At 46.4% G+C, this 57569-nt stretch overlaps 1 protein-coding gene across 1 annotated transcript; it reads right to left on the bottom strand.

Moving 5' to 3' along the window:
* Window positions 1-22255: 22255 nt before the first annotated feature.
* Window positions 22256-57290, bottom strand: LOC143923553 (ubiquinone biosynthesis O-methyltransferase, mitochondrial-like). Its single transcript, XM_077447321.1, has 8 exons — window positions 57125-57290; window positions 51883-52012; window positions 49294-49454; window positions 45930-46032; window positions 44917-45027; window positions 29074-29174; window positions 26092-26229; window positions 22256-22494 (listed from the first exon to the last, which is right to left on the bottom strand). Exons 2-8 carry the CDS (start codon window positions 51991-51993, stop codon window positions 22404-22406), a joined length of 816 nt encoding a protein of 271 aa, XP_077303447.1. The 5' UTR covers window positions 51994-52012; window positions 57125-57290; the 3' UTR covers window positions 22256-22403.
* Window positions 57291-57569: the final 279 nt, after the last annotated feature.

Here is a 57569-nt window from a genome sequence, read left to right as displayed (position 1 = left end):
TGAGAAGGTGTTCGATAGGGTGGCATGGGATTACATGTTACCTGTCTTACTACATCTTGGTAACCCCTCGCGACTGATTCATATGATATCGATTCTGTACTCAACCCCCACCGCTCGCATACGAGTGAATGGCCGCCTATCAAACGCCTTCTCCATTGCAAACGGTACACGTCAGGGATGCCCACTCTCCCCGATCATTTTTACTTTAACCTTAGAACCGTTACTTTGCATGCTTAGGAAAAACCCAACCATCAAAGGAATTAATATCAAAAACACCCAATATAAACTTGCCGCATACGCGGATGATATCATGTTATTCCTCTCGGACCCCATCACTACTCTCCCAAACCTATTAAAAGACCTTGATGCTTTTTATAAGATCTCTAACTTGAAAATAAACTTTGAAAAATTGAAAGCCTTAAATGTCTCTCTACCTGAAACAGTAGTATCCCAATTCCGCCTCAACTTCCCCTTTTGCTGGGAAAGTAACGCATTAACCTATCTGGGCGTCAAAATCCCCACGATCTGTCGCGGCTATACAAACTAAATTTTGCCCCAACGCTCCTTAGGCTTCAAACAGATCTTCAAAAATGACATAAAGGCCCCTTCTCATGGTTTGGCAGAGTAGCCATTTTAAAAATGAATGTCCTTCCTAAATTGCTATATCTGATACAAGCCATCCCAATAGCCATCCCCAAATAATTTTTTCACACATACAAAAACCTATGCAGAAATTTTCTTTGGTCCCACCGCTCCCCCCGACTAAGCTGGGCCAAACTTATCCTCCCCAAGCAATATGGAGGCCTGAGACTGCCTGATCTCCACACCTATTATAATGCAACTTTCCTCACCAGAATAGTAGATTGGCATATACATCAAAAAGACAAAGCTTGGATAAAATTGGAAAACATGTCCGTCCCGTTCCCAATATCCCATCTAGCATGGATCTCTAAACAGGCTACCCCTTTATCTTGTTCTTAATAGTGATGGACGAACGTTTCGCCCGGCGGTCGTTTCGCGGCGAATTTCCGACATTCGCGGTCCGCACGTTCGAACGCCTTTTTCCGTCGTTCGCCGCGGCGGACTTACGTGTTTAATGTATACAAGAACTTTAACCTTTGGTGACACGTTTATCATGTGATACAGGACAGCCAATTGAGACATGACAGCACATGGACACTTGGACATTCCCCCTAACCTATAAATACACCCGATCCGGTGGCCATTTTACATTCTTTCTTCTGTTACGATAGGGACAGGTTCCTGTGTGGAGTAGGGAGAGATAAACCACTAGCTATTTGGTACACAAAAGTTCTTTTCAGGACTGGTATAGGTGTTAGGTGTTGATAGGTTTGCTGTGCTGCTGATTCTTGCAGCAGCCTGAGTGTCTTTTGTTAGTTTAGAGAAAGGGAAAGGACGGTGTATGCTACAGGGACAGCCAGATTAGTCTTTCATCATCATCATCATCATCATCATCATTAGCTGTTACTATCAAGGTCCACAAAAGAGCTGTTCCAGTAACCACTAATCGTTCTCTTTTTTTGCCAATTTGTATAGGGACAGGAAGGAAGCAGTGTTGTCAGGCAGTGAGGGTAATTTTAAAGACTTGCTGTTATTATTAGTTCCACAAAGGTTCTTTTCAGGACTGGTATCAGTGGTACAGTAATAGGCTTGTACATGTATAATATTCTTTCTTCCAAATATAGAAAGGATATTATACTTGACTGCTGCCCTTCTGCTGCAGTCTGCTAAACATTCACAACTCACTTGTTCCACAAAAGTTCTTATAAGGACTGGTAACTTGGTATAGGGTGCTACGGTACATAGGCTTGAGTGCGGTACAGTCTGCTGTTCTGTAAGGACCGCTATCGGTCCACAATAGATAGGGTTGACGTGCACCACTGCTGACCGCTGCCCTATACTGCAGCAGTCCTTCAGCGGTATAGGGACTGACGTACAGTCTGCTAAACACTAATACACAACCTGCTTGGTCCACAAAAGTTCTTATAAGGACTGGTAACTTGGTATAGGGTGCTACGGTACATAGGCTTGAGTGCGGTACAGTCTGCTGTTCTGTAAGGACCGCTATCGGTCCACAATAGATAGGGTTGACGTGCACCACTGCTGACCGCTCACCTATACTGCAGCAGTCCTTCAGCGGTATAGGGACTGACGTACAGTCTGCTAATCACTAACACACAACCTGCTTGTTCCACAAAAGTTCTTATAAGGACTGGTAACTTGGTATAGGGTGCTACGGTACATAGGCTTGAGTGCGGTACAGTCTGCTGTTCTGTAAGGACCGCTATCGGTCCACAATAGATAGGGTTGACGTGCACCACTGCTGACCGCTGCCCTATACTGCAGCAGTCCTTCAGCGGTATAGGGACTGACGTACAGTCTGCTAATCACTAACACACAACCTGCTTGTTCCACAAAAGTTCTTATAAGGACTGGTAACTTGGTATAGGGTGCTACGGTACATAGGCTTGAGTGCGGTACAGTCTGCTGTTCTGTAAGGACCGCTATCGGTCCACAATAGATAGGGTTGACGTGCACCACTGCTGACCGCTGCCCTATACTGCAGCAGTCCTTCAGCGGTATAGGGACTGACGTACAGTCTGCTAATCACTAACACACAACCTGCTTGTTCCACAAAAGTTCTTATAAGGACTGGTAACTTGGTATAGGGTGCTACGGTACATAGGCTTGAGTGCGGTACAGTCTGCTGTTCTGTAAGGACCGCTATAGGTCCACAATAGATAGGGTTGACGTGCACCACTGCTGACCGCTCACCTATACTGCAGCAGTCCTTCAGCGGTATAGGGACTGACGTACAGTCTGCTAATCACTAACACACAACCTGCTTGTTCCACAAAAGTTCTTATAAGGACTGGTAACTTGGTATAGGGTGCTACGGTACATAGGCTTGAGTGCGGTACAGTCTGCTGTTCTGTAAGGACCGCTATCGGTCCACAATAGATAGGGTTGACGTGCACCACTGCTGACCGCTGCCCTATACTGCAGCAGTCCTTCAGCGGTATAGGGACTGACGTACAGTCTGCTAAACACTAATACACAACCTGCTTGGTCCACAAAAGTTCTTATAAGGACTGGTAACTTGGTATAGGGTGCTACGGTACATAGGCTTGAGTGCGGTACAGTCTGCTGTTCTGTAAGGACCGCTATCGGTCCACAATAGATAGGGTTGACGTGCACCACTGCTGACCGCTCACCTATACTGCAGCAGTCCTTCAGCGGTATAGGGACTGACGTACAGTCTGCTAATCACTAACACACAACCTGCTTGTTCCACAAAAGTTCTTATAAGGACTGGTAACTTGGTATAGGGTGCTACGGTACATAGGCTTGAGTGCGGTACAGTCTGCTGTTCTGTAAGGACCGCTATCGGTCCACAATAGATAGGGTTGACGTGCACCACTGCTGACCGCTGCCCTATACTGCAGCAGTCCTTCAGCGGTATAGGGACTGACGTACAGTCTGCTAAACACTAATACACAACCTGCTTGGTCCACAAAAGTTCTTATAAGGACTGGTAACTTGGTATAGGGTGCTACGGTACATAGGCTTGAGTGCGGTACAGTCTGCTGTTCTGTAAGGACCGCTATCGGTCCACAATAGATAGGGTTGACGTGCACCACTGCTGACCGCTGCCCTATACTGCAGCAGTCCTTCAGCGGTATAGGGACTGACGTACAGTCTGCTAAACACTAACACACAACCTGCTTGGTCCACAAAAGTTCTTATAAGGACTGGTAACTTGGTATAGGGTGCTACGGTACATAGGCTTGAGTGCGGTACAGTCTGCTGTTCTGTAAGGACCGCTATCGGTCCACAATAGATAGGGTTGACGTGCACCACTGCTGACCGCTGCCCTATACTGCAGCAGTCCTTCAGCGGTATAGGGACTGACGTACAGTCTGCTAAACACTAATACACAACCTGCTTGGTCCACAAAAGTTCTTATAAGGACTGGTAACTTGGTATAGGGTGCTACGGTACATAGGCTTGAGTGCGGTACAGTCTGCTGTTCTGTAAGGACCGCTATAGGTCCACAATAGATAGGGTTGACGTGCACCACTGCTGACCGCTCACCTATACTGCAGCAGTCCTTCAGCGGTATAGGGACTAAGAGTTTTGTCACAGGGTCATTTAAAAAATGACAGGCAGAGGAAGAGGCAGGCCCTTCCGCAGGGGTGGTAGGGGTAGGGCAGGAGCAACAGGCTTGAGCCAAAGTGGGAAGTTGCAGAAGGTGCGTTCAATTACTTTAAAGGATGCACCAGACTTGGTTGAGTGGCTCGCTCAGCCTTACTCTTCTGCACCCTCCTCATCCTCTCGATCTGCACCCTCTTCTTCACTCTCTGCTATGTGCACCCCCAAAGACACTACCACCAACAACACGACCACCACCACCACCACCACATACCTTCCGCTTGAGTCACTGGAATTATTTTCCGATCCATATCAAGAGGACATTTCTGATGCGCAGCCACTCTTGGTATTGGATCAGGAAGAGGAGGTAGCAACAAGCGCTACTCAGCAGTCTGACGCCAGTACCCAGATCAGCCCAAGGAGGAGGTTGGTCCCCGGTGTTGCTGCCTACTCCGAGATCTCTACTTATAGCGGTGGGGAAGGTGACGTTGATGATGACGTGTCTAGTGATGTCACGTGGGTGCCCACAAGAGAGGAAGAGGAGGGGAGTTCAGAGGGAGATATGGACCAGCAGATAGGGAGGAGAAGCAGCAATGACTTACATTGCACAGCAGGGACAAAGCAGACTGCAAATGTATCAGGAGCGAGTCATCGACCATGTACGGTCACATCTGGCGCTCCCAGGACACCGGCACATGGCTCCGCAGTGTGGGCTTTTTTTAACGTGTCCGCTGCTGACAATAGCGTTGCCATCTGCAATCTTTGCAGTCAACGCGTTAGTCGCGGTAAGCCCAATACTCACCTAGGGACGACCGCCTTAAGAAGGCACATGAGCAGCCATCACCGAGCCCAGTGGGAGCAACGGAACACACAAAGCCACACTGCAGGCTCTCACCGTCCAGCCTCGTCTTCTACTTCTCCTTCTCCTCTCTCCTCACAATTGTCCTCCACTCCACCTTCCATCACGCCAAGCTCACATTTTTCTGCAAAAAGGCAGGCTTCCGTGGGCCTAATGTTTGAGCGTAAAAAAATGATGATGCCGGATAACCCTCTTGCCCAACGGTTGGCGGCTGGCTTGTCAGAACTCATAGCCCGCCAACTACTGCCATATAAACTGGTGGACTCGGAGGCCTTTCGCAAATTTGTGGCCATTGGAACACCACAATGGAAGGTCCCAGGAAGGAAGTATTTCTCAGAGAAGGGCATCCCAGAGCTATATGGCCATGTTCAGCGGCAAGTGAATGTATCTCTGGCACACAGTGTCGGTGCCAAGATACATCTGACCACAGACACGTGGTCTAGCAAACACGGGCAGGGAAGGTATATCAGTTTTACTGCCCACTGGGTGAACCTTCTGACGGCCGTCAAGCATGTAACCCGTGGCACCCGTGTAGATTTGGTTTTACCGCCACGGATTGCATGCAGGCCTGACTCTTCTTCTCCTCCTCCTACTCCATCCTCCTCCCTCTCCTCCTCAGCTGCCTCCTCCTTTTCCGCTGCTAGCGTCTCTTCCACTGCACCGCCCAAGCTCCCCAGAACCTATTCCACATGCCAGGTGAGACGTTGCCATGCCGTGCTGCGTCTGTTGTGCCTGGAAGCAAAGAGCCACACTGGCCCGGCACTCCTTTCAGCTTTGCGTTCACAGGCAGATGAGTGGCTAACACCGCTCAATTTGACAGTTGGTAAAGTGGTGTGTGACAACGGTGCCAATCTGCTTAGCGCATTGAAACAGGGCAAAATCACGCACGTGCCGTGCATGGCACACGTCTTAAACTTGGTCGTGCAGCGATTCCTTGTCAAATACCCTGGGGTCCAGGACATCTTGCGGCAGGCAAGGAAAATCTCGGCCCATTTCAGAAGATCTTACACGGCCATGGCTCGCCTTGCTGACATTCAGCGGCGACACCATCTGCCGGTCAGACGTCTTATTTGCGATTGCCCGACGCGATGGAACTCAACCTTCTATATGCTTGATAGGCTGCTCCAGCAGAAACGTGCAGTTAACGTCTACCTGTATGAACTCTGCGAAAGAAACGGTTCTGGGGAGCTGGGGTTTTTTTCACCGCGCCAGTGGCTGCTCATGCGCGACACATGCAGACTTCTGCGGCCATTTGAGGAGATCACCAAACTGGTCAGTCGCAGCCATGGCGCCATCAGTGACATGGTACCTTATGCCTTCTTTCTGGAGCGTGCATTGCGTCGTGTCATTGATCAGGCTGTGGAGGAGCAGGAGCGGGAAGATGAGGAAGTCGCAATGCTGGATGAATTCCCAGGGGGGGCTACTCTATCTGAGACAAGTCAACAACAGGAGTCTGATGAGGAGTCAGAGGAGGATGGTGCCGGGGCGGATGAGCAGGAGCAAGAAGAGCATGCTTTAAACCTTTCTGGGATCCCTGTTGTGCGAGGATGGGGAGAGGAGAATGAAGAGGACGACATTATCCTGGATGATGAGCAGGAGCCAGGCCACCACACCGCTTCCACTTTAGTGCAAATGGGGGCCTTCATGCTCCAGTGTTTTAATAGGGACCCCCGTATAAAAAGCATGAGGGTCAAGGACCAGTACTGGGTGGCAACGTACTTAGACCCCCGGTACAAACACAAAATGGCGGAAATGTTACCGCCGTCGCAGAGGGCTGTCAGAATGCAGCACTTCCAGGCCTTGCTTCGAGAAATGCTGCATTCTGCTTTTGCGTGCGCTGGCAGAGGAGCAATTCCCACTCCCAGAGAAGGATTTGCGGGTACCAATCCAACAGCGCCTGCAAGAAGAGGCCGGTTTGAAGATGTGTTGGTGACTTCGGATATGAGGTCATTCTTTCAGCCGACCCATCGACAGGTGTCATCCGGATCCAGCATCAGGGAACGCCTAGACCGTCAGGTGTCCGACTACATTGGGTTAACGGCCGATGTGGACGCTCTGAGGAGTGATGAACCCCTAGACTACTGGGTGGGCAGGCTTGACCTCTGGCCAGAGCTTGCCCAATTTGCAATCGAACTGTTGGCTTGCCCCTCATCCAGTGTCCTGTCCGAAAGGACGTTCAGCGCAGCAGGGGGGATTGTGACCGATAAGCGTACTCGCCTAGCTCACCACAGTGTTAACTACCTCACATTTCTAAAAATGAATGAGGCATGGATCTCGGAGGAATTCAACACATGTGACCAGTAGACCATGTATATGTCTATAAACTATTTTTTTAATCAAGCACACAGACCTTCTTAATTCATTTGGCTCACTTCCTTGACCCAAAAAAGCACACCGTACTATATGCCCCTACCCTCCTCTTTGAAGAGGTTGAGCGGTGTCATATTTCTACTGGGGCTGCTTATGATATCCCTGTGCTGTGCTGACTTCCTCCTGGGGGTTCTTATTATGAAGGGATCACACTATCCCTGTGCTGTGCTGACTTCCTCCTGGGGGTTCTTATTATGAGGGGATCACACCATCCCTGTGCTGTGCTGACTTCCTCCTGGGGCTGCTTACGGTGCTGCTGTCAGTGCTGTATGTCACGGTGCTGCTGTCAGCGCTGTATGTCACGGTGCTGCTGTCAGCGCTGTATGTCACGGTGCTGCTGTCAGCGCTGTATGTCACGGTGCTGCTGTCAGCGCTGTATGTCACGGTGCTGCTGTCAGCGCTGTATGTCACGGTGCTGCTGTCAGCGCTGTATGTCACGGTGCTGCTGTCAGCGCTGTATGTCACGGTGCTGCTGTCAGCGCTGTATGTCACGGTGCTGCTGTCAGCGCTGTATGTCACGGTGCTGCTGTCAGATGCCTCTATCACGGTGCATGTGTCATTCCGGTATGTCACGCTGCTGGTGATCATCTCCTGCACCCTCTTCTTTGCCTACCCTGGTCCCTGACCTTCCCTCTCCTCCATTGCCTTCATTAGCTCCATAGTCCTGAATTGTTAGAACAATTTCCCAAATAAAATAAAAATGCTTGTAGTTATCGATCCCAAATTCACCTCATACATGTATTATGTCATTGTCCAGATGGTGGGACTACGTTTTACCCCCTAATAATTACCACGTGGCCGCAAATTCGACATGAAGGTTTGCAAAGTTCGCCTCCCATTGAAGTCAATGGGGCCCGCGGCGAACGTTCGGTTTCGCGAACGTTTGGGTCCGTTCGCATTTCGCTTTCGCGAAACGTCCCGTCGGAAGTTCGTCCATCACTAGTTCTTAACACCCCTGTATAGGCCCCACCATTCGTGCATTCCGACAAACGTGCAAATCTCTTCATATTAATGGGCCACATGGACCACTGACTCCTATTTCCCTGAACCCAGACTTTCCCCTGGACCTCATGGTTCATGGATCCGGAGACGTTCTTCAAAGAAACATCTATGAAGCAAACCAATTTTTTGACCATGGGGATATATTGTCACACCCACCCTGCAATGGCCGCAAAATTCCCGGAGCTGCGTTTACAGTTTTTTAAATTCCTCCAAATCCGACACTTCTTTACCTCAACACAACCGTTGTCACAATGGCATAGAGCCCTTACCCCCTTTGAATCCCTATATTCCAGCTCGGAACCACAAAAACATTTGATATCAACTATTGCAAAGCTATTAAGCTCAGACCTCACTCCACAGAAACCCATCATACAACATTGGGAATCAGACCTTAAGTCCACTTTGACCACGAATCAATGGGCTCTGATTTATGAACACATGCACAAGAGGACTATAAATGTATCGGCACAAGAAAATTGTTACAAAATTTACTCCAGATGGTAACGCACACCTGATAAAATTCATAAACTCTTCCCGGATGTTCCCCCATCCTGCAGTCAGTAACTTCTTACACATTTGGTGGGACTGCCCCGTGCTCCAACCATTTTGGAAGGGGATTCATGTTACAATAATTAAAATCACTACCTACCATCCAGAATTTTCCCCGGCCCAGTACCTGTTACACCACTCGCCGTTACCGAAAAGAACTTATAAGACATTGATAGTCCCACACTTGATTAATGCAGCCAACCAATGCATTCAACGCCATTGGTGATCCATGACGCCGCCATCTATTGAGAAATGGTTTCGACAAATTGATAAGATAGAAGAGATGGAAAGACTAGTCCATCAAGCGCATGATAGACATGAAAATTTTTCCCACATGTGGGCATGTTGGATACATTTCCGCGCCTCTAAACCCCCTACCAACACTACCACCCATACCTAATATGAATCATTAACGGTCCGAGCGCCCTCTTTAATACATTCATGACCGTCATCCCTTTGCCGATCCTTTCTATTTTTTCCCCTAACACCCCTGCCCCAATTTCTCCTCAGGGAAACCATATCCAATATCACTTTATCATACCTCTATCACCCTGCTCTATCCTTACACTATACACTATACACTATAATTTGGTCTTTTATTGATACTTATAGTCACAAGATGGTTTAGAATCATTTATTTCTTGTACTGTACACTACCTTATAGAGCACATTTTCTTATCGGGGGTGCAAGGTTCAGATTGGATGACTAGTTTTCTTATGAGCTATATGTGCACTTAGCAGAGGGAGGCACCCTGAGAACACAGGTGTGGGCTTGCCGGAGGCTATAATTTAATATAGCCCCATTAGCAAGCTTTTAGATACACAAACGTGTCTTTCTCGTTTTATGAAGAGTAGAGAAGCCTCTGGGAATCCCTTTTCCTACTAATTAGGCGTGTACAATATTATAATATCTTGTGGCAGCGCCGTGGGCCCTATACAATACCGCTTTAAAATTCTCGTTTATCTGCAATCCTCTTTTTGGGGGTCTGTGGATCTGTAGGGGGAAGCAGCCGATTTGATAACCTTAGCGCGGCCTTTATAATATTTTTCTTTTTCAAATCGCCAAAAATAACATGGATAAATAAAGTCCAAAGTGAGATATTGGACGCTCTTCAGGGTCCACTGTGCAAAATAGTGCAAGTGTAGCAGTGTTTCACAGGGACACTGAGTGATAATGCAATAATATCCAGTGTCACTGTGACTTTTAAAGAGGAAGTAAACCCTGATGAGTTTACTTCCTCTTTGATTCCCTGTAAAGGTAAAGCATAATGGACTACTATGCATCGCATATTAGTCCATTATGTGTCACTTACCTGACACAGGAGCCAGCGATGTCACCGCTGTCCCCTTGTGTACAGAGCCTCCATCTTCTTGGTGGGTCTCGCTGCTCCGGCGCTGTCATTTGACGGAGCCGCAATGACGTCACTCCCGCACATGTGCACAGGAGCCGCCACTCGCAGCATATCGTCGTTAACAGTGGTGCGCTCAGTGCGCCTGTGCGGTGCTGTCTACGGCGCATGCACCATAGACAGCAGTGCTTGTCTTTTGGCAAATATATCCTAAACCGTGTGGGTTTAGGAGATATTTCTTGGACCTACAGGTAAACCTTAATCTAGGCTTATCTGTAGGTCAAAGTGGTTTGTAAGGGTTTACAACCACTTTAAGTGTAGCAAGTGTCTTCAGTGTCACTGACAACCGTGGCTGGTCTAAATTTTACCCTACTGCTGTAAGGTAAACAGCATGTAGAGGAGGTAGGGGGAGTTGAATCCAACTCCCCCCCCCCCTAGAATCGGCAAGGTGACAGTGTGGGCAGTGCCAGCTAAACTGGTCTTGATGGCAGATGAACATGCACATCAGTACACAGTCACAGATCACTGCGCAAGTCAGACCTAAATTGCCCTTGCAGGGCTGCAGTGGGGTGCCGAGTGCTGGAACACTCCCTGCACTCCTACACTCAGCTGAGAAGACATCAGTTTCACCTCTGTCAGGAGGAGTGAACTCCGCCCCACCGATCATTTCTAGTCCCCGCCTCTGACATGATGTCATTCAGAGGCTGAGGCAGGAGCGGCACCGCGAGGGAGCGTGCATGTTGCTGGAATTAGATAAGAGAGCAATGGCAGACAGAGGGGAATATGTGTTGCTTAACGGTGTAATGTTGCAGTGACTCTTTTCCAGTGCAATGGACTAGTTAAAGAGGAAGTAAAGGCTATTTAAAAAAAAAAATGCAACCTGCAAGGCAAAGGCATAATGAGCTAGTATGCATAACATACTAGCTCATTATGAATAACTTACCTGAGAACGTAGCCCCCGAAGCGGTCCTCCGTTTTCATGTTTGCCGCTGCCATGTATCCCGGAGTGACTTCCGAGTCTCGCTGTTCCGGCGCTGTGATTCGCCGGAGCCGCAATGATGTCACTCCCACACATGCGCACGGGAGCCGACACGAGCGGCATATCGCCATGATCTGTGGCCTGCGTGCCGCTGTCTACAGCGCATGCGCCATAGACAGCGGTGGCTGTCTTTTTGTAAATATCTCCTAAACCGTATAGGTTTAGGAGATATTTCTTGGACCTACAGGTAAGCCTTAATCTAGGCTTACCTGTAGGTCAGAGTGGTTTGTAAGGGTTTACAACCACTTTAATGTCTCGGGAACTGTGGTGGGTTTTGTGACTGGGGGTTAATTAAGCCATTAGCCAATAATATGCAGCATGAAGGGGTTAATGTACTGACACTGGCCACTAATACAGCACAAGGCGTTAATGAACACTGCCATTCATCTCTAATGCATTACACTAATTCAGCACACTAATGTGCTGCATTAGTGGCCAGGGTCAGTGTCAACCTATTCCTTCTGCAATACAAAGGGGTAATTAACTCCTTCAGATCCGCGATATAGCCAAATGATGGCTACATCACGGATCTGCTTTGCTGGGAGGCCGTCAATAGATGTCCTCCCCTTTGCACGCTCGCCACACCCCCTTGAAGGGCGCATTCTGTGATCACCCGAGTCAATGAGACTCGGGTGATCCCAGATCGGAGTAACAGGTCAATCCCGACCCCTTACCATGTGATTGGCTGTCAGCCAATGACCGCTGATCACGTGATGTAAACAGAAGATCGGTAATAGTTTTTTTTTTTTCTACTCATGCTGACAGCATGAGGAGAAAAAAAAGCCGATCACCGGCTTCTTTTGAAGGGACATCGCCTCATATGTGCCTACCAGTACTGCCTGCCAGTGCCACGAATCAGTGCCCACCAGTACATAAGTGCCAGTAATCAGTGCCACCTATCAATGCCCTGCATTGATGCCCATCAGGGCCACTTAACAGTCCTGCCACATCAGTGTCCCCTACCAGTGCCTATGAGTGTCACCTATAAGTGCCCATCAGTGTCACCTACCAGCGTACATCAATGAAGGAGAAAAATTACCCGTTTGCAAAATGTATTAACAAAATATAAAATGGTTTTGTATTTTCTTTTTTTTAAATTTGGTCTTTCATTTTTTTTTTTTTAACAAAAAATAAAAAAAACGCAGAGGTGATCAAATACTACATAAAAGAAAGCTCCATTTGTGGGAAATAAAATGATAAAAAAGTAATTTGGGTACAGTGTTGTATGACCGCATAGCATGGGTGACCTTAAAATAATGCCCCACCCCCCAAAAAAAATGTCTGCGGATGCCCATGCACCTAAGGCTGCTGTTAGAAATCATGGTGTCCCATACAGTCTTCCTAATGGGGCCCTCCAACCCCATCGCCCCCCCCCCCCCCCAGGTGCAACAGTACAGCAGCACTGACTTTATCTGCCTGCGTCCAGAAAATTAAATAAAAATCTCTCCTCTGCTTCCATCTCCTGCCACCCCCTGTTGACATAATGGCTCCCAGGGAAATGTAATTTAAGTTATTGTAAACAAGTAGGAGCCAGGGTGTGATCTAGTAAAATCAATTTATTAATTGAGACAGAATGAACACTAAAGCTGCTCAGAGCCCCCCCCCCCCTCCCCCATTTAGCTGATGAGGCCTGGGCCCAGTACATTAGGCCATGTGTACTGCCTCATCAGCGGCCCCGCTTCCACCTATATAAACTTTGGTGAACTTTGGACCAGACTGGCACAAAATTAATGAGACCCGGCATTGCCTTAAATACATTATCATATCGCAGATCGGTGGCCTGAACCCAATAATGTACAATTATCATCGGATTTGTACTGAAAGAGAAATGTTGCACCATTATAAAAAAAAACTAAAAAACAAAGGTCAATAAAATGATGTACATTGTCCAGTCACATAGAGGAAAGTCATAATAAAATCGGAAATTTGAAAATCCCCAAAAGTTTGAAAATCGGAACTACCGGTAATAATAACTTTATTACTAGCTATTAAATTATAGGTATTAGAATTTCCTTTCAAATATGGCTGTTAGTGAACATAACCAATACGATTTTATCCAAAGTTACGAATTATCCGAAATAACAAATGGAATGTAATGAATTAATAATAAATTACACTATTAATAAAAAAAAATATTATTAATTTGCTTCATTCCATTTGTTTAGATAAGGCATTCGTTATTTCAGATAATTTGTAACTTCGGATACATTTGTATTCGTTAAGTTCAAATTTAAAAGAAGATTCTAATATCTATTAGTAATAGTTATTAGTTATTATTTCAGATTTTGGGGTTTTAGAATTTCTCTGAATTTCTGATTTCAAATTTCCAGGGGAATTTTTTAGAATTAAATTTTTTTCGAATTTCAGAATTTACGATTTTGTTTCAGATTTTCCACATTTTTTATCTTTTTATTTATGAATTGCGATCATAACGAATGACCTGAAAAACAAAAAGGAAAAAAAAAAAAATAATTAAATGAAAGGAAATTCATTTTTAGGCAGTGCGCATGTCTAGTCTTGTTTGATTCAAAACGACTTGTTTTTTTTCTGCCATCACTCTATGATCTGTATTATAAGTGTAATTACATTTGTAGCAATAAATAGTTTATTATGGAGAGCACTGTGTTTTTTTTTTTCTTCTTTTGTGTTTTTGAGCATTGGTTATAATGACCCTGAGTTTGAGCAGCTTGTTTCCACCAATGGGGAGACAGCCGTGTCCTGGCTATAAACATAAAATATTCTATTTTTGTTTTCTGGCTCTGTACTCATCACTCTATTAAAGTTCTTTCACACTGCATAGTGCATTTTAAATGTATTGCTTTTAAATTGAATGCAAAGCCTATGCAGTGAATAGCTGATTGTTAAGGATAACTGCGGGGGCGGCTCTGCTATTCATTGGTTGTTAAGTAGCCGCTATGGATATTTTCAGTTTCACCGGGAATAAAATTAACACAGAAGAAATATTCACACAGGCTGATACCAGTACCGATACTGAACAATGTCTTGAACAATTAAAAACATTGCAAAAGTATTCACCCCCCCACCCTCGGCATTTTTTGTGTTTTGTTGCCTTTACAACCTGGAATTAACATGGATTGTTTGAGGATTTGCATCATTTAATTTACAGAACATGCCCACAACCTGGAAGATTTTATTTTTTATTGTGAAGCAAACAATAGGAAGAAAAAAAAACAGAAAAAGTCAATGTGCATAACTATTCACCCCCCTTAAGTCAATACTTTGTAGAGCCGCCTTTTGCGCCTATCACAGGGCCAAGTCACTTTGGATAAGTCTCTATGAGTCTTACTACATCTTACCACTGGGATTTTTACCCATTCCTCCTTGCAAAACTGCTCCAGCTCCTTCAAGTTGGATGGTTTGCGCTTGTGAACAGCAATCTTTAAGCTTGACCACCGGTTTTCTATTGGATTGAGGTCTGGACTTTGACTAGGCCATCCCAACACATTTACATGTTTCCCCTTAAACCACTCAAGTGTTGCTTTAGCAGTATGTTTGGGGTCATTGTCCTGCTGGAAGGTGAACCTCCATCCTAGCCTCAAATCACACACAGAGTGGTACAGGTTTTGCTCATGAATATCCCTGTATTTAGCACCATCCATCTTTCCCTCAACTCTGACCAGTTTCCCGGTCCTGAATGCTGAAAAACATCCCCACAGCATGATGCTGCCACCACCATGTTTCACTGTGGGGATGGTGTTCTTTGGGTGATGTGATGTGTTGGGTTGGCGCCAGACATAGCGTTTTCTTTGATGGCCAAAAAGTTCAATTTTAGTCTCATCAGACCAGAGCACCTTCCTCCATACATTTTGGGAGTCTCCCACATACCTTTTCGCAAACTCAAAACGTGCCATTTTGTTTTTTGCTGAAAGCAATGGCTCTGGCCACTCTGCCCAACTCTATGGAGCGTATGGCTTATTGTCTTCCTATGTACAGATACTCCAGTCTCTGCTGTGGAACTCTGCAGCTCCTCCAGGGTTATCTTAGGTCTCTGTGCTCCTCTCTGAATAATGCCCTCCTTGCCCGGTCCGTGAGTTTTGGTGTGCGACCGTCTGTTGGCAGGTTTGCTGTTGTGCCATGTTCTTTCCATTTGGTTATGATGGATTTGATGGTGCTCCTAGGGATCATCAAAGATTTGGATTTTTTTTTTATAACCTATCCCTGACTTGTACTTCTCAACAACATTGTCCCTTCCTTGTTTGGAGAGTTCCTTGGTCTTCATGGCAGTGTTTGGTTAGTGGTACCTCTTGCTTAGGTGTTGCAGCCTCTGGTGCCTTTCAAAAAGTTGTGTATATGTAATGACAGATCGTGTGACACTTAGATTGCACACAGGTGGACATCATTTCACTAATTATGTGACTTCTGAAGGTAATTGGTTGCACCAGAGCTTTTTATGGGCTTCATAACAAAGGGGGGTGAATACATACACACATGCCGATTATCAGTTTTTTATTTCATAAAAATAGTTTTATGTTTATCTTTTTCTAATTTTACTTCTCCAACTTAGAATATTGTGTTCTGATTCATCAAAACTGTTAGTAGATCAATAAAGTTTGAGTATAACTTCAGATATTAATAATCAAATGGAAGATAAAATCGTACCATCATGCAAATTAAGGTGTGGGAAATTGGGAAGGTGAAAATGTGGGGGCAGTTGTGTATTGGTCAGCATCAGCAAGGACACCTAGAATGGTTGATGGACTATCACAGTACTGATACAATGACCCAGTGGTTGTTGTAAAAAAAAAAATCTAACTTTAATACAATTCAGAAAAAAACAACATACAGACATATTAAAAAATACCCCACAAATCAATGACAACTAACGAGTTCCCTGTAGAGCCAATGTTGCGGTGGAGTATAAGATTATCCTCTACCGGTTTTGCGGTATAAACCACTTCTTCAGGAGGAGAACGTCTCGGAAACAGATAAAACATTAAGACAAAGCATAAAAACAATGTAAAAAACATTGGATAAATAAGATTGAAAAAGGGAAAGATGCTCACCCGTCTGGACTTAATCAAAGGCAACAAGGCTCAACAAAACTTCCCCCCAAGACTATTGTGTTCTGATTCATCTAAACTGTTAATTTGAGTTTGAGACATAATGACTTTGCATATAATTCTCACTTCTGGTTAGGGGTTCTGAAAAGGATTTTAGAATCAGTGTTTATATGCTGCTATTGGGTCACACAAATTGCATTCAATATGTCATGTAATTTCACTACTGCTATGGAATAAATCTGTTCTTCTGCATATAAAACACATTAGAATTGCTCTCCCACTCTGTTCAGTCTGGTTAGTTGAGGTAAGTTGTTAACTTGCTGGACAAAAGTGTTTGCAGAATTGGATTAGCAAGACCAAGATAGGCAGTTATCATTTAAAGCGGACGTCCACCCTAAAGTGGAGCTTCCGCTCATTGGAACCCTCCCCCCCTCCGGCGCCACAATTGGCACCTTTCAGGGGGGAGGGGGGTGCAGGTACCTGTACAGTACAGGTATCTGCACCCACTTCCGGTGTAGATTCTGCAGAAGGTACGCCCCTTTCCGCAGAATCTACGCCCCTTTCCGAAGGTCCCCCGCTGCCTGCTGAGAAACACACGGATCCCAGAGACAGCGGAGACCATCCTTATTGCGCAGCGCGACTCGCGCATGAGCAGTAGGGAATCGGGAAATGAAGCCGAAAGGCTCCACTTCCTGATTCCCATACCCAAGATGGCGGCGGCAGCACCCGAGAGACGATCAAGAGATCGGCTTCGGGTGCCGACATCGCGGGCGCGCTGGGCGGGTAAGTGTCCTTATTTTAAAAGTCAGCAGCTGCAGTATTTGTAGCTGCTGGCTTTTAAAAAAAAAAAAAAAACGGCGGACTCCCGCTTTAATGCCTTAGGCCTTTCCCATTGCCCAATAGAGCTGATTCAGCAACTATTCGCAAGGCATTCCTTTCTTCTTCTTCTTTTTTTTTTGTCGCATGTGAATGGATCTCCTTTATCAGAATCATAATTTAAATCTGTCCCTAAAAGATGTTGATGGTGCAGGATATACAGCTGCTACTTAGGGAGTAGATGGGCGCCCTGCTCTTTATGTCCATCCTGCTGTTTGCATTTATTAATGCATGTCCCCGCCTTTTATAATAGAAAAAAAAGAAGAAATTAATAGTATGAATAGTGAACATTCATATGTTGTCTGGTGCAGAGGATTTTATTTCCCTCCTGTTAAAATTCCAGTTCTCTTGCAGGGTATATGGGGTATGTAAAGGGGTGGACTGACCATTCGGGCACTCGGGCACTGCCCGAGGGCCCCATGCCACTAAGGGGCCCCATCAGGGTTGCCAGCCTCAATAAAACCAGGGACAGTATGTAAAACTCGATTTTTTAAAAATCGATTAATCAACTAATTTAGATTAATTATAACGCACATACATATCCAACTACTTTTAGCTGATTTAGTACTATTGTTATGGCAACGGCCGAAGCCGAACATAGCGGGGCATGGCTAGGACGTCCCACGTCATAATCGCAGCCTCACCCTGCCCATAATCACAGCCTCACTGTTCCATAATGCAATCTCACCATGTCAATAATCGCATCCTCACCATGCCCATAATCACAGCCTCACCGTGCCCATAAGGCGGTCTCATCATGCCCACAATCGCAGCCTCGCCGTGCCTATAATCGCAGCCTCACCATGCCCATAATGCTGTCTCACCATGCCCATAATCACAGCCTCGCCATGCCCATAATGCAGTCTCACCGTGCCCATAATGCAGTCTCACCGTGCCCATAATGGCAGCCTCACTGTAGTCAGTGCCTGTGCCTGGATTACACAGTCTGTGGACATCTCCCGCTGTGTGTCTCCGAGCTGAGTGTGAAAAGTTTGGCCGCGCTGTGAGAAAAGTTCCGCCCTCCTCCTAGATCAGCTTGTGTTATAGATGCAGTGTTCTGTCTATCACACAAGCTGATCTAGGAGACAACAGGCAACAGCTCGGAGACACACAACGGGAGATGCATGCAGACTGTGTATGACGTATAGTGGAGGAGGAGGAGGGAGGGGAACGCTGCACTGCATCCACAGCTTGGCCAAAAGCGGCCCCAGGGCAGGCAGCCTACCGATCAAAAAAATTAACGATTAATCGAGGAAAATTAATTGTTCATTTCCACAGCCCTAATTTTCTGATTTACTGTATACTCATTATTAGTGTAGAAAAATTGGGACATTTACTGCGCTAAACCAATATGGCTGAAGCTGCTAACACCAAAACAAACAAGGTCCAAAATAAATGAGAAAACAAAGTATAGCGCTAAATATACTCGTGAAACACTATAACAATAGTGAACTTGAAAATATTGAAATCTGTAAAACATGAAATTTAACATATAATATATATGTGTTGAAATATGAACATGTGAATGTGATAATCACATTAACAAAAGAAGTGATCAGTGAAGATATCAGTGTCCAAACAATGGAGGAATTGAAACAGTGAACTTCCTAAGAAGTGTGTCCATCAAATGACTGATTTTGAACTCCTCTGTGGGGATAGTAATGATATGGCAGGATGAATGGAAGCTGGCTGTAGGACTGTTGGAAGTGGAACAAGGGAATCTTCTAATGGAAAGATGTAGATATAGACTCTTACCAGACAAGGTGGACCCACTTGCCAGCAGACCGCCCCACTGCCTAGTAACCAATCACCTGCTTCTTAACTTGAAAAGTCCCACCCTGTGTCCGGACCTGTCATGCTTCCAGTCTTGTGTGAATAAGTTTGGGGAGTGCTGCTTATGGGAGGGACAGACCTACTGCACCAGGAGGAGGAAAGCTGTACATCTGATCTGGTGTCAGCTGTGCGCACCCCACAGCGTGCCCTTTCTAACTCTGGCACATGAGCAGAAGAAATCGCCGTACGGCGATTTGCAAATATCTCCTAGACCATGGGTCTTCAAACTATGGCCCTCCAGTTGTTCGGGAACTACAATTCCCATCATGCTTAGTCATGTCTGTGAATATCAGAGTTTTACAATGCCTCATGGGATGTGTAGTTTCGCAACAGCTGGAGGGCCGTAGTTTGAGGATCCCTGTCCTAGACCCAGGGGCGGATCCAGGGGGGGGGCAACGGGTCAATTGCCCCCTCCGAGAATACTGGCAGCTGATGACAGCAAAGCCGGTTCCGCGGGTCCAATCGCGGCCGGTTCCGCGGGTACCCGCGGGCCGGTTCCGCGGGTCCAATCGCGGCCGGTTCCGCGGGTACCAGCGGGCTGGTTCCGCGGGTCCAATCGCGGCCGGTTCCGCGGGTACCAGCGGGCCGGTTCCAATCGCGGTCGGTTCCGCGGGTACCCGCGCTGAGTGGATGGGTGAGGGGGGGGGCAGCTGGGCAGCTTAGGAGGGCTGCTGGCCAATCAGGAAGCCAGCAGGCAGGGGAGCAGGGAGATGACATCATCTCTCACTGCCCTGCATCCCTCCAGTCCCGCCCTCACTGTGTAGGAAGCTGTGTGCAGCAGAGAGATTGCATCATCTCTCTGCTGCCTATCTTCACTCTGGGACCCAACAAAAGACCACCTTAGCAGAAAAGTGACACAGTAGGTGACAATCCGCAATGTGTGGCAGGCTTCGTGGCAAGTGGCAATCCGCAATGTGTGGCAGACTACGTGGCAAGTGGCAATCCGCAATGTGTGGCAGACTACGTGGCAAGTGGCAATCCACAATGTGTGGCAGACTACGTGGCAAGTGGCAATCCGCAATGTGTGGCAGACTACGTGGCAAGTGGCAATCCGCAATGTGTGGCAGGTGACGTGGCAAGTGACAATCCGCAATGTGTGGCAGGTGATGGGGCAAGCGACAATCCGCAATGTGTGGCAGGTGACGTGGCAAGTGGCAATCCGCAATGTGTGGCAGGTGACGTGGCAAGTGACAATCCGCAATGTGTGGCAGGCTACGTGGCAAGTGGCAATCCGCAATGTGTGGCAGGCAACGTGGCAAGTGACAATCCGCAATGTGTGGCAGGTGACGTGGCAAGTGACAATCCGCAATGTGTGGCAGGTGACGTGGCAAGTGACAATCCGCAATGTGTGGCAGGCTACGTGACAAGTGGCAATCCGCAATGTGTGGCAGGTGACGTGGCAAGTGACAATCCGCAATGTGTGGCAGGCTACGTGGCAAGTGGCAATCCGCAATGTGTGGCAGGCTACGTGGCAAGTGGCAATCCGCAATGTGTGGCAGGCAACGTGGCAAGTGACAATCCGCAATGTGTGGCAGGTGACGTGGCAAGTGACAATCCGCAATGTGTGGCAGGTGACGTGGCAAGTGACAATCCGCAATGTGTGGCAGGCTACGTGGCAAGTGGCAATCCGCAATGTGTGGCAGGTGACGTGGCAAGTGACAATCCGCAATGTGTGGCAGGCTACGTGGCAAGTGGCAATCCGCAATGTGTGGCAGGCAACGTGGCAAGTGACAATCCGCAATGTGTGGCAGGTGACGTGGCAAGTGGCAATCCGCAATGTGTGGCAGGCAACGTGGCAAGTGACAATCCGCAATGTGTGGCAGGTGACGTGGCAAGTGACAATCCCCAATGTGTGGCAGGTGACGTGGCAAGTGGCAATCCACAATGTGTGTCAGGCAACGTGGCAAGTGACAATCCGCAATGTGTGGCAGGTGACGTGGCAAGTGGCAATCCGCAATGTGTGGCAGGTGACGTGGCAAGTGACAATCCACATTTGGTGGCAGGCGACATGGCAAGTGACATCCTCAGGGCTCCCACTGATTCTGCATTATGGTGAGATGAACCATTTAATTTTATATTACAATGTATTAATAGAAATAATGCGCTTCAATCATCCTGACACCATAACAACCATGGTGCCGTAATGATTGAAGCGCAAATACCAGCCATTTCCCATATAAATTGCCCCCAAAAAAACATATTTTATAGCAGTGCCCCTCCCGAGACTAGACTCTGGATCCGCCCCTGCCTAGACCGTGCAGGTCTGGGAGATATTTCAAGCACCTACAGGTAAGCCTTAATCTAGGCTTACCTGTAGGTTAAAGTGGTTGTACAGGGCTCTTACCTGTTAAGTATGTTTTCTGGAGACCACGCTGCATATTTGTTCACCAAATTTAGCCTTCTACCACAAACTGAAGTCTGCACCGCCATATTCCCTTCCATATGCAGAGGCTGGTGTTAAGTACCACCTGCCACATATGTGCCTGAAGCTACCATGAAGAGGTTAATCAAGAACTGTAGACCGCAAGTCATAATAAGGTAAAGGTAAGGTTCTTTGTAGGCACTGGTGTATGGGACTGAGCTATTATGAGAGATTAATACACAGTGGAAGTTGAAGATAAAATGATCACAAAAAGATACAAATTTATACATTTAGAAAGGTTTTTCTTTATTTGGACTTTTTGCTACATTGTCACATTTGATCATTTTGTCTCATTGTTAACTCTTAGGTGTATACATTTTCTTCATAGTTTGATTTTATACAGAGCAGAGTGTGCTAGATTTTTCCATTTGCACATCTTATATATTGAAACTATTAAAGTGGTTGTAAACCCTTCAAATCTATTTTTTGCTACAGGTAAGCCTATAATAAGGCTTACCTGTAGCTACCCCGGATAGCTCATAAATCTGCATGGTTTAGGAGATATGCCCTGCATCTGCATGTGCCGATGTCATTGGTAAAATGCGCACTGAACCAATGGCATGTACATGCAGTTTGCTTCAGTGAGAATGCCATTACTTGCAGCTCCTATGTGCATGAGTAACGTCATCTCAGCTCCAGCCAATCACAGCGCCCCTAGTCCCTAGCCAGTGGTGTGTATGGGCCTTGCAGTGGGGGCTTCGATCTCAGGTGAGTATTACATAATGAGCTAGTATGCTATGCTAGGCATATTAGCTTATTATGCCTTTGTCTTGCAGGTCTTTTTTTTTTTTTTTTTTTCCCATGTGGGTTTACAACCACTTTAACAGAACGTCAATATGGTAAAATTCTGATTAGTGTTTTCTCCAGCCATGTCTTGCAGGGTTCAGCGTTGGTTTTCAAAATTCTTCCTTCACTGCGGTTTAGATGCCAATATCAGAACATTTTGTAGCCAAACTTCAACCTCAGTTTCACTGGAGGACGTCCCCATGAGCTGAAGAAACCTGAAACAGGAATCATGTACAGTAAAGTCTGAGAACATTCCCAAAGATTGAATCTTTCCAAACCTAACTAGACTCAAAACTGTTTTTTAGGTGGCTTCCAATGGGGTTAAAGGCTCAGTCAACCTTTCTGGATCATGCTAATATTACATTCATATACAGAGTGTAACATGAATCGTTGACACATACTCCATTCCCAAAACCCACATCACCATCTTCCTGTGAAGTCCTGTTATTTTTTTTATAATTTAGGGGGCTGTGTGTCAGGACTGTGGATAAGGCCATACAGCCAGTGCTCCTGTACTGGGCCAATCAGTTTAAAAAGGGGGGTCCGGGAACCTGCTGTGCAGGAGAACAACAGGCTGTACTGCCCTATCACTAACACGATCCCCTTGAGGCTCCCCCTGTAGTGCTCCCAGATTCTCCTCCTCTCCCTCTGGCTGCACTGCAGGGGAATTGGGTCTAGTATTTGTACCCCCCCCCGCTCTGATCACAACCACCTCCCTGTTGTCCGGGCCCCCTTTTGAGCCCTCATGTCACCCGTTTTCACCAGGCCCCCCGTATGCCCTTTCCCTCGCAGTGCTGCAGGCTGCCCTCTCCTCCTCCCCTCTGACAGCAGCTGGTGAGGGCCCCGTGGGTGTTCCCCCACAGCTACATCAAAGTCCAGATGGGATAAATGGAAATGACCACTTCTGTCTACCACCATGGCAGAGGAACTTAGAGCGTGCCAGCAGCAATTCAATTATACTCTTGCTGTACTTTCTCCAGTCCCATAACAGAAGGTCTGTACTCCCGAACAGACCAGCCCCAAGTTTCTACAGCAGTATGGACCTTTTAATTAAATATAACCCAAGAAAAAAACAACAACAAAAAAAAAACGACTATAGCTGTAATTAGGGATGGTCCCGATGTTAGAGTCGAACGTAAGTTAAACTCGAACATTGGGTGTTCGCCGAATAGCAAACAATTTGGGGTGTTCGAGCCAAATTTAAAAGCCACGAAACATGGAGATTCACACAGCCGAGCCACCCTGCGGCAGTATAACTGCAGCGGGTGGTCGGCAAGTGGTTGAAAAAAATAATTTTAGCCCTGAAGATTACATAAAACCCCCAATTATATATTTTCTGAAAGCCAACACCCTAGAGCAGTGATGGTGAACCTTGGCACCCCAGATGTTTTGGAACTACATTTCCCATAATGCTCTTGCACTCTGCAGTGTAGTGGAGCATCATGGGAAATGTAGTTCTAAAACATCTGGGGTGCCAAGGTTCACCATCACTGGTCTAGAGAATAAAACAATGATAGTTTCAACTTTTTTGTCACACAATATTACCACAAAGGTCTAGGTAGTGCAAAATTTCAGTAAAGCTAATATTAGGGCACATGTGTAGGTGCCTCGATGCGTGCGTTTACACTACCGTTCAAAAGTTTGGGGTCACCCAAACAATTTTGTGTTTTCCATGAAAAGTCACACTTATTCACCACCATACGTTGTGAAATGAATAGAAAATAGAGTCAAGACATTGACAAGGTTAGAAATAATGATTTGTATTTGAAATAACATTGTTTTTACATCAAACTTTGCTTTCGTCAAAAAATCCTCCTTTTGCAGCAATTACAGCATTGCACACCTTTGGCATTCTAGCTGTTAATTTATTGAGGTAAGCTGGAGAAATTGCACCCCACGCTTCTAGAAGCAGCTCCCACAAGTTGGATTGGTTGGATGGGCACTTCTGGCGTACCATACGGTCAAGCTGCTCCCACAACAGCTCAATGGGGTTCAGATCTGGTGACTGTGCTGGCCACTCCATTACCGATAGAATACCAGCTGCCTGCTTCTGCTGTAAATAGTTCTTGCACAATTTGGAGGTGTGTTTAGGGTCATTGTCCTGTTGTAGGATGAAATTGGCTCCAATCAAGCGCTGTCCACTGGGTATGGCATGGCGTTGCAAAATGGAGTGATAGCCTTCCTTATTCAGAATCCCTTTTACCCTGTACAAAGCTCCCACCTTACCAGCACCAAAGCAACCCCAGACCATCACATTACCTCCACCATGCTTAACAGATGGCGTCAGGAATTCTTCCAGCATCTTTTCATTTGTTCTGCGTCTCACAAACGTTCTTCTTTGTGATCCAAACACCTCAAACTTGGATTCATCCGTCCACAACACTTTTTTCCAGTCTTCCTCTGTCCAATGTCTGTGTTCTTTTGCCCATCTTAATCTTTTTCTTTTATTGGCCAGTCTCAGATATGGCTTTTTCTTTGCCACTTTGCCCTGAAGCCCAAAATCCTGCAGCCGCCTCTTCACTGTAGATGTTGACACTGGTGTTTTGCGGGTACTATTTAATGAAGATGCCAGTTGGGGACCTGTGAGGCGTCTGTTTCTCAAACTAGAGACTCTAATGTGCTTATCTTCTTGCTTAGTTGTGCAACGCGGCCTCCCACTTCTTTTTCTACTCTGGTTAGAGCCTGTTTGTGCTGTCCTCTGAAGGGAGTAGTACACACCGTTGTAGGAAATCTTCAATTTCTTTGCAATTTCTCGCATGGAATAGCCTTCATTTCTAAGAACAAGAATAGACTGTCGAGTTTCAGATGAAAGTTCTCTTTTTCTGGCCATTTTGAGCGTTTAATTGACCCCACAAATGTGATGCTCCAGAAACTCAATCTGCTCACAGGAAGGTCAGTTTTGTAGCTTCTGGAAGGAGCTAGACTGTTTTTAGATGTGTGAACATGATTGCACAAGGGTTTGCTAATCATCAATTAGCCTTCTGAGCCAATGAGCAAACACATTGTACCATTAGAACACTGGAGTGATAGTTGCTGGAAATGGGCCTCTATACACCTATGTAGATATTGCACCAAAAACTAGACATTTGCAGTTAGAATAGTCATTTACCACATTAGCAATGTATAGAGTATATTTGTTTAAAGTTAGGACTAGTTTAAAGTTAGCTTCATTGAAAAGTACAGTGCTTTTCCTTCAAAAATAAGGACATTTCAATGTGACCCCAAACTTTTGAACGGTAGTGTACATTCATATGTATAGATTACGTGAGAGTGGTGAACCTCAAAATTAGACAGACTGTCTAGTCTGTTTTTTCTATACTATTGTGTTCTATTCTTTTCTATTCCATTCAAATTTAAATTGATTCTATTTGAATCTTGGGAAATGGTTATATTATATTCTATTGTTTTTTATTAAATTATATTTTCTATTCTATTATAGTCTATTCTATTCTTTTGTATTCAAATTTATTCTATTTGAAATTCGAATTTCAGATGGTTATATTCTATTTGTTTCTATTATATTCTAGTCTGTTTTTATTTTCTGTTTTGTTCTGTTTTACTCATATTTTATTCTTTTATTTTCTGTTATATTCTTTTCTAGACTAATTTTTTTATTCCTTTATTTTCTATTCTATTTAATTCTCTTTGGAGAATTTTTTGGAAATTGGAAAACTATTCAATACCAAAACGAACGGCACTTGTATAGCTAAGATCACTCTGTCTTCAGGGTGACAACACTGCTGCACAATTTGTTCCTTTCTTGTCCTCTGTTCCCTGCTGCCATTTCCCGTCCCATTCACCTCCATTCTCACCTTTCTTCTGCTGTTCTCATCATTTCCTTTGCTTCCTCAGGCTTAGCCTTAAGATAGATCGGGTACATGGGATAGGTTTGAATAAAACCCAGCAGCCTTGCCAATGGCATTCGGATCTTGTTCACAATGTTTTCTATCCTGCAAAGGCAAACAGCACTGGGAGTTAAGGAGGTTAGCACAAATGCATCTTTACATTTCTATTGTCAGTTATTTATATAGTGGGATCCTATGCTGTGGCGCTGTACGAGGAATACAAACAAGAATAAATACAGATAATATCAATACATACAAGTCCGACAACTAGTTGCAGCTTCTGCAGCACATAGAAAGTATATATGTTAGTAATACATTAAAGCCCAACTCTGGGAAGGGTGAAAATCCCTTGCAGTGTTGCTGAGTCTGCACTACAATGTTAATTGCTTGTTTATTCCAAGGCTGGGTTCACACTTTTGTCTCCTGCGGCTCCCAGCAGGAGGTCCGGTGTGTCTCCATTCAGCATTTCAGGTCCAATTTCAGCCCGAATTTTAGGCTAAATTCGGACCTAAAATGAACCAAATACAAAAAATAAAAGTATGGGACTTTAAAGAGGAGGGCCGGTTTAAAAAAAAAAAAAAATTAAAAGTCAGCAGCTGCAAACACTGTAGCTGCTGACTTAATAAGCACACTTACCTGTCCAGGGAGCCCGCGATGTCGGCCGCCCGAGGCTGACCCGTCCCTCGGCTCTCGGCGCCACCATTTTGGCTAAGGGAAACAGGCAGTGGAGCCTTGCGGCTTCACTGCCTGTTTCCTACTGCGCATGCGCGAGTCGCGGAGCTCTTTGTAAATGGGGCGCACTGTGATCTGGGACACACAGTTCCCAGAACACAGCGCGACCCATTACCCAGAAGACGCCGCACGGAGGAGAGAAGATAGAAGATCTCCGCGGAGGAGGAAGAGGCAGATTAGGATGATGTGCCTAGCAACAGGCATTTCTGGTAAGTTAAAAAAATAAAATTTCTTTCTGATTTTTTTCTAATTTTTAATGTATTTTTTTTTTCAGGGTGGCCCTCCACTTTAAAAAAAAAAAATAAAAAAAATAAAAAGTACTACTATGTTTCAAGTTTAGTTTACTTGATACTCATGTTTGGCATGCTTTGAGCATTTACCCCTCATGTACATTGTTATACATCCTTTTACTCACTCATGTCTATAAATGGATACTTTTACACTGTTACAGCCTGCCTCACTTAAATTCCCATACTTTTTTTGTATCCAGATTAGGGATGGAGGTGCACCCCCCGCACCTCATTCAAAGTTCCAGTATATGTAGTGTAGAGGGTCAGCCTGGGGCAGGGGAGAGAGGAGAGAGAGAGGAGAGAGAGAGGAGAGAGAGAGGAGAGAGAGAGGAGAGAGAGAGGAGAGAGAGAGGAGAGAGAGAGGAGAGAGAGAGGAGAGAGAGAGGAGAGAGAGAGGAGAGAGAGAGGAGAGAGAGAGGAGAGAGAGAGGAGAGAGAGGAGAGGAGAGGAGAGAGGAGAGAGGGAATCCATTTCTGGATTGTGTACTTGCTGGGTGAGCTTAACCACATAAAACACTGGAGCTCTGTTTAGATGCATGAACTATTGCCTGTAGGTCTGTATGCTGCAGAACTGTGAGCTGTACCTGCGTGACAAAACAAGCCTGTTGTGTCTTCTGTTTGTTTTTTACAGTTTGCTGAATAAAGCCATTTTTATCTTATTGGACTGTCTCTGAGCCGGCTGTTCACCCCTCTGATCCCCTACAGTAGAGATACATTCCCCCTTTCCATGTATGCATGAAACAGACCAAAAGACGCACAGGACCCCTGTGCAAATTCACACCGGACCCGCTCCGGAGATGTGTGAACCGGCTCCATAGAGAGCCGGTCACAATCTCCTGCTATGTAAATTGGAATTGGGAAACCCTCATCCAATTTACATAGGTGTGAACCCAGCCTAAGGGAGAGTAAAAGCATTTCTCCCTACACGATCCTCCGCTCCTCTGGCAGATGGCGCTCCTCTATACTCTGGCAGTGGGTTGTTCCTTGGCATCATCACACCCAATGCAGGGCTACGGACCCCATATCAGTCCTGATAATGTCAGGACCTTAGAATGCTGGAGTGTGAGATAGAAGACTCTGAAGACAGGCCTAGCAGCATGAAGGATTGAGTATATAAATCTTTTATGTTCCCTAAACCTAAACAAGCAAGTAACCCTTGTAATGTGGGAGGAGCCCCTCTGCAAGGGGTCATTTTTAAGTTTCCTGGAGTTGGTATTCAAATGATAAAATATCCCAGATCCGGCAATCTTACGATCTACCCCAGCCAAAGAGCAGGGGCATCAGGTCAGAGAAGAATTAAGCCGTATATGTGTATGCCTAGGCAGATGGAGGAGGAAGCAGTGCTGGCTCAGAATTCTGTACATAAGGTGCTGCTGTATAATCCAGTGGTTGTTGCTGCAGACATATCTGAGAGAAAAAGGACCTGGATGCTCAACAGAATATAAAATGCATATAATCCAAAAGATAAGGTGACACTCCCGAAGCTTGAAAGGTGATCATTCAAGGATAAAGTCTATTTTGAAACATCAATAAGATACAAGCTTGCCGAAATGTCCTGAGGAAGGGGAGCTTCAGCATGAGCTTGTTGAGTGTTCACCTTCCAATACCCCTTATCTGTTTAATTATAAATTGTGGCTTGTCAGATAGTGGAGGAGGAAGCAGTGCTGGATCTGAAGACTGACCATTAGAGAGACATGAAATTAAAGGTTAAAGTTGAGAGGTCTATACATCCAGTGCATTGCACACACACAGTTCTATTTATTCATAAAATAATGTTAAATTAAAATAGCAAAAAAAGCTATATTCTGAAAAAAATTGGCAGTATGACATTGTAAATTCCCAACGTTCAGAACCCCTTAAAGGGCCGGAGGAGCCGGTGACCAGAGATTACCACTTATCAGATGATTGATATATAGATGTAGTCAGACCTTCTTTTGTCGGTGTACGGGATGGATTCATACATTTCCTTGTATCCATTCCGGAGATGTTGAGCCTTCTCATGCTCATATGGGGCCAGACTAGCTTCCATCTGAAAAATAAGTGAAATCTGTTTTTTTTACACATGGAGACAATAATTCTTTCATGACTGACGTGCATTTAGGATAGGTTCAAATCTATGAGACTGCACACAAAAAACAAACAAACATACACAGTGTGGGGTCCCCCAGGGCCATACTGGTCCCTTCAGGTCCAATATGGATTTGGAGGGGATACACCCCCCAAACAAAAATAAAGAAATAAATGGCGTGGGGTACCCCCAAAATCCATACCAGACCCTTATCTGAGCATGCAGCCCGGCAGGTCATGAAAAGAATGTAAGCACTGCCTCAAAACATACCAGGCAGCATGCCCTCAACATGGGGGTGCCCCCCACCCCAAAGCACCTTGCTCCCATGTTGATGGGGACAAGGGCCTCTTCTTGACAACCCTGGGCTGTGGTTGACAGGGTCTGCAGGCAAAGGGCTTATTGGAATCTGAAGCCCCCTTTAAAAAATAAAAAAAAGGAGCGGCCCCAGATCCTGCCCTTCCTATGTGAATTGGTATCAGGTACATCGTACCCTACTCATTCACCCCAAAAAGCAGTGATATGAAAAAAAATAGTTAAACCCCCATGGGCCGGTTTTGACAAGTCCCTTATTGAAAAGAAAGAAGACCACTCTTTCAATAACGGACTTGTCAAAATCAGCTCTTGTTTTTTTTTAACATTTCACTGCTTTTTGGGGTGATTGTACCCCTATCCATTCACATGGGGATTCTAATAAGATTCTGATAAGACCCGTCTGCAGACCCCAACAACCACAGCCCAGGGTTGCTGGGAAGAGGCCCTTGGCAGAGCCCCCCAAATCACTGATCCCCCCCCCCCCCATGTTAAGGTCATGCGGCCTGGTATGGTTCAGGAGGGGGGGGCTCGAGCTCGTCCCCTCCCTTTCCTGACCTGCCATGCTGTATGCTCGAATAAGGGTCTGGTATGGATTTTGGGGGGACCCTATGCCATTTTTTTTAATTGCAGAGGGAGGGGTCAGGCTGTCAGTGCTCAGACCATATGGTGCACACTACATCAAATTGGTCTGCATGTCTGTCATCCCAGAAGGAAGCCTCTTCTAAAGATGACATACAAGAAAGCCCACAAAACAGTTTGCTAAATGCCGCGTACACACGATCAAACAAGCGGGTGGAAAAGTCCGGCAAACTCAAGTCCGCCGGACAATCCCCCCCGTGTGTAGCCTCCGGCATACTTTTTTGACCCGAAAGTACGGCGGACTTAGAAAGTAGTTTTGCACTCCAATCTTCCCGCCGGACTCGCATTTCAGGCGGACAATCCAGCCGTGTGTGTGCCAGTCCGCCGTACTTTTGAAATGAACAGACTTTTCCCGCCCGGAGAAAAGTCCGCCAATTTCGAGCGGATCTCCAGGTAGGCGGGGCCCGCGAAGGATACGTCGCTGGCCCCGCCGCCTGGTATGGACTTAAAGGGGAACCCCAACGCTGAAAAAAAATCAGCGTGGGGGTCCCCCCAGGTCCACATCAGACCCTTGTCCGAGCACGCTACCCGGCCGGCCAGGAAAGGGGTGGATGAGGTTTCAAAAGTTCATGTCACATGGTGACCCCGCCCCCTTATGATGTCACAGTCCCGGAGGATGCTGGGACTGTCGCCATGTGACATCAACCCATGTGACATCAACCGAAGACCCCGCCCCTTGTCCCTATATAAGTTGCCGCGCAGCGCGTCCCTGGCATTGCGGCCGGAGAGAACGTCGAGTCAACATCTCCAGGAGAAGGAGAAGAAGAAGAACGGAAGCAGGCGGCAGCGACGACAGAAGACCGGGCCACCGCCTGTAAAAGAGCTATAAGAAGGCACGGTGGCCCGGCAGAAGAACCGAAGAGGGGGACAAGACCCCCGAAGTCGGAAGAAGAGGGCGGCGGCGAGAAAGAAAGCTGGGCTCCTCCGCTAGCAAAAGAGCTACAAGAAGATAGCGGAGGAGTCCGACGAGAAGACCCCCGAAGACGGAAGACCCCCGGAGCTGTGCAATAAACTATTTTATCTAGTGTGTTGTGTTTTTTTTTGTACTTTATTTTACAGGTGAATGGGTAGGGGTACATTGTACCCCATACTTATTCACATAGGGTGGGGGCCAGTATCCGGGGGCCCCCCTTCTTAAAGGGGGCTCCCGGATTCCGATAAGCCCCCCGCCCGCAGACCCCGACAACCAACGGCCAGGGTTGTCGGGAAGAGGCCCTTGTCCTCATCAACATGGGGACAAGGTGCTTTGGGGTGGGGGGGCCGTCCATGTTGAGGGCACGTGGCCTGGTACGGCTCAGGAGGGGGGGGCACTTGCTCGTCCCCCCCTTTCCGGGCCGGCCGGGTAGCGTGCTCGGACAAGGGTCTGATGTGGACCTGGGGGGACCCCCACGCCGATTTTTTCGGCGTTGGGGTTCCCCTTTAAGTCCATACCAGGCAGCGGGGCCAGCGACGTATCCTTCGCGGGCCCCGCCTACCTGGAGACCCGCTCAAAATGAGTGGACTTTCCTCCGTGTGTGTGGGCGAGTCCGTTCATTTCAAAAGTAGGGTGGATAGTACGGCGGACTTAGTACGCCGTATTAGTCCGCTGAAAAAGTGCCGTGTGTGGGCAAGTAGCACGTTCGGAAAGTCCGACGGACAGTCTGGCGGGAAGTCCGCCAGACTAAGTCCGTCGGAGAGATGGCTACGTGTGTACGCGGTAAAAGACAAGCAGACTAAGGACATGGATTACTGGAACCATGTCCCATGGTCTGATGAGACCAAGATAAACCTATTTGGTTCAGATGGTGTCAAGTGTGTGTGGCGGCAACCAGGTGAGGAGTACAAAGACAAGTGTGTCTTGCCTACAGTGAAGCATGTTGGAGGAAATGTCATGGTCTGGGGCTGAATGAGTGCTGCCAGCACTGGGGGGCTACAGTTCATTGAGGGAACCATGAATGCCAACATGTACTGTGACATACTGAAGCAGAGTATGACCCCCTCCCTTGGGAGACTGGGCTGCAGGGCAGTATTCCGACATAACGACCCAAAACACACCTTCAAGACGACCACTGCCTTGCTAAAGAAACCGAGAGTAAAAGTGATGGACTGGCCAGGCATGTCTCCAAATCCAAACCCTATTTAGCATCTGTGGGGCATCCTCAAATGGAAGGTGGAGGAGCGCAAGGTCTCCAACATCCACCAGCTCTGTGATGTCATCATGGAGGAGTGGAAGAGGACTCCAGTGGCAACCTGTGAAGTTCTGGTGAACTCCATGCCCAAGAGGGTTGAGGCAGTGCTGGAAAATAATGGTGGCTACACAAAATATTGACACTTTGGGCTCAATGTGGAAATTTTCACTTAGGGGTGTACTCACTTCTGTTGCCAGCGGTTTAGACATTAATGGCTGTGTGTCGAGTTATTTTGAGGGGACAGCAAATTTACACTCTTATACAAGCTGTACACTCACTACATTACATTGTAGCAAAGTGTCATTTCTTCAGTGTTGTCACATGAAAAGTTAATAAAATATTTAGGGGTACCCTCATACAACACGGCTCCCGCCTTAAGAAGGCCCGCGCTCATGATATACACAAACTCCTCTCTACCATAGCGGACCTTGAACCCCTTTATAAAAAAGAACTGGACCCTGCGGTTTTTGTCCAGCTCTCCAACGCCCGCAGAGACTTGCTCCAGCTTTTAGACGCGCACTCCCTAATTGCCAGGGATAAAGCGCGGAATCACTTTTACTCCCTGGCGAACAAATGTGGCAAACACCTGGCTAGAACTATTCACCCTAGACCCCCACGGCATTCTATCCCCTTTATCGTCCAATCGGACCATAGGAAAACATTTAACACCTCTGGGATATCTGAATCCTTCCGGCAGTACTATTCACAGCTTTATAACCTTTCGCGTGCAAACCCCTCTGATCGGTCCTTCCCCTCTCCCGACCCCACACTGGATTATATTATGGAAACTGCCTTACCCACTATTGATGATGCAGACGCGACATCCCTAGATGAGCCCCTAATTACTTCTGAATTTTTGCAGGCCATCAAAGCCCTTAAAGTAGGAAAATGCCCGGGTCCAGACGGCTTTACACCCCGGTTCTACAAGACATTTGCCCCACAACTTGCACCCCTTCTGACGAAGGCCTTTAATTCGGTAGACAGTCTTAACCTCCCCTCCAAGGAATCTTTATCTGCCAACATCTCTATTATCCCTAAACCAGGCAAGGACCCATCCCAATGCAGCAGCTATCGACCCATATCCCTGCTCAACATAGATATTAAGCCATTTGCGAAGGTTCTGGCTACCCGTCTGTCCCCTTTACTGCCTAAAATTATTCATAACGATCAAGTGGGGTTTGTCCCTGGCAGAGAAGCGAGGGACAACACCTCCAAGACGATACATCTTATCTCCCTGATCCAACGTAAAGGCCTGAAAGCTTGCCTCTTATCTTTGGACGCTGAAAAGGCCTTCGATAGGGTCAGCTGGAGGTTCCTACGGCTGTCTCTACAACAACTTGGCCTCGGATCACCCTTCATCTCTAAAGTTATGTCCCTATATTCACGACCCTCGGCTGCGGTCCTAGTCAACGGTACCACGTCGGCCCCCTTTGACATTGCAAACGGTACCCGCCAGGGCTGTCCCCTGTCTCCCCTCCTCTTTGTCATCATTATTGAACACTTGGCCTGTGCCATGTGACAAAACCCCTTTCCGTTCTAGGTATCCAAACTCCGTCTGCACATCACAAATTTTCCCTGTATGCTGATGACCTCCTTGTGTATGTTCAGAACCCACACACCTCCCTACCATCCCTACTCGGAGAATTTCAACGTTTTGGTATCCATAGTAACTTCAAGATCAACATTGCTAAGACTGAAGCCCTTAACATATCCCTCACCCCCTCCACACTGTCCCTTCTAAAATCCAATTTCTCATTTAAATGGCAGACCAAGGGGATCTCTTATCTAGGGGTCATTATACCCTCCAACCTAGCTGATTTGTTTTCCCTGAATTATATTCCCCTGCTTAACCGCATACGGAAGGACCTTGAGGAATGGGGGGAGATCTCCCCTGCCCTGGTTCGGGAGGATTAATATTCTAAAGATGGACATCCTGCCCAAGCTCCTGTATTTATTCCAAACCATCCCCATTCAAGTCCCCAAATCTTTTTTCATCTCCCTGCGTTCGCTGGCAATCAGATTCATGTGGAACAGGGGCCTCCCCAGAGTTAAATTTAAACTGCTTACGGGGGGCGTGTCCAAGATGGCGCTGGGAGAGGACGCTCAGTAACAGAGCTCCCGGAGTCCGGCCGCTTATCCTGCTTGTTAAACGGCATTGGTGTGGTCCTGAGTGGTGGTGTGTATTCGGACGGCAGCGGGGACTCCCGGGTCATGCCCGGCGGCCGCGCACGGAGATTCTCGCAGCCTACCGCCGTACGAGACAGGGCCCAGGCGCGCGGCCGGGCCGAATCCTCGAGTCACATGGCGTCTCAGACGGAGGCCGCGGACGCTCCTCCTGCGGCCACGGCGGACATCGCTGCAGCCCTACAAACCATCGCTACGGGCCAGGCAGCACTGATGGACAAAATGGATCACCTGCAGACCAACGTGGACTTTATCCGCCGCGATTTGGACTCCTTCCGCGGTAGAGTTGCGGAGGTGGAGCAGCGGGTGTCCACGACGGAGGATGCGGTACGGGACCATGCCGGTGACATCCATACCCTGAAAATCAGAGTCAAGGCCCTGGAGTCCCGTGCGGAGGATGCCGAGAACCGGAACCGGCGCAACAATTTGCGCGTCGTGGGCCTTCCGGAGGGCTCTGAAGGTACTGACCCTGTTTCCTTCATAGAAAGGCTGCTTAAAGAACTGCTACCGAGGGCCCAGTTCTCCCCCTTCTTTACAGTGGAGAGAGCCCACCGTATGCCGGCTACCAGAGGCCCACCGGGAGCTCCCCCTCGCACTTTTATTTTTAAACTTTTGCATTATAAAGATCGAGATGTGGTGCTGCGGGAGGCTAGAGGGGTCCAGGAGCTGAAGTTTGAAAACGCACGGATAATGATCTTCCCGGACTACACCGTGGAAACGCAACGCCAGCGCAAGTCCTTTGATGGGGTCCGAGCCAAGCTGCGTTCCAAGGGCCTGAAATACAGCATGCTTTTCCCGGCCCGACTGCGGGTGGAGGACGGGGAGCGGGTGAGATTCTTTACTTCCCCGGAGGAGGCCTCCTCCTGGATTGAAACGGTGCAGCGACATTAATTTGCCAGTGACATGCCCTTGCTGCCACTCAGTTGGCCACTTGTCCTTATCCTGTTTTATTTTTTCCTTTTTTCTTATTTACTTCATTGGGGGGTGGGTTTTTTGGGGGGGGGGGCGGGGGGGCCATTCGCTGGGATCCTGTGGACCGGTGGCCCGATCGGGCCAGTACTCTATGGTGGACCACCTTCTCCCCCCCCCCTTTTCCTGTCGGTGTAGGCCCCCGGCTCGGCTGCCTTCTGACTCCGGCCCCGTTGGACTTTGGAACTGGACATGGCCGGTATCCTGAAGTACGGTGACCCCAACTGGGCCGCCTTACCGCCCTTGCCTGGCTGCTTCCCCCCCCCCCCCCCACTTTTGTCTAGCCGGCACGTGATGACTGCTGGCCGCCCTGTCGGGTGCGTGGGCATCCCCGGCTATCCTGCTTCTCTGGGGGTTCTGGTGGGGTGGGACCTGTGTTGATTGTCCCGGGGTGTGGGGTAGCCTTGCCTTGGTTAGATCCTGCAGGGGCTTGCGGGATCTCTGACATTGGACCCCTGCTGGGTTGAGCCGGATGTTTCCTGGGGCCCCTGTGATGCTGGGGTGCCCCCCGGCCTCTCGGATCCGCGGGTTCCGCCCGAGTTGACTGTGTTGGAGGCGGGCGGCCCTATTGCTATCCCACCTCCCCTGTCAGGTTTGGCCTCTAAGTTAAGTGCCCCCGGCCTTGGCCGGGAGATTAGTTTGTAATGACTTGCCGGACTCCGTTACCCGCTCCATGTACTGTTCTCCAGAGGACGGGTCTCTGGTGCCCTCTTGCAGTGCACGTCCCCACGGGGGCCTGTTGTCCCTTTTTGGTTTGGGAGTGAAGCCCCCTCCGGGTTGGGTGGGGGGTGGCGGGGTGGGGGGGAGGGGGGATTGGGGTTGGGGTTATTGTTTTATTCCAACATGTTGAAGTTTGTATGAGTCAGCTTGTTAACTGTCATTATTGCTTTCTGTCTTCCATTAATAATGTACTGGTGCGGCCACGAGATGGTGGTGTGGCGGGAGCTCGGCCTGACCCTGTGAAGTGGTATGTAGTGCTTTATGTCTTCCTGTAAAATTATATCCTGGAACACCAGGGGACTGAACTCTAAGGTTAAGAGGTCGCTGGTGTTCCAGTTTTTGCAGAAGCACTCTCCCCACGTTTGTATTTTGCAAGAGACACATCTAATAGGCAGCAGAGTTCTGAGTTTGCGCAGAAATTGGGTAGGGCACTCCTACCATTCAACCTACTCGAACCTAGCGAGGGGAGTGAGTATTCTTGTCCGCAAATCCCTCTCTTTCCGACTATTGGCCCTGGAGGTGGACCCCATGGGAAGGTTTGTTATTGTCCATGCCAGCATTATGTCCCTGGAGGTGGTGTTGGTGGGGTTATACCTGCCTCCGCCGGCCTCGGTGCCACTGCTGTACCAGATTGTGACGAAATTAACACAGTATGGCACGGACAATATCCTGCTGATGGGGGACTTCAACATGGTCCCGGACCCCGCAATGGACAGAATGTCACAGGCCTCGAGCGCCGTCTCGGCGCTGGGGGCGTGGGCCGAGGTGTTTAACCTCACTGACGTATGGCGGTGGCGACATCCCCAGCTGAGGGCTTACACCTGTCACTCAGCGACCTACAAGACTTTTTCCAGGATAGACCTGGTGTACTCGGGGGGTCCTATCCTATCCAGGGTGCGGGGGATCTCCATCCTACCCAGGGGGATCTCGGACCATGCCCCGGTCTCCCTAACGTTGGAATTGTCTTGTCCCCCCTCAGAGAGCCTTTGGCGCCTCTCCAGATTCTGGCTTGCTGACCCGCGGATAACTGTACCCGGCAGGGCAGATATTGCTGATTTCTGGAGCACGCGAGATAGGGAGGTGCCCATTCCGGATACGTGGGATGCCTTCAAGGTGTGCATGCGTGGACACTTGCAGGCTCGTATTGGTGAGGTTCGCAGGGCAGTCGGGAGGGACCTTCAGGAAGCTGAGGACAGAGTCCTCCTATTGGAGTCGGGTTATGTTAGGGACCGATCGCCTCAGACCTACGCCTGTTTCAGGGAAGCTCTGAGGGATGTCGAACTTTTACGGGCCTCCGCTACAAAAGTCCGCTTGCTCCACCAAAGCCAGAGAATTTTTGAGCAGGGTGAGCGCAGTGGCAGGCTGCTGGCCTGGCTGTCTAGGGAGCATTCTTCTCCGGTAACGATCTCGCGTATTCAGGCGTCTGATGGGGAAATTCTAACTGATCCGTCTCTGATTAATGCTAGCTTTGCCTCTTACTATCAAGAGCTTTATAGCTCTAGAGTTCGGTATACGGGGGAGGAACTGAGTTCCTACCTGGCGCAAGTAGACCTGCCGTGTCTCACTGACACGGCCAGGGAAACTCTGGATAGCCCCCTCACATTGTCGGAAGTCCAACGGGCAGTTAAATCGTTGCAGGGGGGGAAGACGCCTGGCCCGGACGGGTTCCCTGCGGAGTTTTTTAAATATTACGCGGACGACGTTCTACCTGTCTTTAGAGAGGTTCTTATGCGGGCGCGAGACGACGGGGTGCTCCCTGGGTCCATGTCAGAGGCGGTTATTATAGTCCTCCCTAAGCCTGGCAAGAATCCCGAACTGTGTTCCTCGTACAGGCCCATATCTCTCCTGAATGTGGATCTGAAAATCCTGGCGAAGGTTCTGGCGGCGCGCCTGAACACGGTGATCACAGCTTTAGTGCACCCGGACCAGTCCGGTTTTATGCCGGGCAGAGGGACTGACATCAATATACGTAGACTGCTGACACACTTGGATGGAGCACGGGAGGGCAGCCCGGGGGTGGTGGTGTCCCTGGATGCCGAAAAGGCTTTTGATTCAGTAGAATGGGACTACCTCTGGGCTGTCCTTCGCAAATTTGGGTTTGGACCTGTGTTTATTCAGTGGCTGCAGTTGATGTATGCTTCCCCGACTGCTCGTATACGTACAAACAACTCCCTCTCGCGGGCCTTCCCCCTGGGAAGGGGTACCCGACAGGGATGCCCGCTGTCGCCCGGGCTTTTCGCCCTGGCGGTGGAGCCGCTGGCCACTAGAATCCGGGATGCGTCCGAGGTGCGGGGCATTCGGGTGGGAGTGTTAGAGGAGAAGATATCCTTATATGCGGATGACACTATTCTGTATCTAACGGATGTCTCTTCTTCACTCCCCGCGGCTTTGCGGTTGGTCGACGACTTTGGAATGTACTCGGGTGTTAGAGTCAACTGGGGGAAGTCCTTAATTTACCCTTTGAGCCCGTCCGGGCCTAGGCCCAATCTGCAGAACCCGCTAGTCTGGGTGGAAAGCTTTAAATACTTAGGGATATGGATGGGTGGCCCAACGGCACGATATATGGAGCTTAATCTGAAACCGCTATTGGCCCAATTCTCTAGGCGCTGCATGGACTGGAGGGCGCTGCCCCTGTCCCCGGTGGGGAGAGTGAACCTTATCAAGATGGTCTACCTGCCGAAGTTTCTTTACCTCTTTAGAAACACCCCGATCGAGATCCCGGTGACTTATTTCAACAAGCTAAGATCTATTATTACCTCCTTTGTGTGGCTGGGCAAAGTGCCGCGTTTGGCACTGTCCACCCTGCAACTGGCGGTTGGGCAGGGCGGGCTCGCCCTTCCTGACTTCCAGCGCTACTACTGGGCAGCGGTGTTGGTTACTGCCCGGTGGTGGTTCTCGCAGCCAAGGGACAACCCAGCGGTGACTCTGGAGGCTGCAATTCTGGGGTCTTACGCAGCGCTAAGCAACTTGCCCTACCGGGGTGCGGGAGCGCATCCTTGCATTACCTCCCTGATGCGTACAACAGTCCGGGTGTGGAATCGGGTGGAGAGGGCCCAGCGGACTCCTGGGGTAGTCTCTCCCCACATGCCCCTGTGGGGTAATCCGAGTCTGTCTCACTTTCGGAGTATCCCGGACCCCCAGGTATGGGCCAGAAAGGGGATAGTCACTTTAAAGCATGTGGTGATAGGGGGTAGGTTGGGTACATTCCCCGAACTCAAAGCTAAATTTGAACTACCAAACTGGATGTTTTTCCGGTTTCTACAGCTGAGGCACGCCTTTCAGCACCAGTTCCCGGACGGGGTGACGCTTGGGAAAGACCCGGTGGAAACGTTGTTAACTGCTAAACTTCTAATGGCCCCCCTATCCACAATCTATTTTCACCTGACCGCCTCCAGGAAGCCTAGTCTGCCCTGGCTTTACGCTAAATGGAAGAGGGACATCCCGTCCCTGAGGGAAGAAGACTGGGAGTCTTGTGTCTCCTCCTATGTATCAACTTTGATATCGGCTAGGGACCGTTTTATTCAGCTAAAGTTTCTGCACCGGACTTATTATACGCCGCAGAGATTGGCGTTTATATATAAGGATAGATCCCCTGCGTGTGCTAGATGCGGTAACGAAGAGGCCACATTTATGCATATGGTGTGGTCCTGCCCAGAGCTACAAACGTTTTGGGCTCAAATTTTGACTGACATTAATCAGGCTGTTGAGGGCTCTCTGAAGTTGCAGCCAGAGCTCATGCTTCTGAATGTGGTGGATGACCAGACGGTGGGGAAATATGGAAGACTATTTGTGGCCTTTGCCACTTACTATGCTAGACGGGAGGTGATGCTGAAATGGAGGTCTGAGCTCCCGCCCACTATCATTGCCTGGAGAAATACCTTGAATGCTGTTTTGCCGCTGTACAAAATTACATATATCAATAGAAACTGCCCACACAAATTTGACAAGGTCTGGTCCTCTTGGATAGACTCGTGGGGCTCTCTGTCGGTGGTGACTCCTCCTCCTGTTCCAGAGGGGGAGTGAGGATCCACTGGCGGGGAGCGAAGGACGTGCGTCTGGTGATTGTTACCTGTTCCCCGGATGGCCCGTTTTGATCCTCCCCTCTCCCCCCCCCCCCCCCCCCCTTTTTTCCTACTCCCCCCCCCCCCTCCCCCTCTGTTACATTGGGTGGGCTTGTGGCTTAACCTGGCCCCCCCCCTGCTTTCATGGCCCCCCCTTGTTTTTTCCCCCCTCCCACTCTCCCACTACTGTCCCCCCCTACGCCCCCGGAACATGGCGTATCCTTCTTTCTCCCCCCCTCCTTTTTTCCTATACCAGACGCCGCTCACTTCGGTGTACAGTGATTAATTACATGCACAGATTTGTGGTATGCTCTTTATCTAGTAATAATGCCCTGTTTGCTATATGTACTTGGATAATTTATTGATGGAATGTATGTCTTGAGCTGACCTGTATGTTTCTTTGTTCAAATAAAGTTCACTTTGTTAAAAAAAAAAAAAAAAAAATGCTTACACTCCCGAAGACTATGGGGGGAACAGGCCTCCCTGACTTTGAGACTTACCATACGGCTGCTCACATGACTCGCATCATAGAATGGTTCCCCCGTCCTCCCTGCAAGGCCTCGGTGGCTGTTGAACAGGACCTTTCTCCTGTGGATCTCCGAGCTCTTCTATGGGGATACAATCAGGACTACCCTAGTATGACATCCTTATCCCCATTGACTTTGGCCTCCTTGAAATTATGGTATAAGACAGGGCTAAACACCACCCTTTCCTCTGATCCGGGCCCCTTGACGTCCCTCTTTGACCATCCTGCTCTGCCACAAAGTACAGGGGCAGCCTCTCTAGGACCCTTTAGGCGTGCGGAGTGGCCACAAGCTCTCACATTTGTACATCCCTCTCAGGGGACCCCGGTCCCCCTGACAGACTCTGGAGATTGGTAAATGCGGACACCTGTAGGGCCGTGAGCCAAACGCCTACACTCCTCCTCTCAAATACACCGCAAGCTTACCAACTTTGAGGTGTTGTGCTCGCTCCCAGAAACCCCCAAACACCTGCTATCCTCCTTATACAACTTGCTACAGACTTTAGCGCATGATCAGCTCCCATCTTATACTAGGCTGTGGTCTGCGGATTTGGGTGAAGACATCTCTGTGCCGGAATGGCAAACCTCTTTCCACTTCACGCACAAGTCGACCATCTCCTGCTACTCTCAAGAGAAGAACTATAAGCTACTGTCCAGATGGTACAGAGACCCTGCTACTTTACACAAAATCTTCCCATCTACGCCAGCCACCTGCTGGCGCTGTGAAGCTTCAGTCGGAACTTATATACATGTCTGGTGGGACTGTGAGAGGATCCGCCCCTTCTGGACACAGGTTTTTGACTGTTATAATCTTCTAGCTGATACTCCGGTTTCTATCTCCCCGAAAATTGCATTACTCTCCATACTGCCCGGGTCTATTAAATCGCAGAGACAAAGATTACTCCGCTTTTTTATGTCCTCTGCTAGGCAGCTGATACCTGCTTATTGGAAGACGACGACTACTCCCCCATTGTCGCGGTGGGTATCCATTATGAATGACACCATGAGAATGGAGGAGATGTTGGCACTGGACAATGACACTTACACCAAGTTTATATCTCAATGGTCGATCTGGCTCCGCTTCTCTTCCTCTGACAACTTAATGAAACAAATCCTGGACGCGTAGAGACGCTGTGGGCTCTCTCCTACCCTACCCCCCCCCCATCCCTATCCCTTCCCCTTCCCCCCTTTCCCTCTCCTCTCATCTTGCTATACATTTTTCCCCTCTACCACTCTGTTCCTCTTTCTCTTGCTCCTCTCTTCCCTTTTCTCTTCTCTCTTTCTTTCTGTCTTCTTCGCAATATTAATTACACGTTGTCTCATGTATTAACCCATGAGTATTTTTTCCCTGCTGTGGCCTTGTGGATCGGGAACAGGATGTTTTCCATGTTTTCCAAACTTTCAGACGGGGCCGACTGTGGCTGATAGTCATTAGCCGGACACCCGTGAATGTAATCCTGTTACTGTTCCTGCTTGTTTTTGCCTCATGACGGTTACTGTCTTATTGTTTTCATTTGAAATGTTCAATAAAAATATTTTCAACACTAATAAAATATTTACAAAAATGTGAGGGGTGTACTCACTTTTCTGAGATACTTTATAAAATGGATGTCACACCACTTCCTCATACTCAGTCTTTCTAAAACTGAGCTTGTTATATTTCTTCCTTCACGATCCCCTACCCATGACTTTACCATTGAGATCAATGGCACAACCATTGGTCCTTCCACACATGCCAAGGTGCTGGGTGTAATCCTAGACTCTGTATGGAGTAAATTGATGTTGCGCTATTCTAATTTGATTAGGAAAAGAGGACTGTCTACCCTACTACTCCGTCTAGTACATATACAGAATAGAACTCAAAAGGTTCAAAACAAACAATATTTGAGTATTCAATACACTCTAGATGGTTGTATATAGCCTGAAAAAAATATAATAAGGTAGTGCACAATGACAATCTACAAAAGCAACTACAGAGGTGCTAGCACCAGACAGTGTTGTACATGCGTGAATACAAGAAGATATAATGGTATTAGGATCTAATATATTAACACTTATAAAGAAGTATTAAAATAAATAAACGCCCACCAGGGGCAACTTGTGCATATATCAAGTGATAGGCTATGTATGCCTATCTATATTTCAATGAAATACAATTTCCCGTGCAAGAAAGTGCCAAGTGCTCATTAACAGAGTGCAACTATTCCAATATGCTAAATCAAAAACAGGAAATGTCTACTCGTATAATTAGTAATAACCATATAATAATAAATATCAATAAATACCATAAACAGAGTGCTAACTAGTTATAAAGTGCACGGTGACAAACTATAAACACACTACAGATGTGCTAATCCTAGACTCTGACCTCTCCTTCACCCCCCACATCCAATCACTGGCCAAATCTTGCCACCTTAAGCTCCACAACATTTTCAGAATTCTCCCCTTCCCATTTACCACCACCACAAAGCAACTTATTCATTCCTCCTTTATTTCCAGCCTTGACTACTGCAGCTCCCTCCTCATTGGTCAACCTTCACACAGGCTATCCCCCCTTCAGTCTATGCTGCTGCCAGGCTTATACACCTTACTAAACGATCCATGGCTGCTGCCCCTCTCTGCCAATCCCTCGCTTCCACTACCCCATTGTATAAAATTCTAAATACTAACCACAACATCGCCCCCAGCTACATCACCAACCTCATCTGCAGATATCACCCTCTCCACTCTAGTTACCTCCTCCCACTCTCACCTCCAGGACTTCCCCAGAGCCTCCCCATCCTCTGGAACTCCCTGCCCCAGTATGTCCGGTCAGTTCCTCCCCTGTCCGCCTTTAGGCGATAGCTGAGAACTCACTCATTCAGAGAAGCCTACCCCGCCTCCACCTAAGAACTGTACCCGAGTCACCGCCATCAGATTATCCCCCCAGCTATTACCCTTTGTACCTCCTCCCTTTAAACTAAACTCCACCAGCAGGAAGAGCACCTCCCTCTGGGAAGGCATCATATGTGTCCACCCGTTCGCCACTCCTGCACGCCCCCCGGGAGCACGCAGCGATCAGGGATGAGGCATGTCCCTTGGACACAGGCTCTCCCCAATCAGGGTAAAGAGCCAATAAAATTGTCTCTTTACCATGTGACTGGCTGTGTCCAATGATGAATACCAAAAGAAAGCTCTATTTGTGTGAAAAAAAATTATAACAATTTTGTTTGGGTACAGTGTAGCATGAGTAATTTTCAAAGTGTGAGAGCGCTGAAAGCTGAAAATTGGTCTGGGTAGGAGGGGGGTATAAGTGCCCTGTATTGAGGTGATTAAACACTGACTGGGCCCCTTTCTTGGAGTTGGCTGTTAAACATTAATGGGGTTGATTTACTAAAGGAAAACAGACTGTGCACTTTGCAAGTGCAGTTTCTCCAGAGTTTAGTAAAAGAGGTGAAGCTTCACTTTGCAAAGAATACCCAATCACATGAAAGGAAAGAAAAAAAAAAAAGGGTTTTGCTTGCACATGATTGGATGATGGAAGTCAGCAGAGCTTCCCCTCTATTAACTGAGCTCTAAAGCAACTGCACAGTCTATTTGCCTTTAATAAATCAACCCTAATGTGTCTATATATGCACAACTAATTTGTTTATTTAATGCATATTGTACACTGAGTAATCTATTTGGAGTCAATGCTGGATTCTAATTGAAAAAAAAAAAAATTACAAGTACCTCCTGATTAATATTGTATTTAAAGCAAACATCTTAACACATAGGATCACTGAAGCTGACCAAAGGTTTTAAAATCAGATCACACAAAAGGTGCCAACATATAATATATTCATGCTGAGGGCCCCCAGATTATGTGTATGAGGGCTACCAGCACACCCCCCAGTACAATGCACTGCCACTTTCTGACCAATGGAAGTATTGTACATGGAGTGGGCGGGGCATAGCTCTGACTTTGGAGTCAGTCAGTATTTGCATATTGAGCGTCCCAGAAAGGGGAGTGCAGGTGCACATTTCCAAATTCATAAATCGGACTTATGCCAGGTTTTCTTATCACTCACAAAGACAACAGCGAAATCTCAGACAAGGCAGTATGTAAGACAAGGGACATTGAAAACACAAAGATATTCAGTACTTACATCTGCAAAGACTTGAGTCATCTGTTCTGAGCAGTCCTTGTAGTGGACTTCTATACTGGGCAAGAAGGTGAAGATAGCAAGGCAGCCTCCTGGCTTTAAGATCCGATCGACCTGAAATAACATCAACATTAATATATCAGCAAAAGAGTGCCCCTTCGCTGAACAGAATGAAATAGTGATTTTATTTAAAAAAAAAAAAAAAGTTTTAAAATATTTGTATTTTAGCATATAGAGTTCAGCGATTTGAGGAAAGTAATGTATAGAGTGCAAACGTTTGGTGTATAATATATAGCACAGGGTATAGAGAGTAGCAGTTCATTGTATGTAGGGGTGTAGCATAGGGGCAGAGGGGACGTGGCCCCAGGTGCAATATTTAGGGGGGCTCATTCTGTGCCCACCATCCAGAGTCCGCCCTTCGTTCATTTGTATGTTGTATGTTCAATGATCCCAACCCACCCGTATCCTCCACCTCCTATATACCAGCCAGGTGCTCAAGCCCAGAAGTCCACTCTTGATCCACAGACAGCACACAATGAAAACTCCTGCCAGAATCCACGTCCCTAAAATGGTACACTCCTCATTAAGCCCTGTGATGGGTGAAAGCGTTAGAGCATGGCTTCCAGCAGGGATTTTCAGTGTGTGCCGTCAATCGATTAAACAGCAGTGGAACAGAGGGTTTTAGTGTGGGGCCTGTCTTATTGGAGTTTAGTTTGGTGGATGTATTGTATAGCACAGTAAACAGATTGCAGTTATCCACTGTATGCAACATACAGCACAGCATACAGTTTAGGCTATATAAACAAATCATAATGTACACGGTACAGAATAGACCACACAAAATGCATAAATTGTACAGCTGTCTGCAGTATTCAACATGCAGCACATTGCTCAGGAGTCCAGATTATTTTAACATGCAGCACAGTGTACAGAATCCCCAGTCAGGTGTATGTAACATACAGCACATTTTACAAGGGACAGCAGTCAAATAAAATGAAAGAAGAAGACTGTTTTACCTCTTTTAGAAACGGCTCAATGGTAAAATAATGGGCAGCAATACTCGCTGTTAGTAGATCGACAGAAGCGTCACCAACCGCCACCTCTTCAGCTGGACAGACACTGCAGAGAATGACAGATTAGACTTTAAGTAGTGACACCATCTGGTTGGATTGAAAGTCCAACCCTGGGCTCTGTGCTTCTGACTTTTCTACCTCATCCCTTCCCAGATGGCACAAAGGGGTTGGTCTGTTTATAAAGAATTCACTGAAAAAATAAATAATAATCGCCCAATGAATCCTTCACTGACATGCTCCAGTCACATTCACCCTGTTTACACTAGAATGAATGCGTACCAGGCCAATGCAGCAGCCAGTAAACCACCAACAATGTCACATTTACAGCTAAAGTTCCTCCCTAGTGGTGAACTGTGTTCATTACACACTAGAAGGGCCACATTTATTTTTACAAAATGTAAACAAACAGCATGTCCCTCCCCCCAATTCCCCAACAATATAATTTAGGAATACACACCAATCACCCCAACAATGTCCGTTAGGAATACCCACCAGTTATTGCAGCACTATGTCACACTTTGCATGGTAAACTTTCTTGCACTTTCTAGCCAAAATAGGTCTGTCTATAGATCAGGAAAAGAGATGGGCCAAATGTCCCCCTGTTGGGTTTGCGGCAGAACTTTTCGAACATCACAAAAGTTCAGAACCATATAGCAAACCCCATTGAAGTATATGGGACCCAAACTGGAAAAATCAAAAGTCACTATTTTGAGGGCTTATATGCAAGTAATTGGGCATACAATAGTCCGGGTACTGCCCTGGGGGACACGCATCACTGAAAAAAATAAAAAGTCTGTAAACTATTTTTAATGAGCAGCGATTTACTGATGCTTAAAGTGAAACCATCAAAATGAGAAATAAAATTAAAAAATTCCTTTAAATATATTACCTCGTGTGGTCCCCTTAGTCTGCCTGTAATGTGTCACATCTGTACCATGTATAGAGCCTGCTGCAGTAATGACATTTATAAAGCTAAAAAAGGGACTTTCCATTCAAGCGGTCTTTATTTTACAAACAATGGCTCAGAGAGCCAGTTGTATAATGGAGGCAACAATTAAGAGATGTTTTTGGATAAATTCTTGTCTTTCGTAGACTTTGGATAGCAGTAACAAGTGTGGAAAAATTGGTCTTAGGGTTGCAGTGTGAAGGCATCACCGACACCCAATCGAGGTACTCTTTATTATATAATAATTATTATAAGCAAAAATTATATGCACCTGTCAAAAAGGTACGGAAAAAAAATTTGTCTTTGGGTGTTAATAGTGCCCATGAAACCTGCACCAAAAAATTTCTTCCAGATGAAAACACCCACAATACTAGATAGCCTAGAAGTCCTGCAGAGATTCCACATCCAAAAAACACTTAATCTGCGACATCGGCATCAGGGGCTTCATAGCTGCTGGTAATCCAGGACTGATTAATTTTGATAAAAGTCAGACGGTTCACGGAGTCTGTGGACAGACACGTTCTATTATCAGTAACAAAAGCTCCAGCACCACTAAATGCCTTTTCGGAAAGCATGCCAGCTGCAGGGCAGCTCAATTTCACACAGGGGCAAGTTCTGGCCAGTGGTCTATTCTCATGACCCAGTAAGCCAGTGGATCGTTGACTGGAAAGCCTCCATCTGTTTTTGCCCCTAGATAATAACCCACCATGCGGAAGTGGACAGTCCTGGACAACGAGGACTTAAAAAAAAATAAAAAGAGAAATGCATCACTTTCTCCACCACTCCTCTTCACCAACAGAAGCTGCAAAGCTATGTTTTCCACAACACTGTAACATTGCCTTCCACGTGATGGTAGAGAGCTGGAATGGCCTAACATGAAGAGAAATTGAGACTGGGAACCTGTCATTGTGGTACAGCACATTGTGCAAATTCACAGAAGGGGGCAGAATCCACCAGATGGAAAGGCAGAAGTTTTAGAGCCAGCAGCTTTGACAAGCCTGCATTTAGACGCTGGGCATGTGGGTGGCAGTGACTTTTTTCCTCTGCAGCCGATAGCTGGCAAATTTCTCTGCCCTATAGTCTACAGCTGGTAGTGTGCTGCTGGCAGATGTGCTGTAAAGACCTGGGACACCCTCTGCAATACCATCATCCCTGTCAGTGGAGGCTGCTGAGAGGTCATGAGGTATAACAGGGGCATACTGAGGTGAGTAAGGAGGAGGGACAGATTTGTGCCCCTTGTGTGGCTTTTAGGTGCTCTTGTCAACGGGCTGAGTGGTGGGAGGTTACATGCCAGGACAAGCATGTGGTATCCAAAATGTTTTTTGCCACGCTTGAGACAAAGTTTGCAAATAGCAACAGTGCAATCGGCTGCACATGTACTATAAAAGACCCAGACATCCACCACCTCTTCTGCATGCTGTGGTTGGATGGCACGGGCAACATCACTAAACAGAGGAAATTATGCCCTGCTTGAGAACTGACCATGTCTTCCTTTACCTGTGGAGACAAACGCTGCTGGCCCCTTCAGTGCCATGGGAACATTTGCCTCTCCCTGTTGGCCTCTTAGACATGATGGGGGGGCACTTATTAACAAAACATATTAAAGATGTGGAAAGGTGTACGAGGATGCCCTTTAATCAATGGAAAGTGGCGTTTGATGCACTTGAGCACTCACAACACAGAAACACTCCACTGACACCACAATATACTGCAGTAAAACTGCACTGACGCACTACAATCTACTGTATTAAACATGCAATAACGCATTCAAATATACTGTGTTAAATGTGCAGTAATGCACTGATATATACTGCAGGAAACCTGGCCTGACAAAATAAAACAGACATTAAAGTAAAAATGAATGGGCACACTACACTCACACTAAACTGATATTCTACACTAACAATAGAATCACAATAGCACACCAACTATCGTAGCACTGCAGAGCCCTGTTTTATCTCTCTCCACTCCAATATCACACTGCAAATGGCCGCTATGAGGAGAATATTTTTATAGTGTGGGGTGGGACTAAGAACAATGAGCCATGATTGGATAGAGTCATTACTTTCTCCAATCATGGCTCCGACAGTGCTCTGTGTCCTGATTGGGCAAAGCTTTCATTGCTTCAGCCAATCAGGGCTTCCAATGCACTATTCCGAACAAAGGTCGAACGCCCTGAGAATTTGGGTGTTCCTCAAATATGAAAACAGCCAATGTTTGGCCCAAAATCATCCTCGGGCCAAACCGTTCACTCAGCTCTAATCAGGAAAGGGGCTACTTGGCTGCATATGCTCCCCCAGGCAAAATCTTCCTAGTCCTCCACTGAATGTAACTAATGAAACACGTTTAGAATGTCCCCACCTGTATGTGACATTGGGTGACACTGGAGCTTTCTTGGCTTCTTTTATCTGAGCCTCGCTGATGTCGATTGCGAGAACTTTCTTGAAGAAAGGAGCGATAATTCTTGTGTTCTGCCCCGTTCCGCAGCCAACGTCCACAGCAAATCCATATGGTTTGGTAAACTAGGAAGACAGAAACATCTATAATAATACATCATAATGACACTGGTGTTTTCAGTTTAACCTCTTGCTGCCCACATCATGCATATGTGTGGTTTGCAAAGAGGATGGGCTTTAAAGCTCTTACACTGCACATAAGAGTCCATGGAAAGCCAAGATTTGTGTTGAGAACACGCTCACTGCATTCCCCCAGCATAATCATAGCCGCAGTATAGCCAGCTCTCCGTCTCTAGTCCCAATCAGAAGCTGGTGGGACAGGCTTCCAATCAGGTGTCCATGGGTGAGAGCCAGTCACAATGGTCATGTGATTATCTTCTAGATAAAGATCCATTTAAAGGGATGCTGAAGCTGGGTGGGTTATATTTATACGTCTCATAACAATTTTTTTTTTTTATATTTGGTTGAAAATGATTCCCATCCTCCACCTCACTCTCTACTTTACCAAAATTTGTGTTTATTTTTTTCTTTCATGGGAGTGGGTGCCATTTTCTGACAGGCCTAGGTGAGCACTATGCAACTTGGCATCACACGCCCCAGGAGTCCGCGGGACCAGTTTTTAAGCACCGCACAATCCTTCATATGAGCAGTGGGGAGCCGGCTGTGATTTCCTGAGAAAAAGTCAGTCAGCTCCCAGCTTAAAGTTGGTGGCACCAGGGTCTGACAACGGAGAACTGGCTGTGGGAGGAAAGTGCTGGACTCCAGGGACTGGTAAGCATCTTGGCCGTGCTACAAAAAAAAAAAAAAAACACCCACACACACCTAACTGTCATTAAATAAGAATTGGGAAGATACAAATTAACATATTGTTACTATTAGATCATTCTGTTCATTCATCTGCAGATCAAAGGGATAAAACTTCAATCTGTAGATATCAGTTAAAGCAATCTGACAGGTAAAAATAAAAATGTTCCTTTGTTTAAACTCCTTTTTAACCCTTGGTTTACCCTAATCAGCCCTCATTAACTCCTTAGCATCCTTTCTTCGACTATTTTCCTTCTGATTTTTTTTTTTTGTTTGTTTGTTTTATTAAAAATACCCAGCCCTTTAATTACATTTTTGCTTACAAGTATTTTTTTTTACTAGACAATTACCTATAACCCCCCAAACATTTTTTTTTTTTTAGCAGAGACATAAGGGGAGAAAAATAAAAAAATAAAAATAAATAAAACACAGTAAAAGTTAGCCCGTTTTTTTGTATAAGGTGAAAGATGTTACACCGAGTAAATAGATACCAAACATATCATGCTTTAAAATTGTGTGCGCTTGTGGAAATGTCGACAAACTGTGGTGCTTAAAAATCTGTATAGTCCGCACTTTGAATGCAATGGACACAAAGCAGAGGTTCAGCTGCCCCCATATAAACAATGTTATTTTGTATCTCTCTATCTCCTGTCTGATCCAGGTTTATAAACAATGTTACTTTGCATCTTTCAATGTGGTCCATTTTTTCACAGCATCATCTATTACAGCATCTGTATTTACACAGTAAGACCCCTTTCACACCAGGGAGCTTTGCAGGCGCAACAGCGCTAAAAATAGCGCCTGCAAAGCGCCCTGAAACAGCCGTTGCTGCGTCTCCAGTGTGAAAGCCCCGAGAGCTGTCTCACTGGAGTGGTGCGCTGGCAGTAAGGAAAAAAAATAAAAAATAAAAAAGGCCCTGCTAGCAGCATCTTTGTATACACTGGTCCTCCACGACTCTGCCCATTGAAATCAATGGGGCACCGTGGCTATACCACCAGCAAAGAGCCTCTGCAGATTGATGGATTGACTTTTAACCCTTTCTCGACCGCTACAAATCCGACGGTAAAGCGGCGGCTTAAAAGACGCTCCTCCTTCCCCAGTGTGAAAGGGGCCTAACTGTAATTTTCACAGGTAGGAATTTTGGGGAAAAAGTGCAAGAGAAGGAATAGAAGGACAAGGACATACTACAAACCCCCAATATATTTCATTAACATATTGCATGTCAAACACATTAGTGCAATTTTGCTGTAATTTCTCCATATACAGTATTCCCTGTGATAGTTAGCACCATCTAGTGGGCAAAATGTGGTATATTTTCTCATTGAGGTATTTCAGAAAGCTATACCACGTTAGCCACTAGATGGAGCTGATGATCATAGGGATTGCTTTATTAGAGAAATTTCAGCCAAAATGTGTGTGACGTGCACTATTGTTCGTGACATTCCTCCAAAGAATTTTTGATAAATAGATCCCCCAGTGTCCACAACTATTTAGGAAATATTTTAAAAAGATTGTTACTTAGGAAAATGTCAAAAAAAATTTTGGAAGTTAGACCCTCTGTCACGTTCTTACATTTTTACTCGCATCCTGGTGGCTCTGCTAATCTAAGCAAAGGAATTCTGTTTTGAATTTTAAAAGTGGCCTATTGTTTTTTTAGCTGGGCGAATACCAGACAGAAGCCGCCACTCACCCTTTTATCCACATAACCGAAGACAAGGTTTATTATTTCTTGTGATGGCTCAAATCTGAATTTCTGATAATCAAATGCTTGATCCTTTCCTTCAAACTCCCGTGTCAACATTTTGGCCTCAGATTATCACCTATAATGATAAAACAGAAGAATAATAAAAAAAGAAAAGAATGAAAGACCTTCACTGTCACTTTATCCTGTATGGGAAAGATAAAACTCTCTTCAAAGTGGACCTATACCGAATTTCAATAACTGGGATTGAAATATGATGGGGGGGAAAAAAAATAATGCAAAGGCAGGGGTTACTATGTAGAAAAGTAATCAGTAGATTCTGAGTCATTGACAGCTGAAGTTCTAAGCAAATTTCAATTTTTTTTGGCCCCCACCCATCAATGCCTCCAGATCCTACCTATTGGTCAGTGAGGCTGTCCCTTACATTAGTATAGGAAATCCTGGGAGGGGCCACAGTTAATCTAGAGACTTTTACAGAAAAAGGGTGAGATTTGCATGCGACTTTAGCTACCTGTATATCTAGAGGTTATCTTACTATGTGACCTCGGCTTATGTGTATTTCAGAATGAATTGCCCAGATTTATAAAAGCCTTGATGGATCTGCACTTTTTAATATGAGGCTCTTCATCATTCCCACCCACTTCCTAACATCGCCCATGCTCCTCCCCTTCCTCTCTTGCAATCAGAACTTTATTTTATAATTTTTACCTTTTTGAGGGAATACATCCCCTCCTTCCTGTATTCTTGTCTAAGAGAGAATGGCTTATAAAGTACCCACAACCCCCTGGGATACCCATGTGATTGTCTCTTCCTTTTGCAGACGGCCCCCTGATGACACATCTGTGTGCCGTGTGCATCATCTGGGGACTGGCCTCCTGATGACATCATAGAAGATGGCGGTGCAGGACCCGTGTGCTGCACAGCTATGGCAGATCCCTACAGAATACTGCAGGATTGGTGTAAGGTAGGTGGGAATTTGAGAGGGGGGGGGCGAGTTGTTGGTTGAGACATACGTCATCTAGCCCTTACCTTCCCAACCTGTCCCATTCATTGGATTTCAGTTATTTTAATCATTGAGGATCAGCATCACATGTGGGTGTTACCCAGGGTGGTCTGCATGTAAATTCAGCCGGCCTATGTACCCCCTCTCCTCCTTCCTCCATCAAGGCTCCAAAGTCACGCAGGTAGGTTAATTGGCTTCTGTCCAAAAATTGGCCTTAGTATATGAATGGGGACCTTGGATTGTAGGCTCCTTGAGGGTAGGGACCAATGTGAGTGTGTAATGTACAGGGATAGGGGTAGACACACACACACACACAGGTTGAACTGGATGGACTGGTGTCTTTATTCAACCTTACTAACTATGAAACTAACTATGAAACTATAAGGCATTTTGATATTTGCACAACTCCTCCCAAGAGCCCTCCCAATGTTTTCATCTGGGCTGAGGGCCCCTGAGATGAGTAATGAGGCCGGGTGATGTGATATTTTCAGGAAGCCATGGACAGCACCCTGCTGGCCCCTCCCACCAGCCATGATCTGCCTGCAATGCATAGAAAAGCAAAATGAATACCAAGTTTTGGTTTTTTTAAATAAATGTCATTAGCAAGTATGAGAGGGGAAAGACAGAGAAGGAAACATATCAGATTTCAGCAGTTTTTTTTGAGAAGCTCTGCAAGCCATGAAAACCACATGCAATCAAATAATGGTGAATGTCAGCAAAATACTACAAACATGCATGTTTCAGATTTTTTTTTTTTTTTTTTTTTTTTTTTTTTAAACACCATTGTATCTCGGCCAGGTTAGCCCCCCAAATCAAAAATGTTGATATATAAAAAAAAAAAAAAAAAAAATGCAGTTTTTTAGATCAGGCTAGATCAATTGTTGGTTAAATAGCGCTTATCTCATTAAGCTTAATCAATAAGTTACACTGGTGAATTTTAAAACAATTGTGACCGAGTGACAAATGTAAATTAATGACTCTAATATTACATACATTTTTGGTAATAGTGACTTGATTTATACAATGTAAAGTGACTTGTGATAATATGTGCAGATACAGCAAAAACAAAGTGTTTGGTGCTCCAAAGGTGACTGTAATTCCACCACTGTGGGGTTCCGCACTCACCAGATGGGTAGGACTCCTCTGCCTTATGGCAGAAAAGAGTCAACTGCACTTTAGATCTCTTGGGGGGGTGGGGGGACCTATCCCTCTGCGGTTTCCACCAGGCACTTCCGCTATGGGGTTGGCCTCCTACATTGGCACTCAAAACCCAGGGTGTGTAAGCATGGAATATACAAACCTGTATTCAGCGTAGGCATCTTATAACAAAAGTTCCTTTGAAAAGATGTTGACAGCTCTGGTAAAAACATCCCTGTGCAGCTATAAAAAGCAGGCCTGCTTTTGATAATGTTGCACCTTGATGACGAAACTCATCAAGCCTGAAGTCCCGATACGTCATATCCGGCCCAGACGTTGGAACACACACTGGTCTGCCGACTGCCTTGCTCAACAGACACTGATAGCTGCATAGGGACCTTTTTTTTTTTTTACCAGAGCTGTTAACATCTTTTTAAAAAGGGACTTTTATTATAAAATGCCTATGCTGAATAAAGGTTTTTAAAAGGATCTTACACTATGAAGAGACCTCTGTTTGTATATTCCATGCCTGCACACCCTGGATTTTGAGTGCCAACGTAGGAGGCCAACCTACATAGTGGAAGTGTCCGATGGAAACTACAGAGGGATAGGTCCCCCCCCCCCCCCCCACACACAAGAGACCTAAAGCACAGTCGACTCTGCATAAGGCAGAGGAGTCCAACCCATCTGGTGAGTGCGGCACCCCACAATGATGGAATTACAGTCACCTTTGGAGCACCAAGCACTTTGTTTTTGCTGTATCTGCACATACTATCACAAGTCACTTTACATTGTATAAATCAAGTCACTATTACCAAAAAAAATGTATATAATATTAGAGTCATTAATTACAATTTTTCACTCGGTCACAATTGTTTTGATATTCACCAGTGTAACTTATTGATTAAGCTGATTCTCATTAGAGGTGGCGTGAGGCAAGCGCTGTTTAGTTTAACCAATCTTGTAAGGGAACAGTATACACAGCGGCCAGATATAGTCACAGCACATAACCAGGGCGCGAGTGTCACCCAATCTATAGATCAATTATTGTTTGCCTTAGAGCTCACACAGAACAATATCTGACATATGTTATGCACTAGTTAAATAGCTTGGCATGTTCGAGAATGCCACTTTGTGTCCTATTGTAAGAGAAAAAAATTGTGTGGGAGGATTAGAACGATATGAACTACTGTAAAAACGGTCGTTATATACAGTGCCTTGAAAAAGTATTCATACCTGTTGAAATTTTCCACTTTGTCATGTTATAACCAAAAAATGTTAATGCAGTTTATTGGGATTTTATATGATAGGCCAGGGATATGCAATTAGTGGACCTCCAGCTGTTGCAAAACTACAAGTCTCATCATGCCTCTGCCTCTGGGTGTCGGGCTTGTGGCTATCAGAGTCTTGCTATGCATCCTGAGACTTGTAGTTCAACAGCTGGAGGTCCGCTAATTGCATATCCCTGTGATAGGCCAACACAAAGTGGCACATAATTGTGAAGTGGAAGGAAAATGATAAATGGTTTTCAAAATGGTTTACAAATAAATATGTGAAAGTGTGGCGTGCATTTGTATTCAGCCCCCTTTACTCTAATACCCCTAACTAAAATCATCTAATTAGCAAATAGAGTCCACTTGTGTGTAATTTAAACTCAGTATTAATACAGCTGTTCTGTGAAGCTTTCAGAGATTTGTTAGAGAACCTTAGTGAACAAACAGCATCATGAAGGCCAAGGAACACACCAGATAGGTCAGGGATAAAGTTGTGGAGATGTTTAAAGCAGGGTTAGGTTATAAAAACATATCCTAAGCTTTGAACATCTCACAGAGCTCTGTTCAATCCATCATCCGAAAATGGAAAGAGTATGGCACAACTGCAAACCTACCAAGACATGGCCGTCCACCTAAACGGACAGGCCGGGCAAGGAGAGCATTCATCAGAGAAGCAGACAAGAGGCCCATGGTAACTCTGGAGGAGCTGCAGAGATCCACAGCTCAGGTGGGAGAATCTGTCCACAGGACAACTATTAGTCGTGCTCTCCACAAATCTGACCTTTATGGAAGAGTGACAAGAAGAAAGACATTGTAGAAAGAAAGTCATAAGAAGTCCCATTTTCAGTTTGCGAGAAGCCATGTGGGGGACACAACAAACATGTGGAAGAAGGTGCTCTGGTCAGATGAGACCAAAATGTAACTTTTTGGCTTAAAAACAAAACACTATGTGTGGCAGAAAACCAACACTGAACACACCATCCCCCCCATGAAACATGGTGGTAGCAGCATCCTGTTGTGGGGATGCTTTTCATCAGCAGGGAAAGGGAAGCTGATCAGAGTTGATGGGAAGATGGATGTAGCCAAATACAGGGAAATCTTAGAAGAAAACCTGTTACAGTTTGCAAAAGACTTGGGAATGGGGCGGAGGTTCACCTTCCAACAGGACAACCACCCTAAACATACAGCCAGCAATGGAATGGTTTAGATCAAAGCATATTCGTGTGTTAGTATGGCCCAGTCAAAGTCCAGACCTAAATCCAATTGAATCCAATTGAGAGTCTGTGGCAAGACATGAAAAATGCTGTTCATAGACGCTCTCCATCCAATCTGAGAGAACATGAGATATTTTGCAAAGAAAAATGGGCAAAAAAAGTCACTCCAGATGTGTAAACCTGGTAGAGACATCCCCAAAAAGACTTACAGCTGTAATTGCAGTGAAAGGTGGTTCTAAAAAAGTATTGACTCAGGGGGGTGCCATACAAATGCACGCCACACATTTCACAAATATATTTGTAAAAATGTTGAAAACCATTTATCATTCTCTTTCCACTTCACAATTATGTGCCACTTTGTGTTGGTCTATCACATAAAATCCCCAAAAAAATACATTTACAGTTTTGGTGGTAACACGACAAAATGTGGAAAATGTCAAGGGGTATGAATACTTTTTCAAGGCACTGTATACCAATTAGTGTGCAATCCTAAAAATATGAAAAATATTGACAAGCAAATTGTCCATGTTAACCTTCAAAAAATTGTTCATAAAATGAATCCATAAGTTCTCTCACAATAAATGACAAATAAAGCCTCTTACCAGAAGGGGTGGATCTCAGATTATAGGGCTCAAACACGCTTAGTTGCAATTGAAACCAACTGCGATGTTCCACTGCTTCAGCTCCACCAAGAGATCTTCCTTTTATTGTAAAAGTAACTTCAGCTGGATATTGGAAATGCTTTGACTAGACTCCCAGCTCCACTGATAATCCTCTCTGCTTGTGTTCAATTTAAGGCCCTAAGAGACTGGAATGTGGGTGGAGCTGAGGACTGGAGTGGGGGGGGGGGGGGGGGTAGCTGAGGACAAAGGTGGAGGGCGGGATATGCTGAGGACCAAGGGGACCCCCCAGGCACGATAGTTAAAAGGAACTTCATTTTAATTGTTTCACTTTAAGCATCATTAAAAATCACTGCTCCTGAAAAAAACAATTGATGCATGTCCCCCCCAGGGCAGTCTCCAGACTCCTAAATCCCCTTTATGGTCA

The sequence above is a fragment of the Lithobates pipiens genome, unplaced genomic scaffold (genome assembly GCF_037356315.1).
Source record: "Lithobates pipiens isolate NorthernLeopardFrog02 unplaced genomic scaffold, aLitPip1_a1.2 Scaffold_22, whole genome shotgun sequence".
Lineage (NCBI taxonomy): Eukaryota > Metazoa > Chordata > Amphibia > Anura > Ranidae > Lithobates > Lithobates pipiens.
Note: the sequence above shows the minus strand (reverse complement) of the source record. Positions and strands in the feature narration are given on the sequence as shown.

Excerpts from the sequence above, each read along its gene's own strand:
- LOC143923553 (XM_077447321.1), bottom strand. The coding sequence starts at position 51,993 with ATGTTGACACGGGAGTTTGAAGGAAAGGATCAAGCATTTGATTATCAG. Across the intron at positions 46,033-49,293 it reads TCACCCAATGTCACATACAG|TGTCTGTCCAGCTGAAGAGG; the intron begins GTGGGGACATTC and ends CATTCTCTGCAG. Across the intron at positions 26,230-29,073 it reads CCGTACACCGACAAAAGAAG|GATAGAAAACATTGTGAACA; the intron begins GTCTGACTACAT and ends TTGCCTTTGCAG.